We start from the raw sequence: 72,089 nt of genomic DNA on the forward strand, positions 1-72,089 counted from the left end.
CTCGATGTTACAAAGGAAGTGCTTCAAAGGATAAGCAGCTCCGAATTATTAACGCTAACGCCAAAAGCATTACTAATGAGTCTGATCAGCTTGGAGTTCTTCTCCATCAACACAACCCTCACGTAACAAACATGGCTTCACCGAAACATGGCTTCACAACAAGATTCCTGATGATCTTATCTTTTTCCCTCATACAGAATATTTCGTAAAGATAGACCCTCGAGAGGTGGAGGAGTGGCCGTGATTGTTGGAAAGCAATTACAGGCTGTTCTGCTCAAAGACGTACCTGATGTTGCGTGCCTTTGCTTGAAACTGTTTTCTGGGAATATTGCTTTATTTTATATGCGGTTTATAGGCCGCCCAACATTGCGCATGAATATATAACTAGGCTACAACTTCCTATCTCAGAATACAGAAAGTATAAAGTATTGTTGGTTGGTGTCTTGCCTGGCGTTGACTGGGAAAGACTGCAGCCGTATTCACCGCATAACAAACACATAGATCTTGTCTTCGACATGATGGTTACACACGACTTGTGTCATGTGGTTCGTCCACCTACACGCGTATCTTGTACCAGTAATTCAGCTTTAAATCTAGTATTTGTTCCTCATGACACTTCCACGAATACTTTGTATCGGCCTAACGAGGAATTTCAGATCATTACCTTGTCATACCCATAAACCCTCTTGCCAATCCAAAAAAAGCGTGAAGCACGTCGTATCCTTGACTTCACACCGACTTCATGCCGATGATGCATCAGTTATTGATCATCTCGAAACTTGCATTGTTGAAATTGAAGGCGATGACGCCTGCGCAATCTATAAACAGTTTAAAGAAATGTTCCATTATTGCCTAAATAATTTTGTACCTATAGAACTCAAAAACATTCGGAAGCAGACGCTTTGGAGGAAGCGCAAAATTATCCATCTGAAACGTCGATAAAAACGCTAAAGAAAGAGCGCGTACAAAGAAGCACCGTCGATCAACTAAGAGAAAGCCTCGCCCTCTCTTTTCGCCAATCAAGGAATTACTATTTCAAGACACCCTTGCCGAAGTTAATAAGAAATGGTCCTTGTAAATTCTCGTGGCATATTAGCGAATCAAAAGCACCTATACCTGAAATAACACTAGACAATACAACTATTACCATTTAGACTTCTATAGCTCAGATTTTTAACACTTAGTTACAAAGCATGTTTTCAGAATCAAAGCTGTGTGATGTGCCATGTTGAACACCTGCACACCAATCACAAGTTAACTTCATCTCGTATGACACCGTCGTTTCCATGTTACTAAACCTGAAGGCCAAATCATCTCCAGCACCTGACGGCATCCCAAATGCGTTTCTTCGGAGGTAGGCTGAATCACTGGCCAGGTATTTGGTTACCATAATTTGCGCCTCTTGGTTGACCATTAGGGTACCTGATCACTGGAAGATGGCCCGAGTTGTGCGCGATTTTAAAAATGGTGATCGCTTTCAAGTAGAAAACTACCGACCTATATCTTTAACATCATCTTGCCGCAAATAATTGGAGCATGTCATCGAAACTAGTATTAATGAATTTATAGATCGCGGCAACATTTTGACCAATTTCCAACATGGCTTTTGTAAAGGATTTTCCACTGTAGCTCAACTACTTTCAGTTGTCCACTCTTCTGCAGGAACACTTGATACTAACGGCCATGTAGATGCGATCTTTCTGGATTTCAGTAAATCATTTGACAAAGTTCTTCACCACAGCCTAATTCAAAAGCTAAAATCCACTGACCTTCCGACCATATTAATTTCCAGGGCACAAGATTATTTAACTAACCACCAACAACACGTTTCCCTTTGTCTGTACCAGTCGGGTTGTCTTCCAATGTCGTCAGGCGTGCCACAAGGGAGCGTTCTGGGGCCACTGCTCTTTCTAGTATATATAGACGACAATATTGCGGCAGTTTGCCCAGGCTTACAAATCCGATTGTACGCAGATGATTGTGTTTTATTCCGTCAAATTATTAATGGCAACGATGAATGTGACTTGCAAAATAGCCTTATTAATATTGGACAATGGCGCAAGCGGTGGGACATGATTTGAATACGAGGAAAACTGTTTTTATTCGAGTAACTAACAAGAAAAATCCACTAGAGCACGCCTGTAAACTCGACTCATCACTATTACAACAAGCAACATCCGTAATGTACTTAGGTGTAACAGTTACCAATAAGCTCACTTGGAACACTCACACAGACAACATCGGTTCACTCGCGTTCCGTAAGCTGCGTTATCTCAGGCATAAGCTTCGTAACGCCCCCGCTATCGTTAAGCTATTAAGCAATAATATTCTAATTAGGCCGAAGCTCGGACACGCTTGCATAATTTGGGACCCGTATAGCAAATCTAATATGGAGAAGCTCGTAAATATACAAAGAAAAGCATCCCGATTTATACATTCAAAACTTCTACGTGCTGACTTCCCGGCAGAATTGATGCGCGCCCACGGCATTGATCAACTTCAGTTGAGAAGGCGAAATTCTGGTTTAGATTTTCTTTCATTACTTCCTAACAATTAACTCAGACCGCACCCTTCACTGCACCTTTCCCCAATGCCAGCAAGAAATACATGATTTTATCACAAAGATTTATTATCATTGCTTTCTGCAGGGGCCGATGTGCGCAAATTTCCCATTTTTTCCACGCACCACAAATGACCGGAATTCGTTAACCGCATTCAGCCTACCCGATTGAATCGAAACTATGCTTTTTTACAATCTTTCCACGTTACTTTATTATATACTTCCCTGTTGTATTATTGTATTGCTATATATCTCTGTTGTTATATCGTTACTATAATATCTTATTCTTTTCGTGCTGTGATTCTGCCTTGGTATAAATGTGCCCTCCTTGCATGAATTTAACCATGATCTGCAGTATGTACAGGGTTGTCCACTCTTAGGGTAAACACGGCTCACCGTGGCCGTGCCCCGCGGGGCACCAGTGCGTCCGGCGCGGCGGCGCATCGAAGCGAAGCGGCGCAGGCGCACACGGACCCAGGGGTGGCGCATCGCGTCGTCTGCTACAGCGCCGGAGCGCGCCGCTCTGGCTTTGCTGTACACTCGCTAGACCCAGGTGACTGAGCTACCGAGGCGGTGTTGCGGGGAGACGCACTTCACTAACTGGAGCATTTTCCAGCTGGTTCGGTCTACAGCTTGTGAACAGCCTGCTTAATCAACATACAATAACAGAAACAAGCTTCTCACCACATAAATCACTTAGCATGTTTTTAATAAGTGATGAGGATAAAAATACGGTCATTTATTGCGCTCTTTATTAGGCTGGGGCGTAGAGGCGACGCTTGATAGTCGTGTCAAAGACGTCACCCGGGCTGATGCTGTTCTTAATTTGCCGAAAGGTGGAGGTCGGGTTTGCAGCAGCCGCCGCAACCATGGTCATGTATTCAGCTTCAGTGGTCACTCTTTGCCGGGCTTTATGGGGAGCATCCGCAATTCTTCCATCCTTCTTGTACGCCTGGACGATTCGATTCACAGCTTTAAGCGGCCTTTTTGTCATCGCCGATATAACGCGTTGAGAATAGATCTACAATGCGTCGTCCTTTTTTCCGGTTCCCCCCGACATGGCTAGTTTCCGAAAGTGCACCGGGGAAATAAAATTATCCTGCACTGTAACAGCGTTTTTATCGCCGAAGTGCCATGGCAACCAGCAACTGAACAAAATACAATTCATCATGCAAGTCAACAGAAATTGCGTTTAATGGAAACACCTCTGGTGTCTTTCGATTTGACGAGTGATCCCAGAATCTTTAACTCGTGAGCGGCCAGTCCCTTACTTGAGCAGCCGTTGGCTGCACCGCATCATCATATTAAGCTAAGATGGGGTAGCACGACCTAAGCAAAAAAAGAAAAAGGGGGTGGGGTAGATCCGGCTGACGCCCATGGTTAGTTAAAATGTCGACTGGCCCGACCACAGCAATATGGCTAGGGCCGGGCTTAGATTTTACAAATGGCGAGCCCGTTTGCCGACCACCGGTATGCTGTGGGCAGACGACACCGGGCCGGGCTCACGACCGCCAGTTTAATTATTGTGGCCGTGTTCTTCCAACCCACGGACCGGCCACTTCACCACGACGGTAACAGCATCGCTTGTCCGCGGCAAGGGTTGCTGTGCCGTATTCGTATTTGGGTTTTACCCGCTCAGCCCCCCTCCAACCCAAGTTGAAGAGAAATCAACTCCTCCTTTTCTCGAAATTTATCCAATGCCCACCTATATGGCGTAACGCAGTGGCCATGTGTCGCTTCGAGACGTATACCGTACAATTAACAAATTATGATATGCTAGTGAGAATATGCGTATGACCTATTCTGAGGAAGTGCTGAAAGGATATAGAAGCGAATAACGACTTAATTACCTGGCAAGACGTAATTTAAGCTAGAGAACAGACCTGTGGATTATAGATTTTCCACTCCAATTACCTCTTCAAAACTGACAGAAACCGCATTCGCATGCGGCGTTGTTGGAATCTCAGCGCTGACACCCGTTGTTGCACCTGGGTCGCAAGCCCCAAGGGTAGCGTTGACCTGGCGGCCTGGGGCACAACTGGAAGCATCCGAAGGTCCCGGCAAAGCATGAGTCGACTGGTAACAGAACAACTTGTTTATTCTAGCATCGCAAAAGAGCGGGCGGTCAGGTCGACCGAAGTGGAGAGACGGGAGAGCACATAACTCAACTGAAGAAATCGGAGCCTCTCTCGGCGTCCGGGAGCAGCTGCTCTTATGCTCTCGGAGTCGAGGGGAAGAAGGAACGCCTCGTCAGAGGCGCACGTGATGCGCGGCACGGTGTTACGACTTTGAGGTGGTCCCGTAGCGCTCGTCACCCGTTTCGTGACAGAGCGTTGGTAGCGAAGACTCCGAGTCAGGCGTCGGTGAGAATAACAAAAGGGACTTTATACACTATATACAGGTCATTATACAGGACATGAAGGGATCGGCACTGGGGCCGAGAGCTCACAGCAAACGCGACTGTTCCCGCACGGCGACTTCCGGCGAAAACGCGTGACACATCTCACTCCAGTCGAGAGCGGCACTCTGCTCCCGGTGGGTCGGCGGATCCGGTTTTCCAGGCGGCGCGCCGCGGCTTATAAGCCCCCAGAAACCATTGTCACTCAAACGGCTCAATACAAAGTGAGCACTCGACGGTCGTCCGAGAGGTCCAACCAGCGACCGCGCTGGCCACCCCGTTCAAAGTTGGCGGGCGCGGTGACCTCCAGGCAAGGGGAGGTACGGCGCCGGGCTGTCTGGCACTTGGCGACACGTTTGAACATGTTGCCCGCCGATGCTTCTCCGGAGGTTCACCACTGCCTGACGGCTCAGCATCTTGACTTGTCAAGGGAGAAGTAGGGCGCTGTGCCTTTCGGCGCAGCCCCGGGTTTGTCCGAAGGGCGCTCGCAGGATAAATTCTGCATCTTGCAGATTCGGAATCCGGGCTTGTGGTAATGGCACAACAGCATCCCCGACCTCAGATAAGGCGCCGGGAAGACGAGCTGCCTCCACGTGGCTCGGATGCCAGGCGCGCACGTTCGTCAGGCTCGTCCAAGTTTACGTCCAGTGTCTGGACGCCAGGTAACTTCACGTGCCCAGGTCCCACTCGCCAGGACAGGAGCTCGGCTCACCGCGTTGTCGCTAAGGCACCTCAACCAGCTCCGCTCGGGTCGTTCCTAAGCCCTTGCTTCTCGCCACTGGTCCCGGTTGGTCGTTCTGCAGCTTGCAAAACCGACCGGCAAAAGGCAACACCCAACACGAACAAGTGCCCTCTGTCTCCCGTCAAACACCAGACAAGGCTATAATCCAAATCAACCTAACTGAATTGCTATCCCCCTTTTTGCTCCCGCTGCAACAAGAGGCAGGGGTACGATCTAGTATACAAGGCTCAAACAACCCTTTTTCAAATGAACAACACACCAAAAGATCAGGAACAATTAATAATCAGCAATAACAATGACAAATAGAATGGTCCCCTTGAAATCACTTGGACCGAAAACATACTACTGAGGAAGAAAATGAGGTCATTCATTTTTTCCGGCGATATTTTCGCGGAATCCGAAGCTGCTTATATTTGCGACCCTGCTTATCCGTGTAGCGGCGGTACAATAAGCCAGATTCCTTACCAAATGAAACCCACTTTTTTTTTCACTCCCCGTTTGACGCTCTTCCTCAGATCGGCTAGTGAACAGTCTTCCTGTTGCTCGCGAATCAGAGTTTCTCTTTCAACTGCCGCCTGCTCCTGCCAGCTGGCGGAAACCGGAGCGAGTGTGGAGCCCGCATCGCCTAATTGCGGCGTCGCGTCTATATCGCGGCTAGCACTGCACGCGTCACTCCCACTCACTTCCACGACCCGCTCGCCTAGGCCAGCCTCCGAGCTCTGCCTCTCCCGTGACTGCTCGCCACTCAAGTTACCTTGATCAGTCCGTGTGCCGCACCGCCTTTCGCTCACCGACGCAAAGTCAAGTTCCCTCGACAGCGGGAGCGCTTTGGATCGCGTGAGCGCCATGTACGCCACGTCGGCAAAGAATGATTTGCCCTGATCCTTCAGCAGCTGCTCCGAGTTATTTGAGAAGAGGTAGGAAAAGTGCTCCGGGAGGGCGGCTGACACAGCGGCTTCGGTGTTAAGTTTCCCAAACTCTCCTTCAATGATAACCGTTGGGATCGGTAAACAGACACTCTCCTCCTCGGCCACTTGCCGTATCCTAGCGCACTCTCCCGTAAGAACACTCGAGGAGACGAAAGACGGGTGAACAACGTCCATAGTTGCTGCAGAGTCCCGAAGCGCACGGCACTTCTTACCGTTTATCTTAATTTCCTGCACATAGGGCTCCAATAGACGTATGTTTTTGTGAGTTTCCTGTATTGTTGCAAAAGCAATTCTCTCTGGGCAGCTTGCAGCGATGTGCCCTTGCTTTTTGCAATTGTAGCAGGTTAACGGTTTCCGTTTTTCAAAAGAACGCGTCGTATCGTTTCGCTGTTTCGGACCATCGTCATCATTCTGAGATGCATTCTGTCCTTCCCTTACAGTTTCTTTGGGAAGGGACTCGTCTTCCCGAAACTCGCGACGCGTGATTTGCTTCCGTTCATCGGGCTTCCCGGAAAACCCATCTCTCCTATCTGCTTTTTCTACGCGCACTGCCTTGCTGTGCAAGCTGTGGCGGGTGTAATACTCTTCCGCTAACTCTGCTGCCTTGTTTAGCTTAACCTCCTTTAGCCTATCTTGCAGCCAGAGCCTGACATCCTCATCAATGCAACGGTAGAACTGCTCCAACGCGATGCATTTGACGATTTTGTCGCGGTCGTCGTAAACCTCTTCGCCCTTCAGCCATTCCACCAGGCCGGCTTTTAGACGAAACGCGAAGTCAACATTCGACTCCTTGCCCTTTTTTGCATACCGGAACCTCTGCCGGAAAGCTTCGGGCGACAATTTGTACTTCCGCAGTAGCGCTTCCTTCACATCACTGTAGCTCTCAAACGCCTCTTTCGATAAGCAAGTTATTACGTCTGATGCCTCCCCAGGAAGCAAGGCTAACAGATTCTGTGCCCAGAGGGATCGCTCAATGCTATTCCGTTCGCACACGTGCTCAAATTTCACGAGGTGTTTGGCCATATCCTCTCCGACGACAAAGGGTGGAAGTTGATCGCGTATTCTTGGAACGTTAGAAGTGAGACTACGCGCCGGCGAGCTGTTTCGAGTCTCCAACTCTTTCATTTTAAGCTCGTGCTCGCGACGTTCCCTTTCTGCCTGCAACTCCCGACGTTCCTTTTCTGCCTGCCACTCCCGGCGTTCCTTTTCTTTCCTTTCCTCCTCGCAACGTTCCTTCTCCCTCTTTTGCTCCTCGCGACGTTCCTTTTCTTTCCTTTCCTCCTCGCAACGTACCTTCTCCCTCTTTTCCTCCTCGCGACGTTCCTTTTCTGCCTGCCGCTCCCGACGTTCATTGATATCCGCCCAGGCCTCTTCGGCTTCCTCAGCCGTTACGTCCCCAGTCCTCATGACCTCAAGGATCGCATTCTTTCTTTTGGTTGAGCCCAACTCAATGCCCAACTCCTCACAAATTTGGAGAAGTTCTTTGACCTTGTACTTCTCCATCGTGCACACTGTCCTCCTGCTGTTTACCCTTTTTGAATATACCTGCCGTACGCTACTATAATGCCACTAGTAAGACATATGCAAGTATTTCACACACTGCCCTGTTTACCCCCTCAGCATCCCCTGGTTTTCAAAACACTCCCACTAGGCTTGAAACACACAAGGTTAACACAATGCAACACCAAATCCTTCCCTAAGCTACTATAACCTGTGTCAGAGAAAGTCTGGTGTTTGAGGTAAACTTCAGGCACTCACCGCGCCGAGGTAGCTGATGCCGGTCAATCCCGTAGCTGCCATCCACTGTTACGACTTTGAGGTGGTCCCGTAGCGCTCGTCACCCGTTTCGTGACAGAGCGTTGGTAGCGAAGACTCCGAGTCAGGCGTCGGTGAGAGTAACAAAAGGGACTTTATACACTGTATACAGGTCATTATACAGGACATGAAGGGATCGGCACTGGGGCCGAGAGCTCACAGCAAAACGGCATAGATTATCAACAGCTCTCGGATTCCTCTCTGAGCTCTAATACCACAGAAGCACTTTTTATTCGCCTTAAGACAGACGTCGTAATAGGCGTGGTATATCGTCCGCCAAACACGTGCACAAGTCAGTTCATATCTGATATGGAGTCCATTCTGGTTCCTCTGATGTCTTTTAATAATCAGTTAGCAATAGTTGGTGATTTCAATATCGACTTATTAAAGGATGACTGTCCAGATTATATTTTCTTACTGGAATCGTTCAACCTCAAGAATGTTATCAATGTGCCCACTAGAATTACACATCAGTCTGCAACAATTATTGATCACATCTTATGTAACCGTGATATGGATGCCTGCGCTGGTGTTTGTAACCAAAACATTGCAGATCACTGTTCAACTTTTCTGTTTCTGCCACGGTCGGGTATCGATTGTATTTGCCCTACCCATACCAATGTATTTTCACGGGTGGACTACGCGCATGTCAGGCGTTTGCTCGAATCTATTCATTTCGAAAATCTGTGTCACAGTGACGTTCACACAGAATTTGCTAACTTCGTATCTGCTGTTTCCGATGCAATTACTAAGTCAACACTGAAGTTTTCTCGGCGCAACTACAAACATGCCATATGTCCTTGGATTACTGAGGAAATACTCACAGTATTGAAAAAGAAGGATTCATACTATAATAAGCTCAAAAACAACAGAACAAATGCTTATTACTTGAAACAGTTTAAGTATTACAGAAACAAATCCGTGGCGCTGATGAGAAAATCAAAGAAATTGTATTATACTAATTTGGTTAATCGTCAAGGAAATGACACAAAGCAAGTATGGAAGATTGTAGGAGAAGTTACGGGAACAGCTAAAAGAAAACAGATTGTTCCTGTCAACTTGTCAATAGAGACTGCAGACCAGTTTAATCAGTTCTTCACAACATACGGTCAGAACAGTGCGCAACCTACTCCCTTAGCTTCAGTGACATCCGACATACCTCGATGTATTAATAATGAATTCAGTTTCTCGAACATTACTAGCGATGAAGTTGCAAGTGTTGTGGCGAACATGCCCACGAATAAAGCGGCCGGGCCAGACGGCATAATGGCTAAGGTAATCAAGGACAACATTGATTTGTTTTGTGTTCCTTTGTGCAGAATATTCAATCATGCGATACACTCTAGCTTATACCCCGATACTTTAAAAGTTGCAAAAGTTGTTCCGATATTTAAAACTGGTGACCCTAACAACCCGTCTAGTTACAGGCCAATATCTGTACTGAGTGTCGTCAATACCATTTTTGAAAAATTAATTGCTTTCCAACTGAAAACCTTTCTTGATGTTAATCATATTATTTGTCCTCAGCAACACGGATTTGTTTCTAGCAGGTCCACGTCCACGGCTGTAGTTACTCTATCACAGCTTATCCTATCTGCTCTTCATAACCATAATGTTGCTGTAAGCGTATTTATGGACATCAAAAAAGCTTTCGACACAGTTTCACACTCCATTCTTTTAATGAAACTGGAAGCATATGGTGTGCGTAGCGGGGCCCTTGAATTCTTTAAAAGTTATCTTTCTTCACGACAGCAGCAAGTTGTCCTCAAACAGTTCAAGTCTGCATACCAAACTGTTACGTGTGGTGTACCCCAGGGGTCAGTTCTGGGACCGCTTTTATTTTCGCTCTTTATTAATGACCTCCCCAATGCAATACAGTGTTCTCAAATTTTGATGTATGCGGATGACACTGCACTTATCTTTACTGGCAACTCACTTGAATCAATAGAAAATCCTATTAACAATGAACTCCAACGTATCTCGACCTGGTTTCGTAATAATCATCTAACTTTAAACACTGAAAAAACTAAATATGTTATTTTTCGTTCAAAACAAAAGTGTATTGAATTAAGTGATTTTTCTATATGTGTTGACAACAATGTTATTGATAGTGTGTCTTCTTTTAAATATTTAGGGGTCATGTTCGACTGCCACTTGTCTTGGAAGGAACAGGTGCACAGTGTGTGTAAAAAGGTTGCGTACGGTTGTTTTACCTTGTCTAAGGCACGGCGGCACTTTCCACCTGCTATTCTTAGATCACTGTATTTTTCATTATGTCACAGTCATCTCAGTTATTGCAGTGAATCATGGGGAATCACATACAAAACGTATTTAACACCATTGCTAAGACTACAAAAACGTGCCTTGAAAACCATGGGATTACCTTCTTCGAATAGTTCTAACAATAACATTTTTGACGCAATGCAAATCATGTCATTCACAACCTTACGCGATTACAAAATAGCTCTTATGGTTAATAATATTATAAATACCAACTACCCCTTACCTCTTGGTGCATTCAGTATTCCCGTCCGCAACACTAGACAAGCCAGCAATGGCAATTTTAACCTTCCTATTTGCCATAATGCGTACGGAGAAAGACGAATAGAATTTACAGGAGCGAAAATTTGGAACTCGTTGCCAATTGAAGTAAAGCAAGCTAGGAATTTCAAACTGACATGCAAGAAACATTTTTTGGGAATGGAAGCAAGGCTACAAAGTTAGTTTTTCTTCAATGTGTTTGTGATTGCTGTCCTATATGTTATTTTGTATTGGACCGCTTACTAGCCTCATTGGCTATCGGTCCAAATATCTGTGTATACATTTTGTTTGTGTTACTCAATAAAGACTTCTTGATTCTTGATTCTTGATTCTTGAAACGCGACTGTTCCCGCACGGCGACGTCCGGCGAAAACGCGTGACACATCTCACTCCAGTCGAGAGCGGCACTCTGCTCCCGGTGGGTCGGCGGATCCGGTTTTCCAGGCGGCGCGCCGCGGCTTATAAGCCCCCAGAAACCATTGTCACTCAAACGGCCCAATACAAAGTGAGCACTCGACGGTCGTCCGAGAGGTCCAACCAGCGACCGCGCTGGCCACCCCGTTCAAAGTTGGCGGGCGCGGTGACCCCCAGGCAAGGGGAGGTACGGCGCCGGGCTGTCTGGCACTTGGCGACACGTTTGAACATGTTGCCCGCCGATGCTTCTCCGGAGGACACCACTGCCTAACGGCTCAGCATCTTGACTTGTCAAGGGAGAAGTAGGGCGCTGTGCCTTTCGGCGCAGCCCCGCGTTTGTCCAAAGGGCGCTCGCAGGATAAATTCTGCATCTTGCAGATTCGGAATCCGGGCTTGTGGTAATGGCACAACAACGGACAGGCTGAGAGACATGTTGGGACGAGTGTAGTGACGCATCCGCCGGGCCGGCGCCTGTCAGACCTCCTCGCTTCACATTTGGGGAGCTCCTCTCCCCGGCTGCCGCGCTTTGACAAGCGTGGGCACCAACATGCACACACACACACACGCACACTTGAAGACACGTGGCATTGAAACATGCCTGGACGCGCTTAGCGGGGAGGCGTATCGGCGGCGCTGAACGGGCCAAAATGTCCGCCGCTTTGAACGAAGCCCCGGCGTCCGTTGCAGCCGCGCCGGCTATACCGCGCGTTGTAGGCGAAACGTAACAGACCGCCCCGCCGGGGGAAGGAGATCCCGATGGTCAGGGGACTGCATCCGCTGTCCGGAGGGATGTCGCTCGATGATGCTCATAACCGAAGTCGGGCGTCCTTCGGCGTTTCTTGAGCGCAGCGCACAGAGAAGGCCTCGTTCTCTCGTTCAGGTTCACACAGGACACTGCAAAGTGACTTCGGGAGGGTTGACATTTTTGTTCTCGTTCCCGGCAAGCGTTAGAACTACGCCGAAACTCAACCGCTCAGTCAGCAAGCACGAAACAACCCTCACCAAGTCCTGCCAGGCTCTTTCCCCTTTTATACCACTGCCTAGTTCCTTACAGTAGTCTAGCAGCACTCAGAACGCGTCCGCAAATTGGAAAATTGCACTAGAAAGCACGTCATCACTTTGAAACACTAAAGAAAAGCAATATGTTAAAAATCCTGCCTCAGGAAGAAATACATCAGTAACGATCAACTTTGAGGCTGATTCCTACGTTAGGGGCTTCGACTTAAACCATCGGCGTTACCGTTGAGACTCCCCTTTTTGTAACGCACCTCAAAGGAATATTGTTGCGAAGCGAGGCTCCAGCGCAGGAGGCGGCCATTTGTGAAAGAGATGGTCTGCAGCTATTGGAGAGGGCAGTGATCCGTCTCGAAGCATGCGAAGCGGAGATCGCAGCGAGCGACCGTACACCAGCTCAGCTGGCGAAAACCACGTAGCCGCATGTGGCGCGGTCCTTAATGCAAACATCACGCCAGGCAGACACAGCTCCCAGTCAGTTTGTTGTTCAAACCACAATGCTCTCAACACGCGCTTCATGACGGAGTGGAGCTTCTCAACGGAATTCGACTGTGGGTGGTACACTGAGCTGTGTAACAGCTTTACTCCACACCTTTCGAGAAAGGCTGTCGTCAAAGCGCTAGTAAACACTGTGCCCTGATCTGACTGGATTTCCGCAGGAAAACCAATTCGTGCAAATATGGACAGTAGTGCATTGACTATCTCAACTGAGCTGAGTTCTTTAAGCGGCACTGCTTCAGGGAAACACTGTGCCCTGATCTGACTGGATTTCCGCAGGAAAACCAATTCGTGCAAATATGGACAGTAGTGCATTGACTATCTCAACTGAGCTGAGTTCTTTAAGCGGCACTGCTTCAGGGAACTTTGTCGCTGGGCAGATCACAGTCAAAATGTGTCTGTACCCCGTGGTTGTTACCGGCAGAGGTCCCACTGTATCAATAACGAGCCGTCTAAAAGGCTCCGTAATGATAGGTACCAACTTCAACGGCGCCCTCGATTTGTCCCCTGGTTTGCCCACCCGCTGACAGGTGTCACACGTACTCACAAAGTGGTCTGCGTCCCGAAGACACCCTGGCCAATAGTACTCTTGCAAGAGACGGTCCTTAGTTTTCTTAACTCCTAGGTGTCCGGACTACGAACCCCCATGCGACAAGCGCAACAGATCCTGACGGTAGCACTGAGGCACGATCAGCTGATCGAACTCCACTCCCCTGCGGTCTAGATACTTCCGGTACAGGAACCCACCTCTTTCCACAAAACGAGCATTTTTCTTGGCGATACCTTCCTTGACAATGCAGCGTATGTTTTCTAGGCTGCCATCCTTTTTTTGCTCGGCTATCAAAGCCGACCGGCTGACTTTTAGCAATCTATTAAGTCCGTCTGACGTAGGCGCGATGAGCAAAACTGCAGATAGCTCTTCTAACTTTCCCGTGTCGGGCATTTCCTCTCCAGTATCTGGTGCCTTCAACGCTACAGGCTCAATTTTATTCAGTTCGGGCGTGCTCTGAATATCAGCTTGCTGCGCCTCTGACCCTTTCTCATTGTTCGACAACGTCGGCCCCACAACTACCGCCTTTGCAGCGAGCTCCCGAACCTTCGATCTGGTTAAGGCTTGAACGCTAGCCTCACCAAACAAAAGCTCCTTCTCGCGCAGGAGGTGATCGGACCTGTTCCAAAATAGGTACGGGTACTGGGGGGGCAGCATAGATGACACTGCGGCCTCCGTCTCAAGCGCTCCGAAAGGTCCTTCAATAAGCACTTTTGCAACGGGCAGACACACGCTATGAGCTTCCACGGCTTGCTTCATCCATGCGCACTCGCCCGTGAACATATCGGGTTCTACGTAAGAGGGGTGAACTACATCCATTGTAGCTGCGGAATCGCGAAGCACTCGGCACTCTTTCCCGTTCACGAGGAGGTCTCGCATGTAAGGCTCGAGAAGCTTCATGTTGTCGTCAGTGCTGCATAATGACAAAAACACGACTTTTGTTTTTGTTTCCGGACACTGCGCCGAAAAGTGACCCGGCTTCTGGCACGTATAACAAACGCGCACTTGCCTCGTCTCGAGCCGCTTTCTGCGTTCGGCTGCCGCCGGCTCCTTACGTTCGGTCGGACTTTCACTCGCATCCGCACTACGTGTGTCCCCTCTTGCTCTCATGGGCGTGAACTTTGGCCTCTCAAACTTGGAGCCAAATTCACCCTTTTGACCGCCCTTAGCTCCGCGAGCCCGACGCGTCACAAACTCCTCGGCTAGCTCGGCGGCTTTAGCCACCGTACCAACGTCTGGCCTATCCAAGACCCAGTACCGCACGTTCTCAGGTAACCGACTATAAAACTGTTCCAGCCCGAAACACTGCAGAACTTTCTCGTGGTCACCAAACACTTTCTCTTCTTTGAACCACTCCTGCATGTTTGACATAAGCCTGTAGGAAAACTATGTATATGACTCTCTTTTGCCTTTCTCATTTTCCCGAAACTTCCGACGGAACGCCTCCGCTGACAGCCTGTACTTTTTTAGCAGACTCGATTTCACTTTGTCGAAATCCTGTGCCTCCTCTCTCTTCAAGCGAGCGACTACGTTGGCCGCCTCGCCGGGTAACAAAGTGAGCAAGCGCTGTGGCCACGTTTCCCGAGAGAACCCCTGCTTCTCGCACGTTCGCTCAAAGTTAACCAGGAACAAACCAATGTCCTCTCCAAGCTTAAACGGCCGCATCAGGTCAGTCATTTTGAACGATACTCGTTCTCCTGCACCGTGTGCCTGACTTCCATTACGAGCGCGTTCCATCTCTACCTCGAGACGCTTCATTTCCAAAGCTTGTTCGCGCTCTTCTTTTTCTTTCTGCTCTTTAAGTTCGCGCTCCTGTTTCTCTTTTTGCTCTCTAAGTTCGTGCTCCTGTCTCTCTTTTTGCTCTCTAAGTTCGCGCTACTGTCTCTCTTTCTGCTCTTTAAGTTCGCGCGCATGTCTTTTTGCCCTCTCCTCAATGGTCTCAAGGCATTCCGACAGCTCGTCATCCTCAGCTTCTAACTCAAGAATAGCCCTTAGCAGTTCTGGTTTTCTGAGTTTGTCTGAGACATCCAGACCCAACTCTCTTGCAAGCTCCAGCAATATCGGTTTGCGCAACGACTTCAAATCCATGGCTTCTCTGAATGTTGCTTTCTCTACTGCCTACTATTGTCTTGCCGCAAACTAACCCGGCAGCAACGACAACCACAATTACCAGCTCTGTTTCTGACACTAACAAAAGCCTGGCAAAACTCAGAAGAAGAAAGTCCCGCACTCACCAAACCTCGCAGCCAAGAATTCAGCGCAGTCGTTCCGCTGCAGGCAACCAGTCATCACACAGGGCTCGTTGCACTGCTCCCGGATGGTCGTTGTGCTGCTCAGCATACAGTCAACTGCATATCTTCGCTGTTGGCCTCCGTTGTCGCGATCTCACCGCTGGCAGACAGTTGTTGGAATCTCAGCGCTGACACCCGTTGTTGCACCTGGGTCGCAAGCCCCAAGGGTAGCGTTGGCCTGGCGGCCTGGGGCACAACTGGAAGCATCCGAAGGCCCCAGCAAAGCATGAGTCGACTGGTAACAGAACAACTTGTTTATTCTAGCATCGCAAAAGAGCGGGCGGTCAGGTCGACCGAAGTGGAGAGACGGGAGAGCACGTAACTCAACTGAAGAAATCGGAGCCTCTCTCGGCGTCCGGGAGCAGCTGCTCTTATGCTCGCGGAGTCGAGGGGAAGAAGGAACGCCTCGTCAGAGGCGCACGTGATGCGCGGCACGGACAGGCTGAGAGACACGTTGGGACGAGTGTAGTGACGCATCCGCCGGGCCGGCGCCGATCAGACCTCCTCGCTTCACACTTGAGGAGCTCCTCTCCCCGGCTGCCGCGCTTTGACAAGCGTGGGCACCAACATGCACACACACACACACGCACACTTGAAGACACGTGGCATTGAAACATGCCTGGACGCGCTTAGCGGGGAGGCGTATCGGCGGCGCTGAACGGGCCAAAATGTCCGCCGCTTTGAACGAAGCCCCGGCGTCCGTTGCAGCCGCGCCGGCTATACCGCGCGTTGTAGGCGAAACGTAACAGCGTGCATTGACTCCAAAAAGAAAAAAACACGCACACACACACACACACACAAAAAACGACTGCGCCACATGTTTTACTTCACCTAATCAATGTAATCAAATAATTGATCGACGATTCCTCTAAATGAGATTGTTACTTCTCGCGTCAGGTAGCCGTCAAAGGTCTGGCACCGCTTCGGTGATTTTACCCAAACTGTGACAAAAAAAAAAGAATTTGGTTTTTGTAGTAGAAAGATGAAAAAGGGGAGTAACATTGCCGCCAAATCAGTTGCTGTGCCGGGGAGAGCACTTCCCTTCATCGCGTAAAGCGCTCCATGCACCCCTACCAGCGACATTAACGCGTCAATAAGAGAGCCGCGAAGTAGCAGATGTCACTTCTTAGTTGCTATCGAAGGATTATTATTGCCCTCCTTAATGGTAAAATCAATGGCAAACATGATGATGCATGATTGAACAATCGCTCTCCAACTTTCTGTGAAATTTATTGCGGGTTTCGGTCACTTTCTTAGGTCAATTAAGCAAATTCGTTCTAGCATCAAGACATGCGCGAAACGGCGCGCTAGGCTCATCACATGATGAATCCAACGAAGAAGAGCGCGCCTAATATGTTCGTCGGTATGCGCTACACCACGTGCTGTGAGAGTAAAATAAAAGGGCCCCAGCCTTATAAAGAGCGTGAAAAAATGACTGTATCACTCATCAGTTATTAAAAACATGCTAAGTGATTTATGTGGTGAGAAGCTTGTTTCTGTTAATGTATATTCATTAGGCAGACTGTTCACAAGCTGTAGACTGAACCAGATGGAAAACGCTCCAGATAGTGAAGTGCGCCTTCCCAGAACTCCGCCTCGGGCGCTCGGTCACCTGTGGGTCTAGCGAAGTGTACTGTACAGAAAACCCAGAGCGGCGTGCTCCAGCGCCATAGCAGACGACGCGAAGCGCTTCCCCCGAGGTCCGTGTGCGCCTGCGCCGTTTTGCTTCGATGCGCCGCCGCCCCGGACGCATTGGCGCCTGCGGAGCGCGGCCACGGTGAGCCATGTTCACCCTAAGAGTGGCCGACCCTGTACATCAATAAAATATCTTATTATTGTAAGTAAGCTTCTATTACAGCGATAGCTTGCTTTGGCTCTTCCCCTCACATTGCGATTTGCAAGTTTCTGGCTGTTTACTGACGACGTGGAACACCGGCTGTCACTAGGTGCTACTAGGCGCCAAATAGATGTACTGGCGAACGGCTTCAACGGCACGTTTTGTTAGATCATGAAAAATTTTTTATATGTGGCCTGTGGCAGTCATGGTGTCATCCTGGCGTCGTTCTTGAGCTGGATTACTCGAAGCGGATGATGTCACTCGCACGAGAAGTCGGAAAGCATAACGAACTATTTACCGAAAATTTACTAATTCTTTTTAAAATAAATTTCTTTACGACACATATTGCAATTGATAAATTCTAGCTGGTGACATTTCAAGGCATATCCCCTTCGAGTTCTAAGGATAGCACGGGTTTCGGATACACGCCGTTGAACTTGCGTTGAAAATTCATCAGTGTTTCACTTACTTCTTTAACATACCACCGTTTTATGCAAGGAAGCACAGAAGTATCTGGAGCACTCATTCATTTCGTCTCATACTTTTGAAATGAATGTCCTGAAACTGGTGTCATCGTAAAAATTTGTGCCAAGTGGATACGCCTTGCAAACTCAACCCCTGCAATTTGGGAAATGCAACATGCACCGTAAAGCAATTAAAAAGATAATTCACTCACGCGAGCTCGCCTCGGTGGCCCTGATATCTCCGCTGTGCCAGTCTGGGCTTACGTCACCACATCTAGGTACATTTCTTCCTCGCTTACGATTCTGCAAACTCTGCTCCCGCCGTCTTCTGGTTTTCCCGTTCAGCAATACTTTGGGTCGCTCAATACTATTTCAGTTTCTCGTGAGAAAATTGCGCTGCCGTATTCCGCTGTTGAATTTTCACTTATAAAGGCGTGATTAGATTGCACCCATTCTGTGGTATTTTTGCAATGTACCGGCATACATCGAGTTTTTTTTTACTTGTCATCGATTAAAAATACTTAGAAATATTATTTTGCCCCCTTGGGACGATACCTGGCTCGGCAGATATTGGGGCATTTTTACTGGGCTCCAGACAGTGGGACACCTGTTGTGCAATTTACAACTTTGTTAGGGATACAAAACCACTACGTTGTGAAATTGCCAAAATTGCCTATTGCTTATTTCATTTTCTTTCATTTTAATATTATTTATTCTGGAAGTTCATTTTTTATGTCGGAAAATATTAAACCTCTCGCACACACTCTAACATTTTGAGATTAAATTTGACTGCAGTACTATAAGCGAGAACTTTCGAGTTGCGCGCTAGAAGACGACGCCCGAGCAAGGTACATAAACATGCGCAGTTTTACCTTTGAAAATAAAATACTTATAACAGCCCTAACATTTTTTTCCTTCGAAATATAACTTGTGACACTCCACATTGCCAATGGCCATAGCGGATCGCCAATATCCCACAGCGGGCACTAGCTACATGTTAAAAATATAATAAGAACAATAACGTAATGGGAGCGCATGATTAACCGATGTCCATAGAAATTTCAGGTGTTCGTACATAAGTACACAAGTTTTAAGAGCCACGGGACGCAAACTGTCTATCCATATATATTTATGAACACGCGAACTTTCAATAAACATCATTTGCTAATGCGCACCCGAATTAGTCTATAAGTGTATCTCTCAGTCCTTCGTGCATAATCCCTGTAGGTCAATACTGCACAGTATGAACTAACAACTGGCCTAAGAAGCCTACTTCTATGCAGAAGAAGAAGAGCTTGCGAAACTGCCTGCTTGTTGTACAATCCCCCGTAGTGGGCAATATCCAATATTTGAAAATAAGAAGTGGCAGTCATGGCTCCTCTAGTACTGGGCTACTGGGACATCCGAGGCCGCGCCCAAGCGATACGAAACCTGTTCGCCTACGTCGGAGTGGAGTATGAAGACAAGAGGTGCGTGTTCTCCGTATCCAGTGTTTTCAAACAACAGAGAGCAATCATGTTGCCTGGCGCCTGGGCTCTCACCTTCTGATGTCACCCACACGAAACCCTACATATACCTCTCCCTCAGGGAGCACCTTACTTCCTTATGGGTTAATTTATCGGTCGATGAGGTTTGACGCCCCCAAAGAGATGAAATACGCAGGTGCAACTCGCGTTTTGGAAGCAGTGTCAAACGAAGCTTTCACGAAGCGGTTAATGAAATGCTACAAATCGGCCCATTTCATTCCTGCCTCTTCGGCGTAAAGGAAAGTGGCGCGCACGCATGTTTTCTCGCGCACTAGTGCTGCGCAACGTCACAACTGTTACATTTACTTGTATTCATTTCTTCTTATCTATTTTAAACGTACCGACCGCTTCTTAGCCAGTATGGACGCTTCAAATTGTGTAGCGAACATGGTAGTGATGTCTTGCGTGCGACCCATTCGCCAAGACAGCAGCAGAAGCAGCACACAGCCGCTTTCAGAAAGTCATTGCGACTCAAAATGTTCGTATCGTCTTTGTAGAAAAAACTCGCAGTTCCGCCCGTTAGGCGAAGCGTCAATCGCGATACAAATTAGTAGAAAGCTATACGAAGAAAGGATAGCAGTGTTATCGGTCATGTAAAGTTATAAACATTTATCTACTAACTAAATTAGCAAGCACGGTGTCAGGCGCGCATGGGTAAACATGAACACACCGCGCTCGATGACCGCGGAAACTCGTTGTCCAAACGCGGGAGTGAGGTAGTGCGGCAGCAGCAGCGAGCGAATTGACCTTCGGGCATCTCTCGCTTCCACGCGAACGAAACGAGGGCACTCGACGCATGCACTCTGTCGACGTCGCAGATCGCTTTGAAGATAAGGCCCGCGCTGGCACGCACTTTGTCCACAGCGCAGATCGCTTTCAATATACGGCGGCCATGCGGTCGCGCCGTAAGCAGCTGCCGCGGAGTAGAACGCCCTTCCCCTTCTCTCTCGCCTCCCCGCCTCCCGTACCCCGCACGCGACGGAAGACGGTGTGCTTACGCTCCACCTTCCTCCCGTGTGTGTGCGAGATTCAGCCGCGATGGTCGGCTGGCCCAAGCAGAACCTCCGCCATGAACCTCCGCCATGAGGTTCTGCTTGTGGTTCTTTTCTGAGAGTATCCGTTAAAGGACTCGCAATCTCGGAATACCGCGGAATATATCTTTGGTAATAACCTGCCAAGCCAAGGAGTGATCTGATGTCCCGCTTGGTGCGTGGTTGCAGGAAGTTGTCTATCGCGGTCAGTTTAACCTCGGAAGGCCGACGATGGCCTTGCCCTATTACATGACCTAGATCAGCTACCTCCGCGCGCCCTAATTGGCATTTGGGAGCCTTAACAGTTAAGTTGGCCTCTCGTAGCCGACACAACACGGTTCGCAGGTGTTGCATATGGTCCGCCCATGATGAAGAAAAGATAGCTATGTCATCGAGATAGGGAAGTGCAAAGTCCTCCATTCTTCGTAGCACCTGGCCCATAAGGCTAGAGAAGCAATATGGCGCATTCTTCAATCCAAAACTCAGGACTTTCGGACGAAAGGTTCCCATCGGGGAAATAAACGCTGCAAGCCTGCTTGCCCTCTAGGTCAATGTAACCTGCCAATACCCTCTGACTAAATCGAGCGTAGAAATGAAATTAGCACTGCTCACTTTCTCAAGCCTTTCCTCGATATGCGGTATTGGATAAGTCTGGTCCTTCGTGATTAAATTGAGCCTGCGGTAGTCGATACATGGCCGCGGCTCTTTTCCTGGGACCTCAACCAAGATAAGAGGTGAGGTATAATCACTCTCTCCTGGCTCGATTACACCTAGCTCTAACATCTTGTTTATTTCAGCGGTCATGACTTCACGTTGACGAGGCGAAACGCGATAAGCTTTCGAACGAACTGGGTCCGACGAGGTTAACTCGATATCGTGAACGATCGCAGTTGTCCTGCCCGGTGTATCTAAAAATGCGTCTTTAAATTCAAACACGAGTTCCCTTAGCTCTGCCCTTTGATTGGGATTCAACTCCGCCTGTTCTACTAACTTATCAATGGTCTCGTCAATGTCTTTTGTCTCCGTCACTGCTGTTAACTCTGGAAAGTCGACAGGCATTTCCTCAGATTGGTTATTCAACGAGGGTTTCTCGATCATTCGCTTTTCCCCAACTCCGAAGCGTCGCGTGCGAGCCGTCCTGTCATAGTAATGCTCAGCATTGTTTTGTGCTTTACGCATTTCCTGCTCAGCAATCATTGTGGCAGGGCTTACGTTTAACAACTTTCTCCTACATTGTGCCTCTCACTACATTTCAGGCTCCGCTGCTTTCCTGGTTTTTCATTAGCTGGCGTACTTTCCGCCTCATCCCCTATAGGGCTATCCTGTTCAGTACTGGTTGACGAATCAGCTGTCAATCCTGTTTGTTTCACAACTGGACATTCATACACTGCTTTGGCCGCGAGCTCCTTTGCCTTGGAACGAGTTAGGGCTTCCACTGTTCCCTCACTAAACCCGATTCCCTTGCGTCGTAGCAAATACTCTCATTTGTTAGAAAACAAACATGGGTATTGCGTCAGGAGATGTGCCGAGATGGCGGCTTCATTGTCCAGTACTCCGAAAGGGCCTTCAATACGAATTTTGGCCACCGGGAGACAAACACTGGATGCCTCTACGGCTTGCCTTATCGAAGCACATTCCCCCGTGAACTGGCCTGCCTTTAAGTACGACGGATGCACCACGTCCACTGTGGCTGCCGAGTCGCGAATCACTCTACACGGTTTGCCGTTTACCACGAGGTCTCGAATGTATGGTTCTATCAAGCTCAGATTCTCTGCGTTACTACTTAGTGACATCAACACTAGTTTGGGATTTCTGCATCCCACGGAGATATGCCCCGTTTGCCGGCAGTTGTAGCAAACTACTGGTTTTTTGGCCTCGAAAGCCTTTTTCTTTTGCTTTTCTGCCCTCTGTTCGGGTGACTCCTTTTCTCCTTCGCTGTCCTCGTCACTGCTTTTCCCTGAATCTGATCTTTCCTTTGTTTTATACCGACTCGACTTTGACCATCGTTTTGGCTTGTCGGGTCTGCATTTATTCATCTCCTTATTAGGAGCTTCGCTGCCTTCGTCCGCACGGCGAATTACGTACTCCTCAGCGAGATCGGCCGCTCTCGAAACAGTGTCTACGCCTGGCCTATCCAGAATCCAATACTTGATGTTTACTGGCAGCCGGCGGTAGAACTGTTCTAAGGCAACGCACTTCATTGTCTTTTCGGCGTCGTCGAGTGAACCCTCTTCTCTGAGCCATTCCTTCAGGTTTACCTCCAAGGTGTACGCAAAATCTGAATATGACTCACTTTTGGTCTTCTCGATTTCCCTGAACTTTCGCCTGAATGCTTCAGCTGACAATCTATACTTTTTAAGCAGATTTGTTTTGACTTCATCGAAGTCCTCTGCTTCTTCTTTCCCCATGCGGGCGATAATATCAGCGACCTCACGTGGCAATAACGTGAGCAAGCGTTGCGGCCACGTGTTTCTCGCGAATTTTGCCTTCTCACACGTGCGCTCAAACTGCACCAGAAGAAGACCTATGTCCCCTCCTACTGCGTAGGGTGCCATCAAGTCTGTCATTCTGCGCTCGCTTTCACGTGCCTCTGTGCAAGGTCTTTCGCTATTTTATGCTTTCAGAAGCTCAATCTCTAGGCGCTTCATTTCGAGTGCGTCGCGTGCAACACGGTCGCGCTCTTCTATGGCCTCACGTGCGGCGCGCTCGCGCTGCTCTTTTTCCTCTAGGCGCTTACGCTCTTCTTTTTCCTCTTTCTCGGGGCGCTTACGCTCTTCTTCTTTTTCTTTAATGCTCTCGAGGCATTCCGTTAGTTTCTCGTCGTCTGCACCGTCGCTTCGATCGCCTCAATGATCTCCGGCTTTCTCTTTGATTCGGCAATTTGGAGGCCCAACTCTTTGGCCAAGCTCAACAATTCCGGCTTCTTTATTGCCTTCAAGTTCATGGCTGCCTTTAGTACTGCTAAACCTTCACTCTATACTACCTTGACGTACTCAAACTTCCGTCAACGGTGTAAAGAAAAATCACTGCTATGGACTTTCCAAAAAAATACGTAAAAGCCAATTGATATCTCAGTGAAGAAAAGCCGTGCACTCACCATATGCCGTCATGATCCAGACACCTTCCTTTCGAACGTTGTTGCCAGGACGAGGAGGCTACGATTTCGTAGTTGTCGTCCAAGTTGGGGTCTCCAGGATTTCGTATCCCAATCGCTGCCAGCCAGTTTGTCGCGTACTCCAGGGTAGTGTACCGTACTGCTGCCGGGAAGTAGCGGCTCCTGCCTATCGAAGCTCGACCGACATTACTTATTGGGTAGCGTGGCGTTGTCGGTGGGCTGCAGGCATCCGGTAGATCATGGCGACCAAGCAGGGGCGAGACGATTTGCTAGTGCGAAACTTGCCCTGTTTATTCAAAGGTAGTTGAAAGAAAATAAGATGAGCATGAAGCTATGAAGTATCAAGTATGAAGTCTCAAGTATGAAGTCTCTCAAAAGTACATTTCGGAGCCTCTTAAATAGGCTCTCACAAGTGTGGGCGGGATCTTGCTTCCGTCGATGACACGTGACAGGCACGGAGAGAGGGCCCCTCCTCCTGCAATACCAAGCACGGGTAGGAGAAGTCGATCCTCTTTTCGACGAATCCGGGGAGAAGGTCGGGTGAATCACCTCTATGTTGCGTGGGCTCCGGCCCAGAGGGTAGGGTGAATGACCTGTCGCCACGTGGTGTCAGACGCGAACCCTAACAATAGAAACGTATCTTTTCCGTAAACGTATATTTTTATTTCATATATATATATATATATATATATATATATATATATATATATTTGTATATATATATATATATATATGAACTTATTCGAGTTTCTATAGGTAACGCTAATTCGGCTACGAATAGGGAACCTTCCATTCCAACATGCAAACACTGCTACTGCTGAATTGGTAACAATAAAACAAATTCGAATAAAATCCTGTAAGAATGGCATCATGCGGTGAATCTAATACGTCTGCTGTGGCGTTGACGCGTCGTTGCCGCTGCTCAGGTACAGCCACGGCAGTGGTCCCGTGCCTTCCCGTGAGGAGTGGTTGGCAGATAAGTACAAGCTCGGCCTGGACTTCCCCAACCTGCCGTACCTCATTGATGGCGAGGTCCGTCTTTCCCAAAGTTTCGCCATCATGCGATACTTGGGGCGCAAGCATGGCCTGATGCCGAAGGACGAGGACACCGAGCGACGGGTCGACATGATCGAAATCAAGGTAGCACCCTGTGGTTTCCCTTCTTTCAGTGCACTTCAGTCATCGTCACCTGCCTCTCTTATGTCCATTGTAACACGAACATGTCTCCAACTGAACCTCAATTAACCCTTGTTTTTTGTGATAGAAGAGCCTATCCTATACACGTATATTTACATATCGCACATTTACACATGACACTACAACGGCTATTGTGTCTGAGGACACGTTTTTGACTTTAGTAGTTATCGCGAAAGAAAAATAACTTTCAATGCTTCCAAAACTGGACGTTGAGAAACGCTTGTGAGAACTGAAGAACACGGCCACCGGCTTAGCCCCATTTTTCATGGACACGATATTTTTACTAAATCATATCGTATCATGCCTGATATAACTAGGCGGACGATCAAAAACAGTATTCGACGACAAATTCAAAATTTGAAGCAGGAGGTTGCGCAGCCGGTGAAGAGAAGGCGGCTCACGTGCACGTAGCGCGAGGAGAGAACACGCCAGCGCACTCGACCTCGGTGGCCGCGGTGTCGGTCGCTCCCGATGTTCCGCTGCACCCTGGCTGGCCAGCCTGAATAAAGCGTGGCTACGGCGGCGGCCTCTTCGCGCTGCCTCACGCAGTGTCATCGTCAGAGTTCTGTTACCCCCATAATTTGGGGTTTCTTTTGAGTTGGCTCTACCTTTTCACTTAAAATCTCATTGTGGCTGAAAGATAACTGCATCATTGCAGACGCCAACGTGCACGTTTTTTAATTCATACCTTCGCTTTATCTCGGAAAAAATCTGACAATATACGAGGACAAGTGCACTAAAAGTACCAGGAGCGGCTAGCTGATTCGTTTTTCTGACTTCAACTTTTCTTTTTAATTTTCACTGCGAACCCCACGCGCAAACACAATATACTTAAGTTTGTACAAACGACAAAGTTTATTATATTTTTTGAAGAGAAGGGGGTAGCCAACTAACAAATATTTCTAATGGTGGGGATAGTCTATGCCTAGAAAATGAACATGCATCTTCACCCCGCTTCAAAGGGCTTTGCGTGCTTTTGCGACCATGAAAAAAAAAAAGCCTGCAGACTTTAGCGACCCCTTCGGCACAGTCTTTTATGAACGGCGTCTGAAATAAACGTGAATGACATATGTCTCTGTACTGCTTCTCTTTCTTGTAGTCAATGCTAACGACTCATAAAGAGAAGGAGCAAGCTCTTCTAACAATTTACAACCTCTATTAGGGATCGCAACATCGCCACTTGCAGGCAGAGCTGAAATATATACAAATCCTCAGTAACCGAAATGAAGCTAAGCCGGGTTCACTCGAAAACAGAATAAATAGCGCTTATACTCGGACTCACAGTAAAAAAGGAAAAAAGAAAGGCAGATCCTGCACTTTTCCCAGAAAGGCGAATCAGTATTAGTGGTAGCGAAGCATAACACAATTGCACGAAGGAAGATTACGCCACTGCGAGACGCGGATCTCTTAGCGATGCCAGGCGACTCAGGCTGTGAAAGTGAACTGTCTCCAGTGAACAATTTTTTGAAATCAGCAAAGTTTTTACAAGTGCAGCGGTTATTATATATATATATATATATATATATATATATATATATATATATATATATATATATATATATATGCCTACGGGAATGGGCGTTCGGAAAGCTAGCAGGGTTCCTTGGTCGCCGTGCCGTCACGGAGGTGTGTGCGAAAGTAATGGCTAGGTGCATCTACATAAATTCTTCCTGAGTTGGTCTTTGCCATTGCATTATTAGATTTCCCCGACTACAGCGTCGCTTATTAGACGCAGCGGCTACTTAATGCAATAGTCAATGAATTGCAGTCAATGATTTGCTATAGTGACATTTTATTAATCCGTTTGAGTCACTTTAAGGAACACGTCGCAATTGAATAATTGAAGTCAATGAGGTCACGAGGCAGGCCCACTTGGAATGAATTTTCAAAGTGGTCCTAACTTTGCAGAAAGCGTCCTAAAGCTTCCGGTAAACTACACCGTTGTTCCCATTGCTTATTTAGGAAGTGTCTTTAATTTCAGTGCATCCTTTGTAAACCATCCCGCCCGTTGCTGGCTGCTGCTCTTCTATTGTCGAATAGCTCATACATGGAAAATGAAATAAGTACCTGTCGGGTTGTGGCATCCAAGGTCGGTCTCCAAGCACAACCGCCCGATGCCCTTACAGGCAACTACTGCACGCCTTCTTCCCTTGTGCCAGTTAGCATCGAGCAGTGTTTTGAGACAATTCGCGCTTGCGTGACGGCGTGCGCAGCACATTCGAGAGCCAGTGCGCGTGCGTCAGTTTCCATTGACCTGGAGACGCAGGAGTGAAGCGGGCGAGTGATGCGGTGAAACAGCGCCAAGGACAAACATGAAGAAAAGGAACGAGACAGAGTGCTTACTCAAGGTTAGTTTATTGTAAACACAAAACACGTGTATATTGAGGATGATATCGGTGATTTTTTGGCATCACCAAGTGGTTGGCTAGACTCCTTGGTCTAATAAGGCATGCTATACATGCTTATCAGTCTAGTATTTTGTCTACAGCTCCGTAATCTTTTTTCTGGTCTTTAAAGCCTCTATATCTGCTTTGTACAGCTACCTATGCTTGTAACCGACCCGGTCCTATGAATCACCTGCCTGTTTCTAATTATAACTTGCTTGTCTCGACTGCCGACTGGTTAAGGCTCCAGATTTTCGCTGCGGCATACACATCTCTCATCATGTTGCGAATATTTGCTGCGGTATGTTTGTACATACCTTTAGGCAACCAGCTCGAACCTCAAATCTCAAGGCACTGCCCTTTATTTATTTGTACATACTGCAGTCTATACAGACCAAGCAGGTGGGCGTATTTCCGCAAACAATCATGTAGGACAAGAATAATATATGCTCGTGTGCTAGACATATGGAACAGGAAAAGGAAGAGAGCGAAGAAAAAAAGTAACAAGTTGGCATTTTTGTATTGCAAAGGACGATATTCACACTATCATAAAAATGCACTGGGATAGTCAATATCACATCAAAATAACAAGTTCTTGTCAGAACAAAATGCACTTGCATAGGCGATAACATGAATAAAAGAGGGGAAAAAGTAACATTCCATATCATTGTGCAAAATGCATGAGTAGTGCCTGCTCAATATTATCAGCAGAGAAAATTTCTGAGGGTAGATCATTCCACTGAACAACTGTACGAGGAAAGAATGAATTTTTGAAGAGGTTAGTGCGTGCACGGAAAGGGAGCAAGTTGTGAGCGTGACGGTGTCGAGACGCGCGTGACAGGTAAGGGTGAATGTATGTTCGTCCATTAAATTCAAGCGACTTGTCGTACATCGTGAAAAGAAATTTTAGTCGTGCCACAGTTCTTCGTGCTTCTAAGGTAGGGATATCGTTTTCGGTCATTAGTTTTGACGGCGAATCAGTAGACCTAAACTTGTTGAAAATGAACCGTACTGCTCGCCTCTGAACCATTTCAAGCTTATGCTTATCCTTCATGTAATATTGTATCCCTTCGTGATATTGTATAGATTATCCCTACTAATTGATGTATTTATATTCTTGTAAGCTTCCATGGTTTTTTATGCTTCAATTCTTTGCATTCAATTCACTATCTTGGTTTCTCTCAGCTGCTTTTTCATGAATCCTAATTGTTTTTTACACCTTTAGTTACCCTGTTCAATTCGAATTTTCTTGACCTCTTCCTTCGTTCTGTGCCCGCGCTTTTGACGGACAGATATGTGCAGATTACGTGCCAATTTATTTCCATATTTGTACCCGAGTACATGTTCGAAATTAATTTTGTTCTGCGATTCTCCGACTTCAACAGAGACCCATCCCCGTCGTGGTTTCTTAGTGGCTGTGGCCTTGGGCTGCTAAGCACGATGTCGCGGGATCGAATCCCGGCCACGACGGCCGCATTTCGGTGGGGGCGAAATGCGAAATCACCCGTCTGCTTAGATTTAGCTGTACGTTAAACCCCAGGTGTCGAAAGTTCCGGTGTACACCACTAGAGCACGCCTCATAATCAGAAAAATTTTTTGTCACGTAAAATCCCACAATTTAACTTTTAACAGAAGCCCAACCAATGTCACCATGCACGGCCTCATTTAAGGTTTTACCGCAGGCCCCCATCTCCCAGCGGCCTACTGACCTTTGGTTAACTTCTAAACTCGGCAAGGTGTTTGATTTCAAGCATAGAATGGACATCTTGCAAAACTGTAGTATGCAAAAATTGGCGGAAAAGTACACAATAGGTCGAGTAATAAATAGTTAACATTAGTGGTGCCTTTCCCGTCGTTCTCTCTGGCGTGCCCTCCTTCTCACAATCCTTGCCTCGACAAACATCAAACGACGCCTTCATCCCCGTTACACCATTACGTCGACGTCACATCGTGTGGATTCGCACGAACTGTTGTTTGCATTGCGGCACAGTCCGTGAACGGTGTAGTGCGGAGGCATAAACATTGCATGACAATAAATTTACAATTTTGCGGTGCCTAAACATGAAAATATTATGGCATTGTATGTTGCATGGAGTTATAATAAAGATCCTCGCACGCAGCTCGTTTAGTTTTACATGGGATTTCATTAAGCGCTTACGAGAGTTTCGGTTCACCAAGTGGACTAGAACAACTAGTGCGCTATGTATACGCAGTTTCCTTATTGCCGATAAAGTGAAAGTTCAAAGCCCGCTTACGTTCTCTGTGAAGCTATAGTGGGCGTCATCTGCCTGTAGCGCGATTCAGGTAGATGAACGCTGCGTGATAGAGGCACGCAATAAAATTGCGTTCTGAGCGGTGGCTTAAACCTGCCATTGGTTGGTTGGAATAAATTAGGGCCAACACGACCCCTCCATCTTCGGGTCGTCTCAGACCGTCATAACGTAAGCACCGATGGAGCGTACACATCGACAAAAGTAGGAAAGACTCGGGAGTATTCGAGTCATTGAAAATATGAACAATATACATGCGTCAATTTATCTACATGTTTTTTATTATTATTCTTTTGGAAGGAACTTCAAATTCATGGCATGTCTGTATTATGTGAGCAAACGTAAAACTAAAATTCTGAACGATTATAAGCCAAAGATATGCCTCTTCCGTGCACAGGACTGGTGTACTCATGGTACATTAGACAGATTGATTTATTTTATTTCGATAACTTATGTCACCTTAGTTCAGATTCATTTAAGTGATGTCTTTAGTAATAATGACATGTTTGTCAGTGCAGTGCTCGCAGGAAGGAATTTTGCTTCTTAAAGTGAGATTTTGGACGCAGCTCTAAACATTATTTTGTTGCTGCCCTCTTGCTGTTTGGCGCAACACAGTCACGTATGTTTTTAATGCGATGAACATTCTTACAATAACTTACGCACTTTCCGGCATCTATTAAACTAGCTATCAAACGATCTATGTCTCTAGTCGTTTTCCCGTCAACGTGGGTCATTGAGTAGCCTACGGTCTATCGGGCTGCTAAGCTGAGAGAAACAGGTTCTAATGCCCTCTATAAATTGGAAATAATCAAGGAAGACAACACACTAACACTTTTGGCAAATATTTAGGTAAATAGAGTTGCGTGTGAATTTAGAAACCCTTAACAACGGAATGCTGATGGTTGCCGCAAGAATTACGGAAAGCAAATGGTACGCTTTACGCTTATTTGGACTTGGACAAAACAACAGCACCGATCTGGCTCTTATATCTGCAAAAGCCTCCCGACTTATTCCTCAAGAACAAGTAGAATGGTCTCCGCGTCCGAATCATTACACCGAATGCATGTGTTATTTGTTGCATCGTCTTTTTTCTTCTTTTTCTGAGTTTCCAGTTTGTGCGTTTCCAGTTTAGTGTTCTCTTTTGAACCCAGTAGTGTTTCTCGCCTTTTTCTGCACGTAACGATGTCGTGTCCATGCGCACCAATTCTTTAAGTAACCGCTCAAAGCAATTTGTATCGAACGCTACCTGCCTGCCGTAGCTGACAAAGCAGTGGGATGCCACCCCGTCAAGCTGCTCACTGCCGCTGCATTAATGTGGCTGCTTCTCTTCCTACGGAGAGTAATAAAAACTGACATTAATGATCGATTAACGCATTTATTGATTTAATCCATTCTTTGAGCCAACTCAGGTCACTGGTTATGTGACTCTGAGCTCGTGATACTGCTGAATGAACCTGTCTGACGCCATCTTGGGTTACTATATGGCGCTGGGTACGTTCCACTCTTCAACGAGAAACAAAATCCTTTAAGATTTCTGAGATGCTGGCCACAACAGAAGGCGCATCACATATATTCAGACAATATTGTTTAAATAATCATCATTATCATCATCATCATCATCATCATCATCATCATCACACAAAAATTGTTTCAGTTTGCACACGCGCCACCTTAGCGTGTCCAGAGGGAAGCGTGAGAGGAGCGCGGCTGCCTCACTTCATGACGTGTTCAGGCAGTGACGATACGGGGTTTCGCAACGTTGCTTCAATGCTCATAGCGTTAACGTTCTCAGTCATCGTAAAATGAACGTAGGTGTTAACGATTTTGCCGTATTCTGGTTAATTGTGCGATGGCGCTGATTGTTAGAATGGCACGTTCGCTGAACCTGAACCATCGTCTTCAAGACGCAACGATGCGCTTGAAATGAATGCATAACATTTAAAATACTTAATTTATTTGCGTCAGAAGATTGCCTTACAGCATAAAACAAATGCGTGATGTCGCAGGAACACTTCTCATATCAAACCCAACAGATCGAGAGGAAGGTATTCTGCTTGCGCTCACTCAAACCGATTAACCTGCACATTAATGCGAAAAGCCGTTTTTGGCGTCATCGGTGGCGGCACTCCATAAGGACGAATGCACTATAGCAAGGTTCACCGCTATAAAAATCTGTATTGTGGCGAGGTTATTTGGTATGCAAAAAATAAAGATACCTGCATATGGATACCTCAGGAGGACACCTAACGTTATATTAAAGTATACGGAGCAGGACCTTCTTGGAAGAGCGCCACAAGCGGTTCATACAAAAAAATTGACGGTCCGGTGTCATGCTCAGCCGATTTTATATGCGTCTTGCACACTTCGACCTCTACGGACCCCGAACACGCAGACCATTCTAGGTTCTACCTTTGGCGTCTCCGTTGCCGGATTGGCGTCCTGGAGGCGCCACTGAAGTATACTGAATGTGGGAAATTAGTATTTGCGCAAATTCTCACATCTGTTCAGCTCAATATATGCTGTATGCTTCGCCGTAAACACTATAGTTTTCTGATGAAGCCATTGGCGAACGCACGTAAGACGCTTGTTTAGAAAAGGCCCCTGTGATTGGTTGCGGCGGTGGAGAAAGAGAGAGAAAGGAAGGAACAAAAACGTTACTCTGTGGTCAGAGGTACATAGCAGAGGTGCCTATGTGCACGAAAAATGCCCAATAGCTCGGTGGTCAAAGAAATAGAAAGCGTGTAATGGGAAGTATAACCAAGAGATAACAGAGAGCGAAAACAGTAAACTAGATATCAACAGCAGTTGAGAATGGGCGCAGAAGCGGTTATACGGCATCGGCAGAATTCTCCCCAAAATTGTGATTACGATGCTCTTACGAAGCTATCTCTCGATAACGAGAGATTGCTGTACGAGCGTCCAGAAACCTTGCTGTCGCATTCGAGTGATGCATATTATTGAGGCAGATAAGTGCGTTTGCCCCTTCCATATGTGGAGTTTCGTTTTTACGCACTCCAATGAAAAAAAAAAGAACAAGAGAAAAACACGCTTCTTACCCGTGTTTTTTTCATACATAACTTTTTGTATATATTAGGATAATAGCGCTTTGAGAAGATTTAGAATTTTATATCCAGGAAAAGGCACTGGAGAAGAGAAAATGTGAACAAACTGTTCCTAAACGTCGTTACAAGTATAGTAGTTTTCGAGATTACAGCCAAGCTGTTTATGTGCGATAATAGACATCCCACAAGTAGAGTGTTTTACACACGTGTGCAAATTAATTGCTCTGGTGATGTTAACAGTTTAGTGGCATGTTTTTAAAACATTGTTAAAACATGCCTCGAAAGATTTCGCCTCCCTAAATAGACAAAAAATAGTGAGATTTCATGGAATACGAGGCAAATACCTCACATGCAGAGTCGCCTTGCCAGATTACGGTGCGCATGTCGTAAGGGTCATCCTCTGCGGAGACGTGAATTTACTAAAGCGAAGGAGAAACTTGAAAAAACAGCTACAGCGAAGAATTTGTATTTCGAGATCACCTTGCTAATGCGTTCAATGACTACTTTGTGTCCGTATTTACTCTACATAACTAGGAAATTTCTCCCTACAGTTCTTATCGCGACTTATTTGTCTCTATCGATCTTGTGTCTCAAGAAGAGGCGTTAAATTCGGTTTTAAGTGTGGATATTCAAAAATCATCTAGTTCAGGCATCGTTAATCAAATTTTCTTCAATCGTTATTCGTTGTTGACAAGGCAATAATCGACAGATGTTTTAGAAAAATCACTATGGACATAGATTGTACCTTTACATGGAAAAAGGCGAAATTCCTTTCCTTGTATAACTATGGCGCAAAGCAGTATTTCATAAATTAGACTTATAACGCTAACCTTTACCTCATGCAAACTACGTTAAGCACAAGCTACAACCGCGTCCTCAATTTTTTTAATCTAACAATATTCCCTATAATGCCGAGCATGGTTTTCAGCGTGGTTTTAGTAGTGTCACTAAGCAAACTTAATTTATTCATCACACATTTCTAGCCATTTGACTCAAGTGTTCAGTTTGCTACATTATTCGTAGACTTTTCCGAAGCTTCTTATACTGTAACTTACTCTTAACTTATGTATAGACTTAACATCATCACCCTTCCTTTGTTGACTTTATTGTTACCTTTCTTTCCAATGGTAACGAATACGTATCTTTTAACTCTCTTGGTTCATGTGAAGTACATGTATCTTCTGGCGCACCCGAGAACTTCGTGGTAGGGCCTCTGCTTTTTCTCTTGTATATTAATGACACTCCAGACATGCTTTTTTGCTAAAATTAATGTTTGCGCTGATGATGCCTTGCCTGTAATATAATAAAATCCTGAGGATCACCATTATCCTAACAATTCCTTTTTGAGCTTTTTGCAGGTGATGCTACAATTGGCAAATGAGGACATACTTTAGGAAGAGAGTTGCAACGTGCTTTATTAGATGGTCATCTCATGCCCATTGTTTACTCATATAATGATTCTATAATGCAGTCCGTATTCGCATGTAAGTACATTTCTCCCCTCTTCAGCACAACCTTGTCCGCGTCCTTCATTGTCGCTAATAAGCTGCACATGCAGCTTATTAGCGACAATGTCCCGAAGAAGCTGGGTTAACGAACCCCCGTATTCTCAAACGATCCTCCGTCTTCCTCCACTCAATCCGAGTTGAGCACAGCGCCGCCCCTCGACTGAAAAACACGCTAGGCATCTCAAGAAACGTTGTGGAGTGTCAACGAAGAGCAGTGACCGCTTTTGCCAAGGAGCGGCGCTGCCATCCACTTCCGGCTACTTCTCGCTAAAGCCCCTTCACCGTCAGCGATTGAGGCGCAAGACTAGTGCCAGCCCCTTCTTAAAGGTGAAGCTACGTCAACATCATGTCGAGTCCAAGGGGAGATTTAAGTGGAGGAACGCTGTAGAATACAAGGACAAGTAGCTCATTACGACTACTTCGAAAGGAAACAAAATTACAAAGAAGAACCCCCGTAGCGCCAGTTATTGAGTATGGTGCCATTGCTTGGAATTCGTATCAAATAACCCATATAAACATAATAGATTCGATCCAGAAAAAAAGTCGTTCGCTTCATACGCTACGATATGACCTTTTCACCATCTCTTCATCTAGCGCCCCTTGACCTCACTTCTCTTTTTAAACGATGCGCTATAGAATCCCGGATACTTTCGCACCTTTTATTTAAGTCATCCCGAGAAGCACTGCTAAACACTGATTTAACACATGCTAAATTATCGAACACAGGAAACAGTCACATACTAACCATGCATTAGAACCCGTTTAAGCGAAGGCCGAAGACAAAAAACGCAAGTGTTCCGTTGATTCGAATTCCTATTTAAGCGAATGACACGAAATGCTTCGAGTGTTTTAATTTTACTGCGGTGAACAATGCGACGTTATCATGCTGTGATTTCAATATTACCGCTTCCGCATAAGCCATTGAAGCCCTATTTCTATTAGACTTCTGCTGCCTTCTTTTTTCAAAGTGAGACAACTGAAAGGAATACTGGCGCAGCAAGGGTGTTTCCCCCAAAGGAGCAGTACATTTTGCATTTGTTCGTGTTGAGATGTACGCATTCGCATCTAGCCCTTCAAAAAAACTGCGGTTCTGACTTCCAGACAACGTGCATTTTTTGTTCGTCTTCCGTTGTCCGCGTCAACGAGGACTTAAGACTGCGAGAGAGGGCCCCGTTTCACGTCTTTTACGAGGTCCGTTATGGTAGCTAGTGCTCTCACTTTGTGCATTCGCTTTTATTGCGATAGCAGTTATATGGACACTCCAGGTGTATGTCTGCCGTTGGCGTCAACGTTAGCTTCCGCATAAAGTCCAAGGGCGATAAAATTGTCCCCGCTGGCCGTATGCTGTACGTGCGAGATAGCTTGCGAGGGTGAGCCGGCGATCGCGTATCAGTCTCCCGTACGTAACGAAGGAAAATGGGGAGAAAGCGCGCCGCATTCTGTCGCGCGCAAGGCTTCGGGGGAGGGTAGAGAGGGCGTTCTACTCTAGGGAGCCCCGGCGGCTGCGTGCACTCGGTCAGGCCGCTGTATCTTGAAAGCTATCTGCGACAGGTACAGAATGCGCGCTGTGCGGGTTGTCATGACTTGGTTCGCGTTGATGCGAGCGGCAGCACGAAGGGCAATTCGCTCGCTGCTGCTGCCGCCCTTCCTCTAATCAGCGTTTTGACAAAGAATTTTCGCGGTAATTGAGTGAGATGTGTTTATGTTTGCTTGAGCTCGCGTGACATCCTGCTTGTTAATACATTTAGCATGCCTATGTTTACAAGGTTATACGGCCGATAAAACTACTAGCATTATTTCGTGTAGACGTCCACTAATTTGCCATCGCAATTCATGCTTCCACTTTCGAATAAAACTGCGACTTTTTTTGACTGGTGCCATCTGAAGGCACGGAACGTGAAAGTTGTACGATGTGAACGCCGCATAGTAGTAGTTGTCGCCACAGACCACAAATACTTGATGGTTTAAACGTTCTTGACTGTTTCGCAGCACCATTTTACAGATCATGATTGTCGCTCTATTCGGGTTTTGTATTTGATATATAGTCTCCTATGAAGTATGTGTTAGTTTAGGTTCCAGTTCCGTTCAATCGGAGTGCTCACAAAAACAACAGGCATTCCGTTTAAGGGAAGTTTGTTAACATTGTGCCTATGGGCGGCCAACCAAAGTTGGTAGACTTGTTCGGTTCATCTAGCATTTCCGTTTAAGCTAGTTTCGTTTATCTGGAGCTTACTCTATCTGCAGTTTATTCTCGGCCTGTCTTTTTCCTCGGACCACCGAACCATTGAATAGTATAACTGGCCACGTTAGATCAATTTCCAAAGAAGAATTTTGAATTAGATTGATAAATTTTGTGTACCATGGACTTTCACATTTTCTCGCAGGCTCATTTTTTTACGACACTATTTATTTATCGAATTTGTTTACTTATGGTTGTTTGCTCGTAGCTTAAATTGCATCGTTTATTCTTATATTGTGTGTTTATTTCTTTGAAACTGTGTATTTACACCACGTACTCACTCGTTCGATAGCTCCACTAAAGGGCTGCAGTGTGTAAAAGTAAACAAATAAACAGTACACTGATGATTGATGGTTGAATGAATTGCAGTCAATGATTTGCTATAGTGACATTTTATTAATCCGTTTGAGTCACTTTAAGGAACACGTCGCAATTGAATAATTGAAGTCAATGAGCTCACGAGGCAGGCCCACTTGGAATGAATTTTCAAAGTGGTCCTAACTTTGCAGAAAGCGTCCTAAAGCTTCCGGTAAACTACACCGTTGTTCCCATTGCTTATTTAGGAAGTGTCTTTAATTTCAGTGCTTCCTTTGTAAACCATCCCGCCCGTTGCTGGCTGCTGCTCTTCTATTGTCGAATAGCTCATACATGGAAAATGAAATAAGTACCTGTCGGGTTGTGGCATCCAAGGTCGGTCTCCAAGCACAACCGCCCGATGCCCTTACAGGCAACTACTGCACGCCTTCTTGTGCCAGTTAGCATCGAGCAGTGTTTTGAGACAATTCGCGCTTGCGTGACGGCGTGCGCAGCACATTCGAGAGCCAGTGCGCGTGCGTCAGTTTCCATTGACCTGGAGACGCAGGAGTGAAGCGGGCGAGTGATGCGGTGAAACAGCGCCAAGGACAAACATGAAGAAAAGGAACGAGACAGAGTGCTTACTCAAGGTTGGTTTATTGTAAACACAAAACACGTGTATATTGAGGATGATATTGGTGATTTTTTGGCATCACCAAGTGGTTGGCTAGACTCCTTGGTCTAATAAGGCATGCTATACATGCTTATCAGTCTAGTATTTTGTCTACAGCTCCGTAATCTTTTTTCTGGTCTTTAAAGCCTCTGTATCTGCTTTGTACAGCTACCTATGCTTGTAACCGACCCGGTCCTATGAATCACCTGCCTGTTTCTAATTATAACTTGCTTGAGCTCGCGTGACATCCTGCTTGTTAATACATTTAGCATGCCTATGTTTACAAGGTTATACGGCCGATAAAACTACTAGCATTATTTCGTGTAGACGTCCACTAATTTGCCATCGCAATTCATGCTTCCACTTTCGAATAAAACTGCGACTTTTTTTGACTGGTGCCATCTGAAGGCACGGAACGTGAAAGTTGTACGATGTGAACGCCGCATAGTAGTAGTTGTCGCCACAGACCACAAATACTTGATGGTTTAAACGTTCTTGACTGTTTCGCAGCACCATTTTACAGATCATGATTGTCGCTCTATTCGGGTTTTGTATTTGATATATAGTCTCCTATGAAGTATGTGTTAGTTTAGGTTCCAGTTCCGTTCAATCGGAGTGCTCACAAAAACAACAGGCATTCCGTTTAAGGGAAGTTTGTTAACATTGTGCCTATGGGCGGCCAACCAAAGTTGGTAGACTTGTTCGGTTCATCTAGCATTTCCGTTTAAGCTAGTTTCGTTTATCTGGAGCTTACTCTATCTGCAGTTTATTCTCGGCCTGTCTTTTTCCTCGGACCACCGAACCATTGAATAGTATAACTGGCCACGTTAGATCAATTTCCAAAGAAGAATTTTGAATTAGATTGATAAATTTTGTGTACCATGGACTTTCACATTTTCTCGCAGGCTCATTTTTTTACGACACTATTTATTTATCGAATTTGTTTACTTATGGTTGTTTGCTCGTAGCTTAAATTGCATCGTTTATTCTTATATTGTGTGTTTATTTCTTTGAAACTGTGTATTTACACCACGTACTCACTCGTTCGATAGCTCCACTAAAGGGCTGCAGTGTGTAAAAGTAAACAAATAAACAGTACACTGATGATTGATGGTTAGGAGAGGTAATGACTGTTTACGTATATTAAGAAAGCGGCCCTAATCAAGTCACTTGCCTCGCCCTGTCCCGTGACAGGCAGAAACTGCAATAACGTTTCCGTTGTCTGCCGAACAGGAATGTTGCCACCTGTTTACCGCAGGGTAGACCGGCGAGTTGTCCTCTTATAAACGAACATTGAAAGATTGCAATCTTGGTTCTAAACCACCACACTTAGCAGGAAGTGTCTGCCTGGCCCTTTACCTTTGGAATACGGAATAAATGCTGGTTGTAAGCAAATTCTATATATAACAATTATTTGTTCTGGGCATTCAGGGAAAAGTCATCTGGTTGCTAGAGCGCCTCGTGATCGTCCCCGCCTCCTTTTCTTGTCCCTGGTGTTCACTGACTCCGTTTGTAGCTATAATGAACCAACTAGGCCTGTATACATTACGTTCAGACCTATGATGGTCAACCTGAAATATACGAAAATGAAGAATAAAGGACGGCAAGTATGTCGGTAAACGACTAGTATAATTGCTTTGGTTTTTTTTGCCTGCAGGTTATGGACATAGCGAGGCGGATGGCGGCTCTCTGCTACGACAAAAATTACACCGACGACAAGCGGCATAAGCTCCTGGCAGACGTCGCCGACACGCTTCGCCAGTTTGAGGCGTGCGTGATCAAGTACGGGCCTTTCAGCGCGGGAACAAGCGTCACCTACATGGACTTCCTGCTCCAAGACATCCTCGAGGTCGGTGGATGTGGACTGACTTGCCCGCACAGCGGCCCCATGCCTGTCACAAATTGTGCTCACCTGTCAAATTTTAGAACGCCAGTGTTGTGAACTGTAGACAAGCTGCAGCGGCTTGACGAGTTGGTTGCCTTGTTCAAATTTTCTCGTTGTGGTGATATTATCAAGTTGAAGTTGTAATGCTTTACGGCACATGATGATGGTTGTATTTAGGCGGAAACATATCTGCGCTGCTCTATTTGCTTTATGCAATTTATGTTACAGATGCACGAACGTTTAACTTAACTGATTGCTACAACTGTAATATAAATTGCTAAACACTTTTCATTCATATAACGAAGGATGACTTGATGGGCACCGGGTATGGCCTATGTAAACCACGATTGCATGTAACGTACCACTGTAATTATAGTGCTTTTTTAAGCATTTTTTTCTTCTGCATGATCTTAGATGTGGTAGGTTCAATATTCTTGATTGTCATTGGGCTTTGTTTTGTGACGCTGCGTCCTGATATCGCAGTTGTCCGCTTTATCGACTCAAAAAAGGGCAAGAAGAGCGCACCTGCATTTAAACACCCGAACCTGTGTAAAGAAGGCATAGTTGTTCGCTAGCTGTTGCTTCCTCTTAAACATATAACGACCCTCTATCTCACTGTGCTTTACCCTGAACAACGTTTCATGATGTACCTTCACACGCCTTGTAATATCCTTAATTTGCTGAGGACTTCAGCTGTAATTGCTCGATTTTCGGAGTTTTGGCTGAATGGAAAAATTCTGTGTAAAATTTTGCTGTGCCACGAGAGACATGCAGACACGCTGTTATGTTGTCTGAAGTTGCCCAGAGATGGTGTTTCAGCCTCTCACATGAATTTAAACACGGACAGAAAAAGATAAGCTCTATGAAAGACAAGCTTAATTAAGATGATTATGACGACGAGATCGGTACTACCACCACCACCGCCACCACTACTACTGTCAATATAAGTACAACGCACCTAATACCATTGATACCACCGTTTCATACCATCAATATAAGGAAGGTTTTGATAAAACGAGGTGCTGACATGTTGATTGGTTGACTCGTTTCTGTTTCGCTGATCAAACTATAAGAAAGTTGAACGACGCCACACTGACACATATTTTGTTCAGAAGGACAGCGCATGTGCATATGTTTAGGTCAAACAATTTTGGCTACTTTAGTGCAAGAAAGAACTGTTTCAAAGCCCGCCGTGTGATGCCCAAACACTTTAACACAACGACAAAGAAACTCTTTTGTACCAATGTACGAAGTAAATAGAAATTTAAAATTGAAGAAGGGGGTGATGCAAAACAATCTTGCATCGAACCAATTTTAATATCGCTATCTGTACCGTGAACCGCCAATCTCCGTTAAAAGCGGCCTGAGAACTAGCACTCATTTTTTTAATACTGACAGCTTTGCGCAGATACTGACAATGTTGTACAGCGTCCTTCAAATGCACTAGATTTTCTTCACGAGGACGAGACGGACGCTATAGCAAAAAAAAAAAAAAATTAGCCATGGGAAGCTTATTGACGCATTTTGCGAGGTGTCCACGGAGTTGTTGGCTGCGTGCACAATACAGTGCGTTAAATATTCTACAAAACAATTAGTACACACGTTACAGGCAAAAAAAAAGAATGTTAAAGGAACAAACGTGCAAACTTTTTCCTAAACAACGTTATAGCCCCGGGTGCGACTTACGGCGGTGCCGCGAGCGTCACTCGCGTGACGTCAGGGCCGGGAATCACGTCTGTTGCCCTACAGTCCGGGTGGCGTAATTAATTACTCAGCTTTTCAAGTATTATTATTAGATGATTAGTGTCAATGAGAAAATTGTAGAGCAAAATGAGAAACTCCGGATACAGCTTTCTATTTCTGAATACGTGCTACATAAAAGTGTTTTCCAATCGTGAAAGAAGAGCGCCAATACACGCAAAGTGCCCCGACCGGCAAGTCGCGCGGTAATTTTGCGTGTATTGCAAAGCGCTACGTTTTGGGCGAGTTGGTTGTGCATGGTTCTGATTAAACTTTCGCGCGCACAAAGACAGGACGTCGGACGAAGAAGGGACGCGACATGCGCAAATACAGCGACGACATGTTGTGTGTCCCTTCATCATTCGACGTGCTGTCATTGCGCGCTCAAAAGTCTAATAAGTTGCGTGTATTCGCGGGCTTCTCTCTCTCTCTCTCTCTCTCTATATATATATATATATATATATATATATATATATATATATATATATCATCATCAGCCTAGTTACGCCCACTGCAGGGCAAAGGCCTCTCCCATACTTCTCCAACTACCCCGGTCATGTACTAATTGTACCATGTTGTCCCTGCAAACGTCTGAATTTCATCCGACCACCTAACTTTCTGCCGCCCCCTGCTACGCTTCCCTTCCCTTGGAATCCAGTCCGTAACCCTTAATAACCATCGGTTATCTTCCCTCCTCATTACATGTCCTGCCCATGCCCATTTCTTTTTCTTGATTTCAACTAAGATGTCGTTTACCCGCGTTTGTTGCCTCACCCAATCTGCTCTTTTCTTATCCCTTAACGTTACACCCATCATTCTTCTTTCCATAGCTCGTTGGGTCGTCCTCAATTTCAGCAGAACCCTTTTCGTAAGCCTCCAGGTTTCTGCCCCATATGTGAGTACTGGTAACACACAGCTGTTATACACTTTCCTTTTGAGGGATAGTGGCAACCTGCTGTTCATGATTTGAGAATGCCTGCCAAACGCACCCCAGCCCATTCTTATTCTTCTGGTTATTTCAGTCTCATGATCCGGATTCGTGGTCACTACCTGCCCTAAGTAGATGTATTCCCTTACCACTTCCAGTGCTTCGCTACCTATCGTAAACTGCTGTTCTCTTCCGAGACTGTTAAACAATACTTTAGTTTTCTGCAGATTAATTTTCAGACCCACCCTTCTGCTTTGACTCTCCAGGTCAGTGAGCATGCATTGCAATTGGTCTCCTGAGTTACTAAGCAAGGCAATATCATCAGCGAATCGCAAGTTGCTAAGGTATTCTCCATCAACTTTTATCCCCAATTCTTCCCACTCCGGGCCTCTGAATACCTCCTGTAAACATGCTGTGAATAGCATTGGAGATATCGTATCTCCCTGTCTGACGCCTTTCTTTATAGGGATTTTGTTACTTTCTTTGTGGAGGACTACGGTGGCTGTGGAGCCGCTATAGATATCTTCCAGTATTTATACATATGGCTCATCTACACCCTGATTCCGTAATGCCTCCATGACTGCTGTGCTTTCGACTGAATCAAACACTTTCTCGTAATCAATGAAAGCTATATGTAAGGGTTGGTTATATTCTGCACATTTCTCTATCACTTGATTGATAGTGTGAATATGGTCTATTGTTGAGTAGCCTTTACGGAATCCTGCCTGGTCCTTTGGTTGACAGAAGTCTAAGGTGTTCGTGATTCTATTTGCGATTACCTTATGAAATAGTTTGTAGGCAACGGACAGTAAGCTGATCGGTCTATAATTTTTCAAGTCTTTGGCGTCCCCTTTCTTATGGATTAGGATTATGTTAGCGTTCTTCCAAGATTCCGGTACGCTCGAGGTTATGAGGCATTGCGTATACAGGGTGGCCAGTTTCTCTAGAACAATCTGACCACCATCCTTCAACAAATCTGCTGTTATCTGATCCTCCCCAGCTGCCTCCCCCCGTTGCATAGCTCCTAAGGCTTTCTTTACTTCTTCTGGCGTTACCTGTGGGATTTCGAATTCCTCTAGGCTATTCTCTCGTCCACTATCGTCGTGGGTACCACTGGTACTGTATAAATCTCTATAGAACTCCTCAGCCACTTGAACTATCTCATCCATATTAGTAACGATATTGCCGGCTTTGTCTCTTAACGCACACATCTGATTCTTGCCTATTCCTAGTTTCTTCTTCACTGTTTTTAGGCTTCCTCCGTTCCTGAGAGCCTGTTCAATTCATCCATATTATAGTTTCTGATGTCCGCTGTCTTACGCTTGTTCATTAACTTAGAAAGCTCTGCCAGTTCTATTCTAGCTGTAGGGTTAGAGGCTTTCATACATTGGCGTTTCTTGATCAGATCTTTCGCCTCCTGCGATAGCTTACTGGTTTCCTGTATAACGGCGTTACCACCGACTTCTATTGCGCACTCCTTAATGATGCCCATGAGATTATCGTTCATTGCTGCAACACTAAGGTCCTCTTCCTGAGTTAAAGCCGAGTACCTGTTCTGTAGCTTGATCCGGAATTCCTCTAGTTTCCCTCTTACCGCTAACTCATTGATTGGCTTCTTGTGTACCAGTTTCTTCCGTTCCCTCCTCAAGTCTAGGCTAATTCGAGTTCTTACCATTCTATGGTCACTGCAGCGTACCTTTCCGAGCACGTCTACATCTTGTATGATGCCAGGGTTCGCGCAGAGTATGAAGTCGATTTCATTTCTAGTCTCACCATTCGGGCTCCTCCACGTCCACTTTCGACTAACCCGCTTGCGGAAAAAGGTGTTCATTATCCGCATATTATTCTGTTCTGCAAACTCTACTAATAATTCTCCTCTGCTATTCCTAGAGCCTATGCCATATTCCCCCACTGACTTGTCTCCAGCCTGCTTCTTGCCTACCCTGGCATTGAAGTCGCCCATCAGTATAGTGTATTTTGTTTTGACTTTACCCATCGCCGATTCCACATCTTCATAAAAGCTTTCGACTTCCTGGTCATCATGACTGCATGTAGGGGCACAGACTTGTACCACCTTCAATTTGTACGTTTTATTAAGCTTCACAGCAAGACCTGCCACCCTCTTGTTAATGCTATAGAATTCCTGTATGTTACCAGCTATTTCCTTATTAATCAGGAATCCGACTCCTAGTTCTCGTCTCTCTGCTAAGCCCCGGTAACACAGTACATGCCCGCTTTTTAGCACTGTATATGCTTCTTTTGTCCTCCTAACCTCACTGAGCCCTATTATATCCCATTTACTACCTTCTAATTCCTCCAATAACACTGCTAGACTTGCCTCACTAGATAGCGTTCTAACGTTAAACGTTGCCAGGTTCAGATTCCAATGGCGGCCTGTCCGGAGCTAGGTATTCTTATGACCCTCTGCAGCGTCACAGATCTGACCGCCGCCGTGGTCAGTTGCTTCGCGGCTGCTGGGGGCTGTGGGCCGGGGTTTGATTGTTGTATTCATATAGGAGGTTGTGGCCAAGTACTACACCAGGGTGGCCAATCCTGCTCTGGTGAGAGAGTGCGTTACCGGTTTTGGTCACCGGGATCAGGCCGCACTCCAGGCCTGTTTGTGCAATTTTCTCAACACACGTTTTTTTTTGTATTTTCCGGTGGAGAATTGCGCGGCAGCGGGATTTGAATCACGGTCCGTTTGCACTGGAGACGGATACTCTACCTTCCCCGCAGGAGTTAAATTAAAAATTGGATTATGGGGTTTTGCGTGACAAAACCACTTTCTGATTATGCACGCCGTAGTGGAGGACTCCGAAAATTTCGACCACCTGGGGTTCTTTAACGTGCACCAAATTCTAAGTACACGGGTGTTTTCGCATTTCGCCCCCATCGAAATGCGGCCGCCGTGTCCGGGGTCCGATCCCGCGACCTCGTGCTCAGCAGTCTAATACCATAACCACTGAGTAACCACGGCGGGTCCCGCAGGAGTTGTACGGCTCATTTAACCTACAGTGGTGCCCAATTTGATCAGTCAAGGTTGGCCAATCTGAGCTCGATTATACCGCATGGATGGCACTCGGCTAGAGAACCTGGTATTTATGACCTGCACATGTGTGGCCACACATAATTGAGGATATATAATTTTTTTTAGGAGGGTTTCCGTACAGTGATAAAAAAAAGGAAAAGACAATAAAAAGAAAGAAAAAAAAGGGGGCGGAAAAAAGGAACATAACTTGTGATTTGAACTCGTGATCCTTCAATGTTGCCTGGAAAGGTAGCTCAGTCGGTTGGTTCGTCAAGCCAGCGTTTACTTTCAAGCGCCATAGCTCCTGCTCCGAGCCTCATACTTAAGTGGAAAGGGGCTGGTGTTGTCCACGAGTGGTTGGAAGGCATAATTTCTTGGAAAAATGGCCGCCAGAGGAGCAGCGTGAACTCGAGCGGCTTTAGAGACTAGGAAAACTGCCTTACAATATTTAGACTTGAGGGGAAGCTTCGTTAACAAACTATAACACGGCAATCAGCACCCGAATACGACGAGAGAAATTATTGAGACGTGGAAAATTCCCTTGAAATAAATCTGGTTTGCGAGACAAATGCTTGTATGTATTGAATCTCTTGAAAGATGAGGGGGGAAATATGCGTTCACCGAGAGGGCATCGTCAGCACGAGACCACCACCAGGCACCTTACGGGGATGTGGAGAGCTTCGCGGCCGGAACGAAGCCTCCCCTCTCCGCCGGCCAAGCGTGGAAAACGCGCTTTCCGATCGCTCAAGGTTGCGCGGACATTGCATAGCTCTAGCGTCAAGGAAAAAGCTTAAACAGGTGCGGGGGCGGCACGCATAGCGTGGGAAGCTAGCCGCCGGAATAGCTATCTCAAGTACTGCTGCTGGCGAGGGCGAAATACCTTCGTGTAATTATAATAACCCTAATAGGACTTCTTTCAAAGAAAAAAAAAAGAGAAGGAAAAGAAAAGAGAAACGGCTCAGAAGGCTATACTTCGAGAGCTATGACTGATGCTTTTCTATATATATGTATTCATCTCATCTATGGGATCGCATGCGCGCGCTGTTTCTTTGTCTCTGCGTGTAGTAGTTAAGAGAGCCAGTTTAAGGGCGGATAAGAGGGAAGGAAAGGAAAGCAAACTTGCAGCGCCGTGGTTTTAAAGCGCAACCGTGGTAGAGAAACGGAAAGGCGATATAAGCATGCGTGTCCATGATACGCACACGACAAACTGCCTTACAATATTTAGACTTGAGGGGAAGCTTCGTTAACAAACTATAACACGGCAATCAGCACTCGAATATAATTATAACCCTAATAATAATTGTAAATATTCGTCTCATCTATAGGATCTAAAGCGCACGCTGTTTCTTGTCTCTGCGTGTAGTAGTTAAGAGAGCCAGTTTAAGGGCGGAGAAGAGGGAAGGAAAGGAAAGCAAACTTGCAGCGCCGTGGTTTTAAAGCGCAACCGTGGTAGAGAAACGGAAAGGCGATATAAGCATGCGTGGCCATGATACGCACACGACAAACTGCCTTACTATATTTAGACTTGAGGGGTAGTTTCGTTAACAAACTATAACACGGCAATCAGCACTCGAATATAATTATAACCCTAATAATAATTGTAAATATTCATCTCATCTATAGGATCTAAAGCGCGCGCTGTTTCTTTGTCTCTGCGTGTAGTAGTTCAGAGAGCCAGTTTAAGGGCGGAGAAGAGGGAAGGAAAGGAAAGTCTCTGAAGCAAACTTGCAGCGCCGTGGTTTTAAAGTGCAACCGTGGTAGAGAAACGGAAGGCGATATAAGCGTGCGTGGCCATGATACGTACACGACAAACTGCCTTACAATATTTAGACTTGAGGGGAAGCTTCGTTAACCAACTATAACACGGCAATCAGCACTCGAATACGACGAGAGAAATTATTGAGACGTGGAAAATTCCCTTGAAATAAATCTGGTTTGCGAGACAAATGCTTGTATGTATTGAATGTCTTAAAAGATGAGGGGGGAAATATGCGCTCACCGAGAGGTCATCGTCAGCACGAGACCACCACCAGGCACCTTACGGGTATATATATATATATATATATATATATATATATATATATAAATTGTAGTGGGCAATATGCATGTGGCGCTGTGCGGACGGGACTGCCACCGCTGCGGCGCGAGACCCGAGCTCGAGCTGCTGATGCGAACGCCTAGGACTCGCGATCCAGCGCTACTTGCGATCCCGCGTACGAGCTGCAATAAACCCCCTTTCATTTGGTGGAGGTGGGGGCATCGATCCCCGTACCTATCGTGTGTTGCGCCAGCGTGATCCTGCCATCTTTAGCGGCACCGATGATCATGACGTGGAAGATTGGTTGTCATCTTACGAACGGGTGAGCCAGCATAACACGTGGGACTACGTCACCAAGTCGCACAACGTGCTGTTTTACTTAACCGGCGTCGCGAACCTCTGGTTCCGAAACCACGAACACAATTTCGCAACGTGGAGCACATTCAAAACAAGTTTCGCAGAAGTGTTCGGGCGCCCCGCTGTCCGCAAGCTTCGCGCAGAACAACGCTTACGGGGGCGTGCGCAACGTCACGGTGAAACTTTCACAAGTTACATCGAAGATGTCATTGACCTGTGTAAGCGCGTGAATCCCTCGATGTCAGAACAGGACAAGATAAAACACATTATGAAAGGCATTGATGAGGACGCCTTTCAAATGTTGTTAGCGAAGGATCCGCGTACCATGGCTGAAGTTATCAATTTGTGCCAAAGTTTTGACGAGCTACGGAAACAACGCATCTTAGCTCGGCGCCCACCGCCTACGGAAGATTCGTTAGCAGCATTAATTATTGGCGACAACCACACAACTTTGCTGACGCAAATAAAAGAATTTGTGCGTGAGGAGGTTGCATGCCAGCTCTCGATTTTGCCGACCACGGAGAATCTTTCTCAATGTTTGGCTCCAGCGATCCGACAGATAATTCAAGAGCAAGAGACCGAAGCTCTTCCACCTCCGTGTCAGGCGGCTCCCGTGGCCGCGCCTCTGACGTATGCTGAAGCCGTTGCACGGGCGCCTCGTCTGCCGGGGTTCTCTCCTCCGCCTTCAGCGCCTCGCCAGCCGGTGTTCTCTCCTCGGCCTTCGCCTCGCCAGCCGGCGGATCCCTTTTTCAGTGCACAGCAGCATGGTACAAATCTTTGGCGCACGGCTGACAACCGCCCAATATGCTACGCCTGCGGTACCGCGGGTCATGTAGTGCGCTTCTGCCGCCGGCGCTTGCCGGCCTTCGTGGGCAGCCCGCGACGACCCAGCTCCGAATTCCGACCTTTCCGTATGCCTCAACGACCACCACTGGAAGTCTACGCTGCTGATGACATACCGGCACCGCAGTCACAGCTCTACGGCACTCGTCGCTCGCCTTCCCCTCGTCGGCGCTCACTCTCACCCATGCGTCGTAAACCCAGTGCCAGTACTACTGAGGCGGAAAACTGATTTCCGCAGTTCCTGAGGCACGAACTGCGTCATCGTCGGAACATCAAGTCCTCGTTTTTCCCCCGCTAACGTTATTGAAGTGTCCGTTGATGGCATCAAATCTCTTGCGCTCGTCGATACAGGTGCTGCTGTATCCGTGATTAGTGAGAAGCTTTGTCGTGCATTACGGAAAGTGACCATGAAGCCGTCGGTACTGTTGCTTAGAATAACCAATGCACAACAAGTACAGCCAGTCGCTATGTGCCCTGCCAGGGTGCTGATTGGCGACATCTTGTATTCGATTGATTTCTTTGTGTTAACTTGTTGCTCCCACGATGTGATTCTCGGTTGGGATTTTCTGTCGCGCCATCATGCCGTCATTGACTGTGCACGTGCTGAGGTTTAGTTCTCCGTTCTGTGCGATTTGCCATCTCACGACTTTCAAGTTCAGGACCTTAGCAGGATCCGTGTAGCTTCAGATACTGACCTTACTCCTCACAGTGCTGTCCCTCTTTCATGCGCATCGCTTGCCGAAGCGACGGTCATGTTTACAGCCGCTGCCGTCTTCATTCGCCGCCAGCCTATATTGTTGCCTTTCGCCCTCCTCACGGTTCACCATGGTGCTGCAGAAATACTGATTTCAAACCCAAATTCGTATACTTTGGCTTTACACTGTGGCGGGACTATTGGTACCATCGAGTCTGTGGACGCTGACGGTATTGTGCATTTCCCTATTGCCGACGACTTAGATATTGACAACGTAACAGCACTGACACCCCATGTGCCATCTAACCGAGTACCACCGGATGTTTTTTTGTCGCTCCATCGCCGATGACCTCTAGCCGACACAACGTGAGCAGCTAATAACTCTTTTAAATGATTTTCACGCCTCTTTTGACTGGAACCAAGCATCATTAGGCCACACAAGTACCGTCTCCCACCACATTGATACGGGACATCACGCACCATTACGCCAGCGTCCGTACCGCGTGTCATCCACCGAGCAAGTTGAAGACATGCTTGACCGTGGTGTTATCAAGCCATCCTGCAGCCCTTGGTCGTCGCCCGTAGTAGTCATTAAGAAAAAGATGGCACGATTCGTTTCTGTGTGGACTATCGTCGCCTCAACAAGATTACACGAAAAGATGTCTATCCTCTACCGCGCATAGATGACGCCCTGGATTGTCTACATGGTGCTGAATTCTTTTCTTCTTTGGACTTGCGATCGGGCGATTGGCAGGTGCCAGTGGATGAATCCGACCGCTCGAAGACAGCTTTCATTACGCCTGATGGCCTGTATGAGTTTACAGTAATGCCATTCGGCCTCTGCAATGCACCCGCGACATTCGAAAGGATGATGGATAACATTCTGCGAGGCCTCAAATGGAAGACGTGCCTGTGTTATTTAGACGACGTGGTAGTTTTCTCCCCTGATTTCACCACTCACCTCTGTCGTCTACGCGAAGTCCTTACTTGTCTTCCCACCGCCGGCCTTCAACTTAACTTGAAAAAGTGCCGCTTCGGAGCCCGCCAGCTGACCATACTTGGCGATGTCGTTTCCAAAGACGGCGTCCTTCACCGACCCTGACAAACTTCGTGCTGTCGCAGAATTTCCAATGGCCGACTACACTGAAAGAGCTCAGAAGTTTTGTCGGCCTTTGCTCTTATTTTCGACGCTTTGTGCGCAATTTTGCCTGCATCATCGCTCCCCTGACGAAGTTCCTGGCTGGCCCTGGTGACCTTCGCGATTGGACTCCGGCATGTGACCAAGCCTTCACCACTTTGCGTCGCCTGCTTACCTCACCGCCTGTTCTATGCCACTATGACCCGACTGCACCGACCGAAGTTCATACGGACGCCAGCGGCGTTGGTCTTGGAGCCGTCCTTGCGCAACGCAAGCCTGGCTTTCCGGAATATGTGGTTGCGTATGCGAGTCGTGCCCTCACGAAGGCAGAAACCAATTATTCTGTCACAGAAAAAGAATGTTTGGATATAGTTTGGGCGTTAAAGAAATTTCGCCCTTACTTGTATGGCCATCTGTTCGATGTTGTGACAGACCACCACGCGCTCTGCTGGGTTGCGTCACTGAAAGATCCGTCAGGCCGTCTTGGACGGCTCTTCGGCTCCAAGAATTTGACATTCGCGTCATCTATCGATCCGGGCGCCAACATTCTGATGCAGATGCCCTCTCCCGATCGCCCTTGCGATCCGACGAAACGCCACCCTCATTCATAGAGTGCCTGGTTGCTATACACTTGCTGTTACTGACATGCCGTCTGAACAGAGGAAAGATCCGCGGATTGTGTCTCTCATTGACATTCTTCACAGTTCTTCAACGGCTACATGCCCTCGAGCCCTTCGTCGCCAAGCCACCCATTTCGTGCTACGCGACGCCATCTTGTGCCGCCGAAACTATCAGCCGGACGGTCGCAAATGGCTGCTAGTCATCCCTCGCCATTTGCGCTACGACATATGCACGTATTTCCACGCCGACCCACAACAAGCTCATGCTGGCGTCCTGAAAACCTACGAGCGGCTCCGCCAGCGCTACTACTGGCGCGGCATGTATTCTTATGTCTGCAAATACATTCGGTCATGTGTAGCCTGTCAGCGACGCAAGACATCTCATACGTCAGGCCCTCTGCAACCTTTACCGTGTCCTGCACGTCCTTTTGATCGGATTGGCATTGACCTTTATGGGCCTCTTTATGCACTGCTAAAGGAAATCGTTGGATAATTGTCGCAGTAGACCACCTTACAAGATATGCCGAAACTGCTGCGCTTGCTTTGGCTGCTGCTCGGGACGTCACCGCATTCATGTTACGGCATTTCATCTTACGGCATGGCGCACCGCGAGAACTGCTAAGCGACAGAGGCCGTGTCTTCTTGTCCGAAGTTATTATTGAGCTGCTCGCCGCTTGCCGCACTATTCACCGCACGACTACGGCGTATCACCCACAGACTAACGGTCTAACGGAACGCTTCAACCGCACTCTTGGTGACATGCTCACTATGTACGTTGCGTCTGATCATTCCAATTGGGACGATGTCGTCCCTTTTGTGACGTACGCGTATAATACCACCGTTCAGGCTAACACAGGCCTCTCACCATTTTTCCTTCTTTATGGACGTGAACCATCCACTACCCTCGACACCGTGCTACCATACCATCCGGATGCCTCTGAATTCACCCCTCTTTCCGAAGTTGCTCGCCATGCTGAAGAGTGCCGCCAACTGGCTCGCTAGTTCACGTCGGCTACCCAAGGAATTCACAAAGATCGCCACGACAACGGGCAGCCCACACAGTCCTTCGCCGTGGACTCTCACGTCTGGCTTCAGCTGCACTTCCAATCTCCAGGCCTTAGCCCACAGCTTGCTCCGAAATATCAGGGTCCGTACCGGGTCGTCGCATGTAGATCGCCTGTGAATTATGTGGTCGAGCCGGTGGCGCCATCTTCGGACAAACGCCGCCGTGGCCGCGAGACGGTTCACGTCAGCCGCCTGAAGCCGTACCACGACCCCCTTATCGTGTCATCCCCTTAGGTCGCCAGGATGGCTCCTCTTCGCCGTGGGGGCAATTGTAGTGGGCAATATGCATGGCAATATGCATATATATATATATATATATATATATATATATATATATATATATATATATATATATATATATATAGTTGAATTAAGGCCGCTCGAGTGCGCGAGCTCTTGTCTGAACGAGACTTTTTTTTTCCGCGACTACTGCATCGATTTTGTTCAGGTTTCTTGTACATAACGAGAAAAAGTTACAATTTGTAACTGTGACAAGCGAATTTAAGCTTATGCCGATAATCCTTCTTAGCCAGTTTATTGGAAGTTATTTTTCTTATTCGGTCCAGCTCAGTACACATTAAGCCGGCGTTTTATAATGCCTGTTGTTGTGCAGGCTGTCAAGATTCTTGGCCCGACATCTTTCCCCAAGAACTACCCTTTTCTGGTGAAGTATTGCGAAAGCGTCGCCGCCTTGCCTGGACTCAAGGAATACCTGGCATCGGATCGCTTCAAGGCCTGGCCAATATGCAGCGCCTATGCAAAAGTGCTGGGGCCGCGGCAAACACCTCCCACTGACGGCTAACTCAGTGCCCCCTATGCCGGCATTGGAGACTGTCGCGGGAATAAAGATTGATCGATTGGTTGATTATCACGAACGGCAGAGAGGTCAGCACATTTGACTAGCCAGTTGCTGTGCGCCGGGGGAAGAGGAAAGAAAGGACGAGCATCATGTGTGAGCAAATGTTTGTGGATAACAGGCAGTAAAAGAGGCAATTATTTGAAGCCACGACCTTTGACAAATTATTCTCAGGGGTACGGTCTTGATTGCGCCATAATTTTACGTTCGCAAATGTACTGCCAGATGTTCAAAAGAAGAAGATCTAAGCATGTGGTAGGACATGCAGCCGGTGCTGTAGGCGCGTCTGCCACACAGCGAAGTTACGCTGATGACGCAGCACCCTGTCTTTAGATGCTGTCAACGCGCTTATGTGACATCATGCAAAGCTGCATGATGTCGGAGCGTCTTAAAGGCTTCTGGACGCTACGCATTACATCGGCACCGGGTTTTCACAGATCGCTGCAGATTATGTCAACTGTAGAATAATGAAGAAATAAAACGAAGGACACCGACCAACAGAAGTGCTAAAAAATAAATAAATCTAAAAGACGTTTCAGCTTCGCTACGGAAGCCTTGTTCACAATGGGATGACGGAAGTTCATGGAAGCTTATGTATGCTACAGAACGTGACGTAAGCAGCGCGTGTATGACGGCGTTTGACGTGTTTTTTGTATCTCCAGTGATTCCAGATACAGCCGCGATTTTAGGTTGCTATCGTGGCCGATAATTCTCGAGCGATCCCAGTCGATCTTGTGGCCCGTTGCATCCGTGTGCTCGGCAAGGGCATTCGACACTGTACGCTTCTTTTCGACATCTTTCTGATGCTGTCTCACTCTCTGTTTGAAGTTGCCCGATTCACCGATGTATGCGTAGTCGCAATCTGCGCAGGGTATCTTATAGACCACGCCGGGAAACGATTCTCTCGGAAGCCTGTCCTTGCCGCCGACGAGCGCTTGCCTCAGCTTACACACGGGCACGTGCGCCACCTCAACGTCATAACTGCGTAGAACGTGAGACAAGGTTTCGCTTATCCCTGGAACATCAGGTATGGCAGCACGCTTTCTTGGTCGGGGATTGGCCGGACGAGCTGGATTGGACAGACGGCGTTCCACAGCACTCAAGAAAGATGTGGGATAGCCGCTTGCCGAGAGATCACCTCGCACGTGGTCCAAGTCAGTGGAACGACTTTGTGCTGTGGTGCAAATGCGATTCGTACGGTTGAGCAGTGAGGCAGCAACCGACCTTTTGTGAGCGTCTGGATGAACGGATTGAAAGTTCAGGTAGCGGCCAATGTGTGTGTCCTTACGGTATACGCTGAACGAGAGCCGTCCATCGCGTCTGGTGATAAGTACATCTAAATAAGGTAGTCTGCTGTCGACCTCTGTCTCAACTGTGAATTGGATGGCCTTTTCTTTACTGTTTAGGTGCGCAGTGAACGAATCTAAAGCGCTGCGCCGAATCAGACAGAAACAGTCGCCCACATAGCGCAGAAAAACTTTTGGCCTAGGGCTGAAGGACGCGAGAGCACGCCTTTCCAAACATTCCATCGTAAGATTGGCAGCGGTAACAGAGACGGATGCACCCATTGCCGTACCGTGGACTTGCCTGTAGAAGACCTTGTCGAAACAGAAGTACGTGTTTCCAAGGCAAAAACAGAGTAGCCTCTTGAGGTCGGGAACGTTAATGGGCGACCTGTCTGGCAAGGTCCTGTCAGATTCCAGAGCAGAAGTGCATGCTTCCGCAGCCAAGTCAGTCGGAATTGAGGTAAACACCGACACCACGTCGAACGAAACCATCACCTCGTCGTCGTCTAGAGACACGTCACAAACTTTTTCAATGAAGTCACAGGAGTTGCTCACGTGCGTGGAGCTCTTCGCGATAAGTGGAGCCAGAAGCTGGTGCAGGTATGCGGACAATTTGTAGAGAGGGGAGCAAGTGTAGTCGACGATTGGACGTAGGGGGACGTTAGGCTTATGAACCTTTGGCATGCCATAAAGTGCAGGTGCAGCACCGTTATGACAGAGAAGCTTGAAATACAAAGACTTGTGCTCGGAGCTACGAAGCGGAACACGTCAGCCAGGAGGGTCTGGAAGTCCCTCTGAACCTTCAAGGTCGGGTCCCGAGTGAGCCGGACGTAAGTGTCCTGGTCATTAAGCAGAGCCAACATCTTGTTCTTGTAGACAGCCGAGTCAATTAGCACTGTTGTATTCCCCTTGTCGGCGGGAAGGATCACGATTGCAGTGTTCGCCTGAAGTCGCTTGACAGCTTTTCGTTGTTCAGCGGAAAGAGGGGAAACAAACTTCCTCCGGTGCAGACCAGAAAGGACACCAATGGCGCGGGTGCGAGCCTCGTCACGGCGGGACGGGTCAACTTGGTGAACCGCGCACTCAACCGCACACACAATTTTTCGGACGTCAGGTGCAGGTCTCAGATTTCACTGTGGAATAATATTAAGCGTCATTGGCATAATAATAACGTAAGGTAGCCGTAAATTGAGGTCACGATGCCGTAATGAGGTCACGAGCCTGACATTTGATCGTGCCGACGCCGGTGAGGTCCTTCAGTCAATGCTTTGTGTCCGTGTGCCTTCTGCGACCGGCAGCGTTGAAAGATATGGTGGAAGCGCGTCACAGGTAAGCTATAGGGGTCGCTCCTGAACATTCTAATTGCTAGCTTTAATTGCGATTGCTAATAAGTTCTACAAGCCAGGGTAATGTGAGGCGCCAGCCGACACTCAGTCAGCTCTGTGTTTATGCGACGATGGATGCCGCGTTTCGCCGAACCAGTTTCTCAAGGAGGACTCTTGGCATGTCCCCGCCAGCGCTGAAGTGTTTCACTCTCCGTGTGACCCACTCCAATCTCAAGCTCTCCCTCAGGAGGACCTCCAGGTGTTCCGTCGATAGCTCAATTGGTAGAGCGGTGGACTGTAGAGGATGATGCGGCGCGGGCATCCATAGGTCGCTGGTTCGAATCCGGCTCGACGGATAATTTTTTCCGCACTTTTGGGTATTGGAGATAGAATGAAATACTCTGCATATTAAATGGTGCGTCACTGCGGGTTTTCTCACTATTTATTTGTTTACTTATTTATTATCCCTTCATTTATGTGTTTATAGGATACAGCACAAAATGAAGTGACTCTGGCTAAAGGCGACCCTATCAGAATCAGTCGCCTGACTGGGCCCTCGGAGCCACCGTACGTGAAGCCCAACAGTTTTAGTTTCTGGTGAACATGGTTGCGTATAATATACAAACGTGACAGAAGAAATGACTGAACACATTCTATACACATCGCATAATTAGTGTGCAATGTTAACACCATGGAAGTCCAGTAGTAACCTCTTAAATAAACCGCAAAAGAACGTAAAAGACATACATTAAGTGGGTATGCATAAGCTAAAACGATCCACACAGCATTTCTGAAAAGGCTAGTGTGTTGCGAAAAATTGTAGTTTTGTTACGTTTTCTATAAGAAACCAAGGATGTTGATCCGTCTAATAAATATATTATACTAATATAGTTATTTAGAAAGTTCCAAATTTGAAACTCCAGTAAGTTGCCTCATTCTGTCAGCTTTCTGAAATTTGCGCACCTAAATTGATAACGGGATAACGTCAGTGCATATGAAAACAAAATAATTCGCGGTTACTTTTAGTTTGAGAAAATATTACTTCTGATAAGCACAGGGAATATAAAGTTTGAAAAGATAATATCCGCGGCACTCAAGTAATGCTGAAGTATTGTTATGCTTTGATTGATTTTCGATTATTCTTAATGCCTATCTTTTAAAGTATATATATGCTGTGTAATGCAGCTGCAGATGATACGCCCCATGCAAATAAAGAATACTTCAATCGGAACGCTGCCGTTTTAGACTCATTGGCAACAACGCCCGATATCTGTTCAATAAATCAATCGACCGTGCTGTTTTACATGTAAGGTGATTCGTGTGTAATGCCCATTTGAGGTTATTGTGAAACGTTGCTTAAGTCCATTGATTCTCAGAAACGTGCTCTACGGTCTATGAATTGAGCAAACATGTTTCAGAAACGTTCGCTGGCTTGTTATGTTTATGTTTCAGCTACATTTGAAAAAAAAATCAATGAGCGTCACGTCGCTTAGGTAAGTGTCCAAGCTACGCAGCTGCAGTTGAATTAGTGACAACAATTTCACAAAGCGACAATTATATTTGTGTAGTCAGCAAAAACGACCATGTTACGGGTTCGATGAATACAAACAAAATCGTTTACATATGAGAGGAAGAGTAGAAGGCACACTAAAAATAACTGGACTTTTATGACAATACGATTTAATAGTGACAGAACGTTAGTGTTTAGATCAACAACTTTGGAGAAGGTTTAGAGGTGGTGTCTCTAATGATGTAGCATGGTAATTGTCTTAAGTACGGTACGTTTGAAGGAATCGAATGTTCTCCTGGAATATAAAAAACATCCCTTAACTGTAAAGGTGTTCAGGGTTGCTGGCTAATTTTGTGAGGATATTTGGCAGCGCCGTTCTGAAATCTGTAATGCTTTGGTGCTAATAATATGTGCTTCTGTATATGACATATTATTAGAACTTCGATCACTTTCTCAAATATTTTACAAAAATATTGAGAAAATCAATATCGGCCGATAATTATTAATGCAGTTGAAATCCCTCCCTTTTGCAAAGCAGAACCTCTTACTGCTTCCCTTTGTTCTGGAAGTATTCCAGTAGACAGTATCGCATCTTTTCGAGAGTTGAGTAGCTCACAAATTAGGTCAGAGACTGCTTTTGTTGGCGCGAGCTGAGTGCCATCGCAACTGCAAGAGCATTGAGCCTTAAGGCTCTTAATTGTTTTTTAGTAGGGAGGGTAGGATATATCAAAATTAAATATGGTATATCACACTCGATATAGTTGATGCAGTGATCACTCCCTGCTAATGAAGATGTATCGAAATTAAAGAAATATACGCATTGCACTCATCGGAAAGGGACATTCCAAAATATTTCTACTCTAATTTTATTACATCTGGCATCCAGGTTTCAGTCATGCCTAGTAATTTCTTAACTGCGCGCTCTGTGTTTTTGTGAATCATGATGAATGTTAGCAAAAGTGTTGGCATAAATAATGCGAGGTTTCTTGAAATAAAAGTTATGTTTTGTCATTCTTGATTTCTTTAATACATCTATATCTCCAGGTGTTATCAGTCAGGTAAATAATGCGTTAGGAGCTTTAATTATTTTCAGAAGATCCTTACCCGTTGCCGGCTTTCTTGATTGTTTATTTCTTTTTATCATCTTTCTTGAAAACGCATTATTATTTGTTTAACAAGGTCTCGCGCAAAATGTTAATGTTGTAAATAGCCAGTATTTCTCCCCGGTTCATTCCAGGTGTGCTAACTGTCAGAAAAGGCTGATGCCCCTTTCATTTACAACTTGCACTGCCGCATCTTCTTCCTTTAGTGAGTATGAATTGGAAGGCTTCTTGGAACGAAACAAAAAGTTATAAGTGGCCAGTTCTATCACGTAATAATCGGTTGTCATAGTTAGCTTGATGTCACAGTTTGTCAGACACATATGTATTAGCACTTTACTGGAAAGTGTAATACGTGCGTACAGTGAAAACGGTAGGAAATCACGATGAGAGCGCTATGTAGGGTGCCCACGTAACCTGAGCCGAGATATTAAAAATGAAAGTTAATCCGAACGCATACTCATCGCACTGGCCTACACTTACTCTGGCATTTTTTTTTGTTTACCCCATAAAGCACTCATTAAGTTAGTTTACCAAACTTTTTAAATTATTGGCTGAAGACCCCAACTGTGATGCACAGGTTTGTAGAGTCCGTTCAGAAACCACCGTTCGAGTTGTTTCTTGTACGATACGGCTCACGTAGTCCTTTCATCCGGGTTGCAAAGAAAGCCCGCGAAATATGAAAAATGCCATGTGACACAGCGCTTGCGCATTAGTATCGGGCTGCTCTCAAGAGCGCGTTCGGTGAACAAGATCAGCTGCGTTATGACTGGTGACGGGAAGCGACAGAGCGTTCTTTACCTGCTCGGCAACGTTCGGCCAGCAGCATGCATTTCCGCCGTCATCCGATCTCGGCGTCCGTTTGCCGCGCCTACTATGTGCGCGTATTCCAAAACCCCCGCAGTAGACGCAGCGACGCAACCAAAGCCCGCAGACTATATCTACCGATTGCCTATCACGTGCAGGCCTATTTCCCATAATCGCAGTCCTATACATTTTTTGAGACTAGCTTCAAGACTGTCACGTGACGCTCCCTCCTCATTCTTTCCTTCCTCAGTGGTCCTGGCGGTCGACGACGGCGCCTCCCTGAGCCATGACCTTGGGCGGGACCCGGACTGGCCCACCAAGGCCTTGTCGATGTTGCCGGGACGCAGCGCTGACACATCCGATCTTCTTCCGTTAGAACAAGCCTATGCTTTCGCGCCACTCGCGCTGCCACGTTTTTAACACGAAAGTGTTTTATGACAGGATCCACCATCAACTTAATATAACCAATGTGACGTCGGCAAGGTCGACGTCGGTGCGAATGCGTAAAATATGTTCCTTCTCTCGACAGGGATGGTGCCGCCATCTAGGAGCGGTGAAACGAAGGACTGCATAATTCCACTAACGAGCGCGGTCAGAGAGCATTTCGGTAGTCTCAGCTCAGCGGAGGCTCCAACGCGGTGTAGCCTGGTGTAGGCGGTGTAGCCCTTCTGCTGAGTATACGACGCACAGTTTCTGCACATGGTTTGTCTTTCGCGTCCGATTAGCCTGTGACTCCTCGTCGCCTATAGGGTGCTGCTTGAACCTGCATCAGCAGTGCTTGCACGCCCCTACTGTTTCGTTTGCGATGGCACCAACTAAGAAAACTACTTCGCAAAGCAGCGCAGAAAGGCAACGACGTCGACGGGCGAATCTCGCTTTGGTCCAACGAGAGACAGGCCAGTGCGAAGTAGAACGCCTTCGGGCGTTCACGGCGCACGCTGTGAATTCTGCCACTTGCATTCCTGTAGCTGAGCACGTCGCAGCTCAACTGGCTGCCCGAGACGCTACCGATATGCACGAAAATGCTCGTACCTTCGCTGAAGCGACTCGGCAGCACGATGCCGCTCGCGAACCGGACGCCGCGTGTCAGGCAAACTTGCACGACGGTCATCGGCCCGCAAATCATCTGCCTTTTGCACCAGCGGACCGTCAGTTCAAGAAGCAAACCTGCAATGGCCTCTATAACTACACGTTTCACTTACTTGTTCTACCGATTACTACGAAAGAAGGATTAACCATATCTTTTTTCCGTTTCAGGTGGAAGTCTTCAATGGCTAATTGTCAGGGTCATCTGCCGTTAGCAGAAACTGTCACAGCTTTACGGCCTCCTGAGTGGTCTCCTATGTGTCGTGACGTCACTATCGCTAGGGGCAGGTGTGCGCCTCCTGATTGGCTCGCGTGCGTGGCGTCACTGTACTCAAGTGCCGGTGTCGGGTTGGTTCAGCGCCGCGCGGGATGACTCATCACATCGGCACGCGTGACGGCCGTGTGTTCGACGACGGTGCGCCCTGACGTCACTGTCGTCAGGCGCTTGAGGTGGCCTCCCGCTTGGGCGCTGTGTGGCCTGACGTCACTGTCGCGAGGCGCACGTGCCGACCGTCTACTTCGTGTGGTGTGGCGGCGGCGGCAGTTTACTTTGCGATATCGTGTGGGAAGGGTGCCTCGTCTCGCCAAACAAGTCTCTTCCAACTCGCGACGTGCGGCAGCCGCTGAACGTAAGCGGCGCTCAAGAGAGGCTGAGCGCATGCATCAGGGCGGCGAGGCGCGTTCGACACCACAGAGTCCAGGGACGTGGCGGGCCAACGCAAGAGAGGCAAATGCGTTTGAAGCGACTCGCTGTATCTCGGGGTACCAAGGCAAATGAAGCTCGGAAGTGCCGTGACCGCCATCTTGCCGCGGCAAGTCGAGCAAGTACAAGTCAATCGAGCGAAGTGGATAATGAGGATGGCAAACTATGCCCCGACACTGCCATGGAAGACGCGTTTCCTCCCGATCCACAAACAGCGCTGCAAAGCAGCCATCCTGGATGTGAACCCACTAAAGCACAAGGAGTTCCCCGGCCATGAGTTGCAAGCCGACATCCTCCCAGAAGACAGCTTTGAAATGATGGACTCAGAAGACACCGAAAGGATAGTCATAGGCGTTAACGACGTTGCAGGCATTTAATAAACAAACATACACATAGCAGTGTACAAGTTGTGTGCTTCCGCGGTATTTCTGACGCAACAAATCGCCATTGGCAATGGTGTCAGGCTTCCGCCGTTTCACACTTTAGTCTCGACAAAGTGTCTTCCGTTTTTGTTTTCACGTGCGAGTGAATAAAACACGCAGCGTGAAAATATGCAGCGTGTAAAAATTTTACGCTTCATTTAGATGCCGTACATTGCCTTTTCGGCAGTCACAAATGTCGTCTGCTATCTATGGTGCGGATAGTAGTCGTTTAGAATCTTGCAACCAACCGAAGAGACTTCAGCCATTGCACGGTTTATCTGAAGCGCAGAAACAAAATGGCGCTTGGCACGTCGGGGCCGTTGCAACGCCACCCTGAGGAAGTTCGTCGAGTATGACGAACGTTATAGTCGAAAGATGGCCATAAATTATTTCTTACAGGACAAGACGCTATTTCAAATACTTAAATTACACTGTACTGCGCAATATATGGTGTCGAGAGTACGCATTTCTCAGTATAATTTCTGGCGAACTTAAGTATTATATGTCATTAAGACAAATGACATTAGGCCTGTCCGTGTAGTAGCGCGTAAATGGCAGTTCAAGTTATTGAGGCACTTAGCTGTCCTTACGTGCATTGAATGCAAAAGCATGCTGAGTCTTCCACACAATACTTTGTACATGTGCTCGAATTATACAAAGCCAGATTTTGAGGGTGGGCCAGTTGTGGGTAAACTTAATTTTCGAATAAGGCAAATTCGATTTTTGTGAATGTGGGCCACGGCATCCGTCGGACACCGTGGCTGTTCAATGTGGGATTTCGCAGTGCGAGCCGCAGCAGGTCCATCGCCTGGAACTTGACGTCATCATTCGGACACATGGGTTTCGGTACCATCGTATGTTAACGCCGGACGCTAGCCAAATTTTCCGCTTCATGGTGCATATAATGTTTTCGCATTGAAATTTCGGGCATTAGCAAGTTCATGTAAAATGCAAACGAAGAACGGCTGATTATAGTGAACTAAAAAGGGAAGGATGCTTGATTCGGCAACCCATGAGGGGCACGGTGAAACGTCGTCAGGGGAAAGGGAGTGGGAAGTGAAAGATGAGAGAGAAAGAGGGAGCATGAGGCCTCATAGATTCCGCTTTGCGCGACAGCTGGCAGTCATCAGCAAAGTGGGCAGCGTCGTTGTGGGCGATCATAGGGCGGCCATTCCAGTGGAATCTATAAACTCCAGCAGGCTTCGCATTGCAGGGAGCCGGGGTCACACCGGGCACAGCAGGTCAGTCTTTGTGGCCGCTGGAAGGCTTTGATGTCTGGAAGGGGTGATGACTATGGAGCATCCCTGCGCTAAGGATGGGCAGGCACAGGGGGGATACTCCAGCGTCTCGGAGTCTCTGCACCTCTTGCAGGCAGGTGACGTGGCGCGGCCTTTGGCGTACAGCCAGGCCGCCGTCTAGCTGCAGCCAGTCCGCAAACGCAGGAGTGTGGAACGGTCTCTTCTGGAGAGGCCATTCTCTTGCAGCTCCTTGGGGGAGCTGCAACTAGCCACTCGAGGCTCCGGGTGAATATGAGGAGCAGGTACCGTAGCAGACATCTGGTGTAGTCCGAAGCTACTACCGTTCTGGTAACCGTGACTACGTCGTGGTGGGCAGCTTCGGCGTAGGTATGCGCCTCCTCGTTACCAGCGATCCCGACATGTGAAGGCAGCCAGTGGAAGGATATAGAGATTCTGGCGGTGGCTAGAGCATATATCTCGTGTAGTCCGAAGCCGCTACCACTCTAGTAACAGGGACTTCATCGTGGTAGGTAGCTTTGCCGTAGGTATCCGTCTCCACTTTACCGGTTGTCCGGACGTGTGAGGGCAGCCAGTGGAAGGATGTAGAGATTGTGGTGGTGGCTAGAGCCGATAGCTTGGCAAGTAGCAGCACCCCTGTAATTCCTGTCTGCTGTTGGTTGACGAGGGCATGGAACGCTGGATTAAAGTTGCACACCACCGCCACCGGCTGCTGAGGAGGATGCTCAACAAGAAGGTCGGCAGCTAGGTGTAGCCCCGCGAGATCAGCTGCAGTAGAAGTCGCTGTAAAGGGGAGCCGGCACTACCTCAGAATGAAGAGGGCTGGGACTGTGCACGCCACTGCTGCCTACCCGCTGGGGAGGACTGAACCATTCGTGACTACCAGGAGGTGTCCTTCCAGCTCCTCCCGGTGCTTGCAGGCTGCCGCCTGCTGCAGGGCTGAGGCTGGTGCACTCCGCTTGGCTATCCTCTTGAGGAAGAGGTGTACGTCCCGAGGTTGGTGATGGGGAGGAGGAAGAGCCACTGCCATTGACAGGTGGGGAATTGTCTCCTCATAGAGGCGGCCCAGGCTGCCCATGCGTGAACCGGGCAGACTCCGGAGCTAGGCTAGGAGATGCTGGCCATCTGGTGCGCCGTGTAGCCTGTCAATGTGCCCAAGTACGCGGTGCAACATGACCAGTGAAAGTGGCCCTTCACCCGCCTGTGCCAGTATTGCGCCAGTCGTGGAGTGCCTTGGAAGCGCCAGTACATTTCTGGGGGCTGTCCTGTGCAGGACCTCTAGTTGTCCTTTCCTGGTATGCGTCAGGGAAACCAGTGGCAGGGCATACAACAGGGACGATGTCGCTGCAACCTTGTTGAGGGGCAAGGGCCACTTGGCGGAGCTGCCCTTGCTTCGCTGCAGGAGTCGGCCCACAGCTGCATACACTCGGCGCACCTTGGTGCGGAGGGCCTTAGTAGCCTGGATCCACATTAGGCGGTGGTCTATGGTGAGGCCAAGGTAGGTCACCGCCTGCTTGCACGGAAGGGGGTCGGTGGCGATTTTCCGCTGGTGGATTCTGAGGTGGGAGGCGGCCCTTGAGTTTATCAGTAGGGTTTATCAGTCTTTGTAGGAGATACGGTAAGGCCGATGCTCTCGACGAATGTGGTCACGGCGTCCAGGGCCCCTGCAGTGATTTCCGGACTATGCGAAGGCACCGCCTTGCTCTCCGGACTAAGAGTGCCACATCATCAGCGTAGATGGAGCAAAGTGTGTGGTACCGGGACTCTGCCGGTAGTGCGGCTGGCAGGTCTGCCATGGCTGCACTGAGAAGGAAGGGGCTCAGCACCGAATCTTGCGGTACGCCGGTGGCGATGGCTCAAGGGGCACTGAGCGCCTGACCCCCATACATGGAACGTTCTTCCCTCCAAGAAGGCGTAGACAAAGCGCCTGAGGCTGCGAGTAATCCCGAGGACATCTAAGGAGGCCTCGATGACCATGTGGGGGCGCTGTCATTTGCATCATCCAGTGTGACCACGATGTCCGCGATTGAGTCGACAGTGGAGCGGTGGCGCCGGAAGCCGGTCTGTTGCTCCGGGAAGCAGTGCATCTGCGCGGCGATCCATTCCATGCGTGCCACGACAATCCTCTCCTTCACCTTACAAGAGGCAGGCGTGAGGGAGACTGGCCTGTAGGAAGGTGCCGCTGAAGGTTTCCGTGGCTTAAGGATTGGCCTCACCGCCGTGGTGAGCCAGCTGTGTGGGAGAGCCCCAGTGCCCCAGATGGTGTTGAAGTACTCCAGGAGACGATCTTGCGCTGCATCTTGCAGGCTCCGAAGCATCCGGAACGTGATTATATCGGCTCATTGAGCGCTCCGTCACTTGCTTTTTCCTAGGGCAGCCTTCAACTCATGCCTCCGGATGGGCTAGCGGCAAAGAGCATCAATCTGCTCGAGCGCACATTTTGGGTGGTAATAAGCGAGAGGAAGAGCCGAGGCTCAGTAGCTGGCGGAGGGTGCATCCGCTGTACCAGGGGTTGGGAGGTAAACCGGTCGGCTAGTAACTTCCAGAGTTACTAGCCGTACAACCTCGTGTACAACGCTAGCGGCTGACAGCAGCTGGCGTTGTACACGAGGCTCTATTAGCAAGGCCCTGAGCAGGCGCCAGGCTCGGGCTCTGTCTGGTGGCCTGATCGTAGCACAGATGCCCTGCCAGCTTTGGCGCCTCGATTGTTGGCAGTGTCGCCTGTAGGTGAGGTCGTAGCTGGAGGTGGCGAATGTCTGGCGCTGAGTAGCACTCCTGCGCAGTGGACCAGACTGTGGCTGCCCGGCCGCTGTCCGCCACAAGCTGCAGGAAAGCTCTGGTACTCGTGTCCTGCTGGCACAGCTTACGGAAGGCACTCCATTTGACAGTGGCGTACACCCGCGTCCTGGAGGTCTTGCCCTTGAACGGGGCCAGCACGATGGGGAAGTGGTCGGACCCCCAGGTGTCCGTCTTCGTTGTCTAAGTGTATCGGCAGCCCTCAGTGGCCAGGCTCACGTCAAATGGCGTGCTGATGGCACGGGCTGTGCGGCGGACGACATTGAGAGCCCCGGTTTTGAGAATCTTCAGACCCAGCTAGTTAACAAACTCCACAACGCTGGTAACTCTCCCGCAGCAGCGGCGTCTTCCCCAGATGGTGCTTACTCAGTTGAGTTTTTTTCCCCAGTACGAAAGAGAACATAATAAGAAATGTGCGGGTAAGCCCGCACCACCAGAAGGTATAATGGGCGGATGAATCCAATCATAAGATTAAAGAATAGGGATCGTCAGTGCTGAAATCCAAAAAAAAATATTTAGAAACAAAACAAAAAAAAAAGATACAAAAAGGTTTGCGGAGCGGTAGCCAATTAGGGCAGACGGAAGGGAGTGAGAATAAGGAGCAGGACGGGAGAAAAGGGCAGCGCGGATCAACCGAATAACACGCTCCAGGAGAAAGGTAAGCATCGGCAGTGATGTGCATACATTGTGATGCTGCAGGTTTATTGCAGATATGGTTTCAGATGGGGATCAGCCAGCTTCAGTCCAGAAAGAATAGAGCAGTGGGCGCGCTCCATGCTGCAGGGGTTCTATGTACATGGCAAGTCGCCATGAGGAGGTGACCTGGCCGTGAGCGGCATTCACTGGTAATATACCTGCAGGCGCAGAGAGCACGAGTACCGGGGCAGCCGCCGAGCAGGTGGACATTAAATATGCGTGACAACAAAGACCGTAAAGCAGTAAGAAACGCAGCAGCGGAGGGGGAGCAAAAGAAGACAATGAAGAGGGGGAAAAGGAAAGGAAGGTAATAGAGATGTAGCATGAAGTTAGCGCCATGAGTCACGGGGTAGTCACCCCACAACGGTAGGTATGAGCAGTGCAAATGGCAGCGAACAGGCATGCAAAATGTGAAAAAGATAAACATGAATAAAATATCGCCAGATAAATGAAGGGGAGACAGAAAGAGGCCATGGGGTAAGAAAAGAAGTTAGTAGCCATCCAGAAAATTTGAGATGGTAGGGCGCAATAGCATAGAACTGACGATGGCATGAGCTAACTGCAGTAGCAAGGCTCGCTGCCGTTTGTTTTGAAGAAAAGTGGGGTAAGCCGACGGCGTCACATGTTTAATTACGAAAGTCGGCACACAGTTGAGCCACTATGTGCGCAGTACGTGGGCACGCGGAAAAATAATGTTGCGCCCACTCGCACTCTGCGCCACACGCACACAGGTTTGTGGCACTAAGGTGAAATCGGTGTAAGTAACAGGGAAAGTGCCCATGCCGGTTTGGGCGGAACCAGCAGGGTATAGAACGGACACTGTTAACCCAGTTGTAAAGGCAGCTGCTTTTCCCCTCCCTCTGCCAGTATTGATGCCACTGGTTCTTGGCAATCGCACAAAACTTCGTTCTTATCGATCGCATCGTGAGAGCGCTTGAGCGAAGAGCACCTGTAGTGCACGCTGACAAAGCGGCAGCATTGCAAAACTCATTTCCCAGCACGCCCCGATGTACTGGTACGTGAAATAACAGAACACCAGGACCATTTCTTGCCAGGGAATGTAGTGCTCTTCTGATCCGCCGTACCTGCTCACTCGCACCGCGCAGCCGCGACAAAGTCAGCAGCAGAGTGTAAGTAGACTGTGGTGTGCAAGGTAGCAATATATGCGAGGGCCTCCTCAAAAGCACACATCCCAGTGCCGAACGCACTAGACGCATTGAGAACTTTAAACTAGCTTACACGGACAATGTGACCACACCGATCAAATGCGACAAACGCGGTGCCGCTGGGGCGGTGGTGAAGGTACCGTCCGTGTAAACATGATGGACGGGGACCAGGGAAAGTGATTAGCTAGATCAGCAGTAAGTCGCGTGAAGTGAAACCGGAATTTCTCGCTAGGGTGCTCATTCCATGGGTGACAGGAGAAGTCGATTTGGTTGGGTGCGAAAGTTGGATGGTGATAGCGCATCACTTGGCGAAGGGTGAATAAAGAAAGTTCCGTCGCCAAGCAATCCAGTTCCACAGTTAATGGAGGGCAGTTTGCTAAGACATGAACAGCCGACGCAGGCGTCATGTGATAGGCACCCGTCATGGCGACGAGAAGGGACTGCTGGGCGGATAAGACACGTGTGGTAAGGTGGACAGAGGGGAAGGGAGGCCACCAAACTGGAGACGCGTATGCAGTTGCAAGTAGCAAAACCTGTCTGCACAGCCGAAGAATAATTGCCGGAGGTAGCGTGCGATGTAATGGTATAAAATTTCGTAATCGAACAGCCAATACCTTAGCTTTAGATATTATATATTGAACGTGGGCAAAAAAATAAATTTATCATCAAAAACATCATCACCATCATCATCATTATCATCATCATCATCAGCAGCAGCAGCAGCAGCAGCAGCCTGGTTAAGCCCACTGCAGGGCTAAGGCCTCTGCCATACTTCTCCAACAACCCCGCTCATGTACTAATTTGGCCATGTCGTCCCTGCGAACTTCTTAATCTAATCCGCCAACCTTACTTTCTGCCGCCCCCTGCTGCCCTTCCTTTCCCTTGGAATCCAGTGCGTAACCCTTAATGACGATCGGTTATCTTCCCTCATAAAATGTCTTGCCCATGCCCCCCCCCCCCCCACATTTCTTTTTCTTGATTTCAACTAAGATGTCATTAACTCGCGTTTGTTCCCTCATCCAATCTGCTCTTTTCTTATCCCTTAACGTTACAACCATCATTATTCTTTCCATAGCTCGTTGCATCGTCCTCAATTTAAGTAGAACCCTTTTCGTAAGCCTCCAGGTTTCTGCCCCGTAGGTGAGTACTAGTAAGACACAACTATTATACACTTTTCTCTTGAGGGATAATGGCAACCTGCTGTTCATGATCTGAGAATGCCTGCCAAACACCCGCCAGCCCATTCTTATTCTTCTGATTATTTCAGTCTCATGATCCGGATACGCCGTCACTACCTGCCCTAAGTAGATGTATTCCCTTAGCGCTTCGAGTGCCTCACCACCTATTCTAAATTGCTGTCCTCTTCCTAGTCTGTGAAACATTACTTTAGTTTTCTGCAGATTAATTTTTAGACCCACTGTTCTGCTTTGCCTCTCCAGGTCAGTGAGCAAGCTTTGCAATTGGGCCCCTGAGTTACTGAGCAAGGCAATATCATCAGCAAATCGCAAGTTACTAAGGTATTCTCCATTAACGTTTATGCCAAATTCTTCCCAATACAGGTCTCTGAATACCTCCTGTAAACACGCTGTCAATAGCATTGGAGAGATCGTATCTCCCTGCCTGACGCCTTTAGTTATTGGGATTTTGTTACTTTCTTTGTGGAGGACTATGGTGGCTGTGGAGCCGCTATAGATATCTTTCAGTATTTTTACATACGACTCTTCTACACCCTGATTCCGTAATGCCTCCATGACTGCTGAGGTTTCGACAGATTCAAACGTTTCTCGTAATCAATGAAAGCTATATAAAAGGGTTGGTTATATTCCGCACATTTCTCTATCACCTGATTGATAGTGTGAATATGGTCTATTGTTGAGTAGCCTTAACGGAATCCTGCCTGGTGCTTTGCTTGACAGAAGTCTAAGGTGTTCCTTGTTCTATTTGCGGTTACCTTAGTAAATAGTTCGTAGGCAACTGACAGTAAGCTGATCGGTCTATAATCTTTCAAGTCTTTGGCGTCCCGTTTCTTATGGATTAGGATTATGTTAGCCTCTTTCCAAGATTCCGGTACGCTCGAGGTCATGAGGCATTGCGCATACTGGGTGTCCAGTTTTTCTAGAACAATCTGCCCTCCATCCTTCAAGAAATCTGCTGTTGCCTGATCCTCCCCAGCTGCCTCCCCCCTTTGCATAGCTCCCAAGGCTTTCTTTACTACTTCCGGCGTTACCTGTGGGATATCGAATTCCTCTGGACTATTCTCTCTTCCATTATCGTCGTGGGTGCCACTGGTACTGTATAAATCTCTATAGAACTCCTCGGCCACTTGAACTATCACATCCACATTAGTAATGATATTGCCGGCTTTGTCTCCTAACGCATATATCTGATTCTTGGCAATTGCTAGTTTCTTCTTTACTGCTTTTAGGCTTCCTCCGTTCATGAGAGCATGTTCAATTCTATCCATATTATACTTCCTTATGTCAGCTGTCTTACGCTTGTTGATTAACTTCGAAAGTTCTGCCAGTTCTATTCTAGCTGTAAGGTTAGAGGCTTTCATACATTGGCGTTTCTTGATCAGATCTTTCGTCTCCTGCGATGGCTTACTGGTAGCCTGTCTAACGAAGTTACCACCGACTCATATTGCACACTCCTTAATGATGCCGACAAGACTGTCGTTCATTGCTCCAACACTAAGGTCCTCTTCCTGAGTTAAAACCGAATACCTGTTCTGTAGCTTGATCTGGAATTCCTCTATTTTCCCTCTTACCGCTAACCCATTGACCGGCTTCTTATGTACCGGTTTTATTCCGTTCCCTCCTCAGGTCTAGGCTAATTCGAGTTTTACCATCCTATGGTCACTGCAGCGCATCTTGCTGAGCACGTCCACATCTTGTATGATGCCAGGGTTGGCGCAAAGTATGAAGTCAAAAACAACACCAAGTAGCTTGATGAGGTCTTTGCACTGCAAGAAAGCGCCATCCAAGCGGATGGACGGCCGCCGTTTAGACGTTCCAATGTGGCCATTCTTAAAAAAGACAAATACGATTTGGGATGACTTATTTGGACCTTTTTCTGCCTAGACCAATTACAGGACAAGGTAAGGACCGATTCACTAAGGCCTGCAGTTGCAAACACGAAGTACCAGTAATAAGTAGAACTGCGTTTTCCGCATAGGCTTGTATGTGTGCGCCCTCAGGAAGGTCAAGATCGGATAGCGAATGAATAACGACATTCCATAAGAGTGGGCCGATAGGTGATCCTTGAGGAGTGCCAAGCGATGAGCGTGCTGTCACCTCTCCTGCATGCGATCGAAACACAACCGTTCAACCCGGCAGGAGGACTGAAGCAGGAGGTAGTGTTGCTAATCGCAGCTAATCGCGACGACGTGCTGCGAGATATAAACCGGAAACAGGTCAAAGTCGGTAGCCCGTGCCAGCAGCATTACGCACGGATTCATCGGAGCATTGAAGGTGGTAAGGGTGTGCGGCAAGTTGGCAATTCTGCCCTCTCGTATGTGTGGTTAGGATGCTAGGACGCACGCAAATTCACCCCGATCCATGTAATCTACCAACACCTTGGTTGCATCGTGGATGTGGTCGATGTTGGCTTGGAGAAATTTGATGGCAGGTGTAGAAGCCATGATCGTTCGAGTAAGAGTAACGCTTAAGCCAGGAAAGTAGATCTTACCACCAGAACCACACCCGCGAGCTCATGCACGAGACCAGAAAACGCGCTCTAAAAGAGAACCATGCGCGCGGTCCACCGCTCACATAAGCCCCATTGAGGACACGGCACAAATCATAGCGTCAAGCCAAAGGAGGGGGAAAGGCAGAAAAAACCACGGAAGTGCATCGAGCACAAACACAGGCAGAAGCGGGGGAAAAATGGAGGAAGGATGAACTAGTGAGGAGAAAGAAGCAAGAAGAAGTATTGCACCAAACGCCGAGAGGAGAAACGAGTAGATAAAGCAAAGAGTCCTGCCCAAGACAGAGAGGAGGGGGGGTCGACGGCGCCAACCGCACACGCGATCTCAGGGGAGGCATTCGCCGAAGTACGCGAGCGCGGAATCCGTCAATCACCGCCACCGCACCGAGACGGCCGCGCAGCGCTCCAGGAGCAATGTTGGTAGGGCTATTCATAGTCCGTCCTAGTCCGCATGCGGGCAATTCGGCTAGCGAAAAGAGGGCAAAGGCGATCCCCAGTGGGATGGGAGCTCGGTCGACCAGCTCTCCCGCACTCATTGCAACACACTGCCACATCGCCCATGCGGACAGTGCATTGCGCGCCAAGATGCGGGCCGGCACACCACGTACATACAGCCATAGTCGCCTGCTGTCGTACTGAACAAGCACGACGAGGATGGCCATACGTCGCACAAGACGTGCAAGTGGGGACATGTAGATTCTCGACCACAGCCGCTGACGTCCATCCCACCATGATTCGGCCGCGGCTCAGAAGCGAGCGGAATGCACGAGGATCGACCTCCAACACGTGTGAGAAATCCCCCGAGCACTCTTTAAAAGACACGCGCACGGAGCGCAGGGAAGCATCTAAATTTAAACCAGGATTGCGTGCATTTAGATGTGCAATCAGGTTAGAGGCGGGGATATCCGGATCGACCACCCGTTAACTTAAGATGCGGTTTCCTTTTTTGCGCCAGTCGAATAGACATAGAGGTGTTGGTTACGGGGTTGAATTAAAGAGCAACCTTGAGCCTGTCAATCGAAGTTTTCTCGTTCGAGAGAGTCATGAGTCCGTGGGGCAGTTCCTGACAGTTATGTCACCTAAGTTTTCTCTTAGTGGGTCTATATTGAATTTTAACGCGGTGGTGAGGTCCTGCGCGTCGTTGGAGGTGGGAACGAATGGCGTGAGAAACATGGTATGGGCGTGCTCTCGCCTGACGGGAGCATCAACGGCATCCTCGGCAGAGATGGGCGCCGTGACTACCGCAGCATCGACGGTTCTAGCACCGACAGCCGGCCCCGGAACTGCTGGCGCATGCCCTCGGGCAGCAGCAGCATATGAGGGTACAGTCGCAACGCAGGCATCCGCCCCGGGGCACAGCGCGGCACCCGCCCGTGCCTGTGCCAGTTGTTCGCGTAGCTGGTCCGCACGACCACACTGCCGCGCCGCCACCGCTCTCATGCTGAAACACTAGTGCATAGGGTGCCTCAGATGACCTAGAATTTGAGACCGGTGGACATTAGTCACTTTGCAATTAGTATCAAACAAAATGTTCGTAATCAATTTCTGTACCGCGACGGCGCGGTGAAAGGACGCCGTCACTGCGCTGTCTACCCAGCTGCGCTTTTACAATTGCTAATAGGTACAGCGGGGCGTGGCGCTTTTCACGGCGCTCGACGTTTCTGTGCGGGCGCGAGTAAAAGCGAGA

General features: G+C 47.7%; 1 protein-coding gene and 1 non-coding gene across 2 annotated transcripts; both read left to right on the forward strand.

Annotated features, from left to right (window-relative positions):
• Positions 1–19,424: 19,424 nt before the first annotated feature.
• On the forward strand, positions 19,425–52,490 carry LOC142586101 (glutathione S-transferase Mu 2-like). Its single transcript, XM_075697359.1, has 4 exons — positions 19,425–19,522; positions 24,652–24,865; positions 39,010–39,201; positions 52,302–52,490. The coding sequence occupies exons 1-4, from the start codon at positions 19,425–19,427 to the stop codon at positions 52,488–52,490; spliced, it is 693 nt and encodes a 230-aa protein (XP_075553474.1).
• A 2,929-nt stretch (positions 52,491–55,419) lies between these two features.
• Positions 55,420–55,511, forward strand: TRNAY-GUA (transfer RNA tyrosine (anticodon GUA)). The gene is given in 2 exon segments: positions 55,420–55,456; positions 55,476–55,511. It is a non-coding gene; the product is annotated as a tRNA-Tyr (tRNA).
• Positions 55,512–72,089: the final 16,578 nt, after the last annotated feature.

This window comes from Dermacentor variabilis, chromosome 6 (assembly GCF_050947875.1).
Source record: "Dermacentor variabilis isolate Ectoservices chromosome 6, ASM5094787v1, whole genome shotgun sequence".
Lineage (NCBI taxonomy): Eukaryota > Metazoa > Arthropoda > Arachnida > Ixodida > Ixodidae > Dermacentor > Dermacentor variabilis.

Excerpts from the sequence above, each read along its gene's own strand:
- LOC142586101 (XM_075697359.1), top strand. The coding sequence starts at position 19,425 with ATGGCTCCTCTAGTACTGGGCTACTGGGACATCCGAGGCCGCGCCCAA. Across the intron at positions 19,523-24,651 it reads GTGGAGTATGAAGACAAGAG|GTACAGCCACGGCAGTGGTC; the intron begins GTGCGTGTTCTC and ends GCCGCTGCTCAG. Across the intron at positions 39,202-52,301 it reads TGCTCCAAGACATCCTCGAG|GCTGTCAAGATTCTTGGCCC; the intron begins GTCGGTGGATGT and ends GTTGTTGTGCAG.